Genomic DNA, 72089 nt, shown 5'->3' on the forward strand with positions numbered 1-72089 from the left:
TTTTTTTTCCTGCAAACTTATGGTTATCACCTCTTTAAGTGAGTAGCTCATAATTTTGCCTCCCCTGCAAATGGTCCCAAAACAGTGAAGTGGGTCCTCTTTAGCTGTGTCTTTAGTACATAATCCTGCATTTCTGACCATATGCAGGGAGTGTGACCCAGGGAAGGATCCCTGACTCAATGGGATTTCTCTTGCTGTCTCTAGAATTTGAACACTGGAACCCAGACGTACAGAGGCTGGGAGCCATCGTGGTGTGCTATATTGATGACGGCAGCAGTGGGTGGTGTGGGGGCAGTTAATTGACAGCTACCTGTTGCTGACATCCCAGGAACTGCCTGAACCTCCTCTTTCCCAGTCATAAGATATCTAAGATTCTGCAGTATTCTTCATTAAATCCTAGCATGGTTTATGCTAGCCAGAATTAGGTTCTGTTGCTTTCAATCAACAGAACCTTAGCTACTACGTTGTTATTTCCTGGTCTTTGTTCCTTTAATTTTCCAGGAAAAGAAGGGAAAATGGCTTATTGGTTTTAAAAAGAGACAAGGGACAACATACCATTTATGCAAAATTTAGCAGCACTCAAAGGAAACTCTGGAAAGTTCCTGAGACATACCTAGGTAGGATCAGCATAAAACTTGAACAGTGTATCTAGATCATGGTTGCCATGGTTGCCTTGACACAATGAACATCTGTATCAAGATCATATTTTCTTGGTGGGACAGAGAGAAGCACAAGGCGGGACTCACATTTACAGTAATCCTTGTTTTCCAGGGACCATACAACCCAGTTTGTCCAGAGCTGTTCATCTTAAGTTTGTTATCCCACCATAATTATAAATAGAACCTCCTTTTTCTCTCAAGAATATCCCACTTTGGATGATAATTTCTGTGACTACCCATTAAGAATATTTAATAACTATAGAAAACTGCTTCTCTACATTTTTTGTATGTTTGAAACATTTTATAACACAAATATCTTTAAAGTTATCACCTACACAGAATATAGCTGCCAAATGCTCCTACTCTGCTATTCTAACCATGAATCCCTCTGGGGCCCCTTCCTCCTATGGCGCTTGTGAGGATGAAATGAAATAAGCTCTATGAAGTGCCCAACAGTGACCAACACTGAATAAAATACAGCCACCATAGGTGGCCTTCCCTTATGTTCACCAAACTCCTGATAAGTTATTCGGTGATGTTTTAATCTTAATATTTTATGTAGATTATACATTCATCTGATTCAAAATGCAAAAGGTACAAAAGCGTATACAGTTAAAAGTTTCCCAACCCACTACCATTTATCTCCCTGGAGGCAACTGTTTCCAGATTTTTGAATATCCTTAAAGAATATCATATGTATGGAAAAGAAAGATTATATATTTATATGCATCTGTGTATGCATTTTCCTATGAGAGGCTCACAAAGTCTCCTTGAAGAGATATCATTATTACAAATACCCCTCAATTTACAATAGGGCTATATTCCAATAAACTTATGAAAATATTGTAAGCTGAAAATGCATTTAATACACTTAACCTACTAAACATCATAGCTTAGCTCGGCCTACCTTAAACACTCACATTAACCTACAGTTAGGCAAAATCATCTAACAGATAGCCCATTTGATAATAAAGTGGGCTTTGAATATCTCATGTAATATAATGAATACTGTACTGAAAGTGGAAAACAGAGTGGTTGTATGAGTACTCAAAGTACAGCTTCTGCTGAATGTGTATTGCTTTCAAACTATCTTAAAGTTGAAAAATCATAAGTCAAAATATTCTAAGTCAGGGATTGTTTGTACTTCTACTTTACATGATGAAATTGAGCCTTGAAAAGATTAAGTGACTCGCCCAAGGTCACACTGGCAGTTAAATAGTGAAACTTGGATCCAAATTGTTCAGTCACTACATGTATTGTCTTGAAATTTGAAAAAGAGGAAGAGGAATTAAACTACTACATTGAAGGACTATTTTAGGCATAGAAGAAGCAGATGCCTTCATGTCCAAGTGATTGTGAAAAGCCCACTTGCCCCAAAATATGTCTCCTGGTCATATGAAATTCCACCATTTCAGATTTTTACCTGGGGATTTAGAGTAATCTGCTGTTTTCCTAGAGCTCCCCTAAAATAGAAATGGAAAATTTTGGAAGGCTAAATATATGCTAACATTGGAAAACTCATTTTCTCCCCTTCGTAAGGCAAGGTACTGAAGGAGGGGGCCCTACGGGCTGTGCAGGGACATCCTGGAGGCATGGGGAGAAGAAACTGAAAGGCAAGTTTGTATGGAACAAAGAATATCGATCTCAGGATTCTCCCTTGAACCTGCCCTAACTTTGTTCAAATAGACTTAGCCACTGACCTGCTGTCAAAAGACCACAGCCAATCTGACTTGTTTTCAATATAATGATGAATATTGATTTGGTCCCTTCATCCAACATTCTCAGCTGGATCTTTTTTGACCAAGGATATACATTACTAGGGGAGTACAGGCAGTTAATTCTTCCACATGGGACTTCAGAGTTTCTGAGTTAACCAGAATCACCCACCTTAACATCTGCCAGTTTATACCCCAAGTCCTGACCAGTGCCCCCTACCTGCTATGCCTCATGTTTTCAATAGAGCATAAAATCAGAAATGAAAGATGAAACATCATAGCCAATATCACAGAAATACAAAGGATCCTAAGAAACTGCTAGGTATAATTACACACTAACTAATTGGATCATCTAGAAGAAATGGATAAATTCCCAGACACATAAAACCTACCAAGATTGACTCATGAAGAAATTTAAAAATCTGAACAGACTAATAGCAAGCAAGGAGGTTGAATCAGTAAGAAAATGTCTCCTATCAATGAAAAACCCAAAACCAGATGGCTTCCCAGATTAATTCTAACAAACATTTTAAGAAGAACTAATACCAGTCTTTCTCAAAGTCTTCCAAAAAGCTGAAGTGGAGGGAATACTTCCAAACTCATCTTACAGGGCCAGCATTACCCTGATTCCAAAGCCAGACAAGAACACTACAAGAAAGGAAAATGACAGGCCAATATCCTTGATCTACATAGATGCAAAAATCCTCAACAAAATCCTAGCAAACCAAATTCAATAGCACATTGAAAGAATCATTCACCATGATCATGTCATGGTTCAACATAAGCAAATCAATACATATAATATACCATATTAGAAAAATAAAGGATAGAAACTATATGGCCATCACAATAGATATAGAAAAAGCTTTTGACAAAATTCGAAACCCTTTCATGGTGAAAAAAAACCACCCAACAGATCACGTATTGAGGGACTGTATCCCAACAAAATAAAGGCCATATATGACAAACCCATAGCTAACGCCATGATCAATGGTGAAAAGTTGAAACTTTTCCTCTACCATCAGGAACAAGACAAGGATGCCCACAGACACCACTTCTCAGCGTAATTAGGCAAAAGAAAGAAATAAAAGGCATCTTAATAGGAAAGGAAGAAGTGAAACTGTCTCTACTGACGGCATGATCTTGTTATATATAGAAAACCCTACAAAATTCACTAAAAAAAGGTTAGAACTCAACACAAAGAAGGGAACAATAGACACTGGGGGACTCCAAAGGTGGGAGGGAAGGATGGTGGGAGCAAGGGTTGAAAAACTACCTATCGATTACTATGCTCACTGCTTGGGTGGTGGGATCATTAGAAGCCCAAACCTCAGCACCATGCAATATACCTGTTTAAGAAACCTGTACATCTACGCTCCTGACTCTAAAATGAAACATGCAATATTTAAAAAACAAAAACAAATACATAAAATTTGAAAACTGTTAGAACTGAACTGATAGGTGATATCAGTAAAGTTGTAGGATACAAAATCAACATATAGAGCCTTGAACACAGCAACATCCAGCTGTCTGACACGAAAGTCTCAGGGGCAAGAAAACCTCTATATGAACTCAGAAACAATGAGCTAAGTTGTGTTTATGTCTGAAAGGATGTTAAGAACTTCATTCATGTTACATCAGAGCCAACAGAAAGAACCAACAGGAAACCTGTACCCAACAAACAGAAATGACAAGATGAAGGGAAAGCAGAGGTAAGGGCTTACCTTAGAAAGGGCAAGTGATTAGCTCAATATACAATACAATGTTTGCTCCTGAGCCAAAAATTTGTACAATAATTTGGATATTACTTGCACAACCAGAAAAATCAGCCACTCATTAGGAAAATGTGTTTCTGTAGAAGTCTTAGGACTCAGCTATCTATAATAACATGAAAAGACAATATTTTCATCCAAAATGAGTATTTTTGTTTGTCTTGGCTTGTTATTCTAACGTCAACAGCCTCTAAATAAACTGTTGAAGTACATGATATAACCACCTTTTTCTCCATCTTTCCCATTGCTCCCATAGGGTTTCAGTTGTGCAATTTCACCATTAGCAAAGCTTTTTGCTGAAATCTGGCTTTTCAAAGGGAGAGTATCCAGAAACAGAAGATGCTGATCTGGGAGGCTCTTCCTAATAGAACTGCTGCTTCAGTTTAACTTGAAAAAGCCCACACCCAGTTCCTAATGACAAACATCCGAACACCGGGTCTTCCCCTGAGCAAGACCATGCTATGCCTCCTGCTCGCTCTGTTCTATAAGCAACCCACAGATTGCTCCCTGTGAAGAGGAGCCTGCCAGGGGAGCAGCATTCCACCAGACCCTGATTTAGCAAGATATTTCTGTATCATTCCCCCAACCAGCTGGAAGTCCTCCACTGCTCTTGTGTAAAAATCTAACTCATCTCGCTGAATTTCCTGATTTAAAAGTCTAATTCATTTCACCAAAAGTGTGACAGAAGGAAACCAAGTACACCATCTCTCTCTTACCAAACCAAAGCTATTGCATGTGCATTCTGGGGGGAAAACATGGTCCAAATATGTTATGGAGGGGGTGCCAGCCCAGTGTCATCCTCTTACTATTGCCATAGGATCTTGGCTGATGGCATCAGAGGAAAAACAAGTTTATCGATTACTTTCAACCATTAAGCTCACTCCTCCATGAAAAATAAGTCACAAGTCCAATGTCTCTTATTAAAAGAAGCACTGCAAAATATAAAGGAGTCACAGTTTTAAAATGGGACACACGTTCTCTAAGCAGTGAACCATGTTAGAGGTGCACTGTTTACATTGTATAAAGTCCCCTGGAGCCAGGGTTAGGAAGCGCATCTGTTCTTTGGTGTTCTGGGATGAAGGAGAAAGGAAAATGTGCTGCCAGAAGTGAGTGGGAAGGAGCCCATGAGATAAAGGAAGTAAATCCATTTGCTGATTGCAATAATAATGGTAATACACGAAGCTATACATACATACATACATACATACATACATGCAAATTTTCACATTTTTTTTTAAAAAAGAACTTAAGGCTTCCACTCATGTAATCAGCCCTTATGAACTCTCCTGATTAGCTGCAAGGAAAATCTTCCTTTCTCCTCTTTCTTGCACCATTCTGGGCTCCCTTTTGAATTTTTTTTTTTTTTTTTTTTAACTTATAAACGATCAGCTCATATTCTGAAGTTTGTAGTCCCCTCCCGCCCCCTCTCTCTCTATACGGCTCATTTACATTGGCAGCTGTCGTGCTGCTGGGCATCCTCAAACCCACAAGTTTCCCTTTAATGTTTGAGCAGACAAACATGATCATGCACTAGGCATCACTGTGCCACTCAAAATGCTTTTTTGTTTTTTTTATTGCATCTGAGAGAAATCTCAAGGTTGCAAACCTGGAGTCAGAATTGTCTCCATGTGTCTCAGTGGGAAGAGTATCGTGTGAAGAAACAAGTTGATTCTACTAATCAAAAGGAATTTTTTTTGATATCAGGTCATCCTCCGAATGAATTTATATTACCGAGTGGAGGGTCACATGAAGAAAATGGTCAAACAGCACCACCTAGAGCAAGAGCTGAGAAGTGCAGTGGAGCCGGGCTGTGTCAGGAAAGAAAAGCAAGCTGGGGCCTGGCTCAGCGCTCTCCCCTCTGCTCCTGTCTGCACGGAAAGATTAGGATGACAGTGGCAGGAAGCCTGTGCACCTAGTATGCATCACTTGAAGGGAACACACAGATTCCAGTAAACAGTTGGAAGGAAATGTTAATACCAGGCTCTGCTAAACAATATGAAATGACTCCTAGATGAGACAAGCAACTTTCATCAAAGTTCCCTGATACCTGAAAAGACAGCCCAGGGGATCCTGCACTACATGTGGTGTATGTAAATTAAGCGGGTTTTTTTCCCCTTTGTAATCAAGGCTCATACACAAACAAAATCACACTTTAGAAATGGCCTATTTCAACTTGTAACTAGCTTGCTTTCAGGGGCTCCAGGTCAAAAAGAAAAAGAGCACAAAGACGCTTTCTCCTTAGGGATCATACACAAATTCACTCTGTCCGTTTCTTTCCCACATGGAGCAACAAAGCCGTCAGACCTCTCCATCCAAACATCGGGTCCTTCCTGATTAAAGTGAGATAAATCACAGCCCTCTCTCTCTAGATGGCAGGCGACAAGAGGGGGATGCTTGCCTCAAGAAGTCCTCCCCATCCCTCTGCATTCATGCAAGCCCGAGCGGAGAGATGCAAGAAATTACGGATGCATTTTAATTCCCCAGACCCTGCAATTAAAAATGGAAATTTTTTGGCCACGCCTGTTGGCTCACACCTGTAATCCCAGCACTTACAGAGGCCGAGGTCGGCGGATCACCTGGGGTCAGGAGTTCGAGACCAGCCTGGCCAACATGGTGAAACCCTGTCTCTACTAAAAATACAAAAATTAGCTAGGAATGGTGGTGGGCGCCTGTAGTCCCAGCTACTCGGGAGGATGAGGCAGGAGAATCACTTGAACCCGGGAGGCAAAGTTTGCAGTGAGCCAAGATCGCACCACTGCACTCCACTCTGGGTGACAAAGGAAGACTTCATCTCAAAAAATGTTTTTAAAAAATGGAAGTGTTGTTCTTTCATTTGTAAATGTGTTTTGGTAAAAGAGGGGCAGTTTAAGCAACCCTTTCTATTGTCTACATTGTTAAAATTCATCCGACATGGACTCTTGACTCCGTTTTGCCTGGGCAGACCCAATTCAAGCATTTACAACAGCTATAACCTCCTCAAATCAAAAAGAGGAATCAGCATTATTGCTAAGTTCAAATAAGGTCTTGTTTTATTTCATTTTTATTTTTGAATGCAGCCATTCCTCCAGGTGCTGTCATCAGGTAAGATTGTCAGTCCTGATTAGGTAAAGGTATTATTACAAAATGCAATTCTTAAAAATTCAGTGTCTAACTACACTTTTAATAAGCCTTTCCCCCTCCCCTATGTATTCTCCCTTAGACACCCCTTCTCAAATTTAAAATCACAGAAACTAAAATATGATGCCTAAAGAGAGCCTAGCGACTGCCCAGTCCTCTAATTTGATGAGTGGGAGTACTGAAGCCCAGAGGAGGTCAAGTAATTTGTTCCCAATGTCTTAGATAAGAAGAAAATGACCAGCTGGGAAATCCCACTCATGTCAAGGCAGAGGCACAGGGCCACAGACTGTGGTTGAATTGTGCCACACTCCTACATCCTTCTTAAGGAATCACAGAACATTCCTGTGTTGAGTCGGAGTCACTGACTTCCTTTTCAGGCTGATTGAGTTCTGTCCTTACAGGCTGCGACAAGAAGTTTTGGTATTATGCTACACCAAGACCATTTATCTAGTTCAAGAAATGCACAGTCCTTAGAGCCCAGCAACTTTCCCCATGTCCAGTAAATGTAGCTTCTCCATTAGAAGCTGTCAGAATGGAGCCTTCTGGCTCATCTTGATTTTGATTTGTGCAAGAATGAATGGTTGTGCTAAGACAGCTTTCCTAGCTGATAGAGAGCGAAACTTTTTTCTCATCATCTATAAAAAAATTAAATTAGAACTTTTTTCTCATAATCTGTGAAAAAATATTAAATTAAATCTGGCTCGTCTTGATTTTGATTTGTGCAAGAATGAATGGTTGTGCTAAGACAGCTTTCCTAGCTGATACTGAGCAAAACTTTTTTCTCATAATCTATAAAAAATATTAAATTAGAAGCATAGAGTTTATTTCATGACTTTTATCTTCCTGCAATTTTCTTGTGGGCATAAATGATTTGTTTTTATCCTGCCTGCCCCCCAATCCCTTTTCCAAGAGACTAAAAGAGTATCTAGTGCAAAGTGGAGACTCAAATATTTTTTAATAAACAGTGATCCCAGCCACCCAGTGCATGTTGCCAAATGCCAACCCCATAAATAATCAAACACATCATCTCATTCAGCCAATCAAAATCAAGTGCTACCTATTTTTTTAAGTTTTCATAGCCCTTGGGCATCTGCTTTCTCAGCATTTCCCAAACTTGAGTCATTCTCATCCTGCCTTCCTAATTTTGATCTGTCAATTACCTCTACTATTATTTATTTCATATATTTTTAAATAGACCCACTTTTGAAACTTAAATACACGCCTTTTAAAAGGAAGCTTTCTTACTACTATACAACAAAAGCCATTATTACTTGTTCTAAGTACTCATAACAAGATGGTCACAACTATTAAAATTTACTAATGTGCATCCACATACTCTCTAAATTCATGGAGCATCTGCACACACTTTAAGAAACAATTCTGCATTACTCACTCAATTTTCTTGACATCCTTCTGAGGCAGGACAAACCTTGGGCCCAAAGAATTGAGGTAGGAGTCCAAGCAAGTTGCCAGCCACATAAAGGCAAACCTTGGCTCGGAAGTCAGGACTACCAGCCCCTAGGTTATGGTTCATGCTCTTTCCTCTGCTCTCCAGAACCTCCTATCTCCAAGTGTAGTTAGCAGCCCAGATGCAGCAGCATCCTCTAGAGACTTGTTAAAAATGCAGAAGCTCAGGCTCCACCCCAGGCCTATGCAGACTGAATCTGCATTTTAACAAGGTCCAGGTAATTCACGTGCACATTAAGTTTGAAAAGGCCTGGTCTAGATCAGCGGTTCTCTAACTTAGCAGCACATTAGAACCATCTGTAGAGACATTAAAAATACCAGTGCCTGGGATTCACCTCCCAGAGAATCTGACTTAAGTGTCTGGGGTTTGCCCTGAGTCTAGGTATTTTTAAAAACTCCTCAGCTTATACAAAGCTGGCAGGGCCGGGCACAGTGGCTCATGCCTATAATCCCAGCAGTTCGTGAGGCCAAAGTGGGCAGATTGCTTGAGTCCAGGAGTTTGAGATTAGCCTGGGCTAAAACCCCATCCCTACAAAAAAAAAATACAAAAAGTAGTTGGGCATGGTGGTGGCACATACCTGTAGTCCCGGCTACTCAGGAGGCTGAGTCCTCGCTTGAACCCAGGAGGTCATGGTCTGGTCAACAGAGCAAGACCCTGTATCAAAACAAAGAAACAAACAAACAAAAAATGCTAGCAGCTTACCAGCTAGGGAGGCCTGTAGAGGCAAGTTTTCCAAATGGGGCTACATTAGTTGTTCCAAAACTTTAGCTGCATCAAAACCACCTGGATGGCTTGTTCAGCTACAGAGGGTCTGGCCATGCCCCTAGAGTTTCCAGCTGAGGGTCTGGAATGAGGCCCGATGATTTGCATTTCTAACAATCTCCAGGTGATGCTGATGCTGTGGGTCCAGGGACCACATTTTGAGAATCTATGCTAAATGAATCGGAGAAGACCAAAGCTCAAACTTATTCCAAGAACTTTTCAAGGCCCACCTGCAAGTTGTAGTGGAAGTAAGCATCTAAGGGTGCAAAAAAGTTTCACTGTAGACTAAGGCCTTTTACCTGAGCTCTCAAATGTTCACATTTCTCTTATCAACCTAAATAACAAACAGAGAGAGGCTCTCCAGAAGAAAAAGATATTCGTTTGGAAACAGAGCCTTGCAATAGAAACAGGCAAGCCAGAGTAAACTATATGCATATTCACGGAGGTAAAGGAAGACAAAAGAAAAAATGAGGAAGATTATATGATCATTTGGAAATGATTATCCTTGGCTACAAAGATCAATAACAAAGGTGATGCCAGGCCCAGGTTGGACAGGCAGTTGTTGGGCAAATATCCTTCAGAAGCATTGTTGTGTGCAAAGTTGCAATGGGCTTTGTGCAAGATTGTGTTTTTTGCAGTCTTCTGTGATAAGTTTTTGTTATCAGGCATACAAGCCCAAGAATCCTTTATTGCATGGCCTTCCCTGGCTCTATTTGTCAGGGTTTTGGTTAGGGGAGGGGTATTTTTAACACTCTCAATGTAAAAAATGCCATAAGGTAGGTACCCCAATTGCTTGTTTCGTCTTCATAAAATAACTTTTCCACCCGAAAAAGTCTACACATAAATTGTAAAATTACCCTGGCATGCAGTCCCTGGAAAAGTCTGAAGTCATTCTCGGGGTTCCCACCCAGGTGGGCAAGCGTAGCCACCACAGATAAACACAAAGTAGGGGTCCCCGCTGGGGTTCAGCGGCAGGCAGTGGCCCTGGTTCTGATATTTGGCTGAAAACACAGCTCCTCTTTGTCACCCTCAGGACATTTCAGCTATTTCCTAGATAATAATCTCACTTCACCCTGCACAAAACAGGCACATGATCATGTCACTCTGACGTGGTTTGAGTCCAAGGAGAATTTTGTTTTTAAAATAATTTAGGTTAGTAGTTAAAATATGAACTTTGGGCCAGGAGTGGTGGCCCATGCCTATAATCCCAGCACTTCGTGAGGCCAAAGTGGACAGATTGCTTGAGTCCAGGAGTTTGAGACTAGCCTGGGCTAAAACCCCATCCCTACAAAAAAAAAAAAAAATACAAAAAGTAGTTGGGCATGGTGGTGGCACATACCTGTAGTCCCGGCTACTCAGGAGGCTGAGTCCTCGCTTGAACCCAGGAGGTCACGGTCTGGTCAACAGAGCAAGACCCTGTATCAAAACAAAGAAACAAACAAACAAAAAATGCTAGCAGCTTACCAGCTAGGGAGGCCTGTAGAGGCAAGTTTTCCAAATGGGGCTACATTAGTTGTTCCAAAACTTTAGCTGCATCAAAACCACCTGGATGGCTTGTTCAGCTACAGAGGGTCTGGCCATGCCCCTAGAGTTTCCAGCTGAGGGTCTGGAATGAGGCCCGATGATTTGCATTTCTAACAATCTCCAGGTGATGCTGATGCTGTGGGTCCAGGGACCACATTTTGAGAATCTATGCTAAATGAATCGGAGAAGACCAAAGCTCAAACTTATTCCAAGAACTTTTCAAGGCCCACCTGCAAGTTGTAGTGGAAGTAAGCATCTAAGGGTGCAAAAAAGTTTCACTGTAGACTAAGGCCTTTTACCTGAGCTCTCAAATGTTCACATTTCTCTTATCAACCTAAATAACAAACAGAGAGAGGCTCTCCAGAAGAAAAAGATATTCGTTTGGAAACAGAGCCTTGCAATAGAAACAGGCAAGCCAGAGTAAACTATATGCATATTCACGGAGGTAAAGGAAGACAAAAGAAAAAATGAGGAAGATTATATGATCATTTGGAAATGACTATCCTTGGCTACAAAGATCAATAACAAAGGTGATGCCAGGCACAGGTTGGACAGGCAGTTTTTGGGCAAATATCCTTCAAAAGCATTGTTGTGTGCAAAGTTGCAATGGGCTTTGTGCAAGATTGTGTTTTTTGCAGTCTTCTGTGATAAGTTTTTGTTATCAGGCATACAAGCCCAAGAATCCTTCATTGCATGGCCTTTCCTGGCTCTATATGTCAGGGTTTTGGTTAGGGTAGGGGTATTTTTAACACTCTCAATGTAAAAAATGCCATAAGGTAGGTACCCCAATGACTTGTTTGGTCTTCATAAAATAACTTTTCATAAAATCTCTGAAAACGTGGAAATATCTACACCGCTATTTCTGTAAATGTGTAAACATTTACAAAGCTATCTGTATAAACATGGAACTATTTACACCGCCGTCTCTATAAACATGGAAATATCTACACCGCTATCTCTATAAACATGGAAATATCTACACCGCTATCTCTATAAACATGGAAATACCCACACCGCTATCTGTATAAACATGGAAATATCTACACTGCTGTCTCTATAAAGATGGAAATATCTACACCTCTATCTGTATAAACATGGAAATATCTACACCGCTGTCTCTATAAACATGGAAATATCTACAATGCTATCTCTATAAACATGCAAATATCTACAACACTGTCTCTATAAACATGGAAATATCTACACCGCTATCTCCATGAACTTGAAATATCTACACCGCTGTCTCTAGAAACATGGAAATATCTACACCGCTATCTCTATAAACGTGGAAATATATACACCGCTATCTCTAAAAACATGGAAATATCTACACCGCTATCTCTATAAACGTGGGAACATCTACACCGCTAACTCTATAAACCTGGAAATATCTACACCGCTATAAGTATAAATGTGGAAATATCTACACCGCTATCTGTATAAACATGGAAATATCTACACCGCTATCTCTACAAACATGGAAATACTTACACCGCTCTCTGTATAAACATGGAAATATTTACAAAGCTATCTCTATAAACATGGAAAATATACAACGCTATCTCTATAAACATGGAAATATCTACACCACTATCTGTAAAACATGGAAATATCTACACCGATGTCTGTATAAACATGGAAATATATACACGGCTATCTGTTTAAACATGGAAATATCTACACCACTGACTGTATAAACATGGAAATATCTACACGGCTATCTGTATAAACATGGAAATAACTACATAGCTGTCTCTATAAACATGGAAATATCTACACCGCTATCTGTAGAAACATGGAAATATCTACACCGCTGTCTCTATAAACCTGGAAATATCTACACTTTTATCTGTATTAATGTGGAAATACCTACACCGCTATCTGTATAGACGTGGAAATCTCTACATCACTATGTCTACAAACGTGGAAATATCTACACCGCTATCTGTATAAACATGGAAATATCTACACCGCTATCTCTATTAACATGAAAATACTTACACCACCATCTCTATAAACATGGAAATATTTACACCGCTATCTCTATAAACTTAGAAATAAATAGACCGCCATCTCTATAAACATGGAAATATCTACACCGCTATCTGCATAAACATGGAAATATCTACAAAGACATCTGTATAAACATGGAAATATCTACACCGCCATCTCTATAAACATGAAAATATCTACACCGCCATCTTCAGAAACATGGATGTATCTACACCGCCATCTGTATAAACATGGAAATATCTACACCACTATCTATATAAACATGGATATATCTTCACTGCCATGTGTATAAACATGGAAATATCTACACCGCCATCTGTATAAAGATGGAAATATCTACACCACAATCGGTATAAATATGGAAATACCTACACCGCTATCTCTACAGACATGGTAATATCTACACCTCTATCTGTATAAACATGGAAATATCTACACTGACATCTGTATAAAGATGGAAATATCTACACCACGATCTGTATAAACATGGAAATATCTACACCGCTATCTGTATAAAGATGGAAATGGCAACACCGTTATCTGTATCAACATGGAAATATCTACACCGCTATCTCTATAAACATGAAAATACTTACACCACCATCTCTATAAACATGGAGATATTTTCAACGCTATCTCTATAAACATAGAAATAACTACACCGCCATCTCTATAAACATGGAAATATCTACACCGCCATCTGAATAAATATGGAAATATCTACACAGACATCTGTATAAACATGGAAATATCTACACTGACATCTGTATAAACTTGGAAATATCTACACTGACATCTGTAGAAAAATGGAAATGTCTACAAAGCGATCTGTATAAACATGGGAATTTCTACACCGCTACCTGTATAAACATGGAAATATCTACACCGCTATCTGTATCAACATGGAAATAACTACACAGCAATCTGTATAAACACGGAAATATCTACAATGCTATCTCTGTAATCATGGAAATAACTACACAGCTATCTGTGTAAACTTGGAAATATCTACACCGCTATCTGTGTAAATTTGGCAATACCTACAACGCAATCTGTGCAAAGATGGAAATACCTACACCGCTATCTCTGTAAACATGGAAATATCTACACCGATATCTGTATAAACATGGAAATACCTACACGGCCATCTGTATAAACATGGAAATACCTACACCGCTTTCTCTATAAACATGAAAATATCTACACTGCTATCTCTATATACATGGAAATATCTACACCTCCATCTCTATAAACATGAAAATATCTACACCGCCATCTTCAGAAACATGAATGTATCTACACCGCCATCTGTATAACCATGGAAATACCTACACCACTATCTGTATAAACATGGAAATATCTTCACTGCCATCTGTATAAACATGGAAATATCTACACCGCCATCAGTATAAAGATGGAAATATCTACACCGCAATCTGTATACATATGGAAATAACTACACCGCTATCTCTATAGACATGGAAGTATCTACACCGCTATCTGTATAAACATGGAAATATCTAGACTACCATCTGTATAAAGATGGAAATATCTACACCGCGAGCTTTATAAACATGGAATATCTACACCGCTATCTGTATAAAGATGGAAATACCAACACCGCTATCTGTATAAATATGGAAATACCTACACCGCTATCTCTATAAACATGAAAATACTTACACCACCATCTCTATAAACATGGAAATATTTACACCGCTATCTCTATAAACTTAGAAATAACTATACCGCCATCTCTATGAACATGGAAGTATCTACACCGCTATCTGCATAAACATGGAAATATCTACACAGACATCTGTATAATCATGGAAATCTCTACACCGCCATCTCTATAAACATGAAAATATCTACACCGCCATCTTCACAAACATGGATGTATCTACACCGCCATCTGTATAAACTTGGAAATATCTACACCACTATCTGTATAAACATGGAAATATCTTCACTGCCATCTGTATAAACATGGAAATATCTACACCGCCATCTGTATAAAGTTGGAAATATCTACACCGCAATCTGTATAAATATGGAAATACCTACACCGCTATCTCTATAGACATGGAAATTTCTACACCGCTATCTCTATAAACATGAAAATACTTACACCATCATCTCTATAAACATGGAGATATTTACACCGCTATCTCTATAAACTTAGAAATAACTACACCGCCATCTCTATAAAGATGGAAATATCTACACCGCCATCTTCATAAACATGGAAATATCTACACAGACATCCATATAAACATGGAAATATCTACACTGCCGTCTGTATCAACTTGGAAATATCTACACTGACATCTATAGAAAGATGGAAATGTCTACAAAGCGATCTGTATCAACATGGGAATTTCTACACCGCTACTTGTATAAACATGGAAATATCTACACCGCTATATGTATCAACATGGAAATAACTACACCACAATCTGTATAAACATGGAAATATGTACAATGCTATCTCTGTAAACATAGAAATATCTACACAGCTATCTGTGTAAACTTGGAAATATCTACACCGCTATCTGTGTAAATTTGACAATACCTACACCGCAATCTATGCAAAGATGGAAATACCTACACCGCTATCTCTGTAAACATGGAAATATCTACACCGCTACCTGTATAAACATGGAAATATCTACACCACTGTCTGTATAAACAAGGAAATATCTACACGGCCATCTCTATAAACATGAAAATATCTACACCGCCATCTTCAGAAACATGGATGTATCTACACCGCCATCTCTATAAACTTGGAAATATCTACACCACTATCTGTATAAACAAAGAAATATCTTCACTTCTATCTGTATAAACATGGAAATATCTACACCGCCATCTGTATAAAGATGGAAATATCTACACTGCAATCTGTATAAATATGGAAATACCTACACCGCTACCACTATAGACATGTAAATATCTACACCGCTATCTGTATAAACATGGAAATATCTACACTGCCATCTGTATAAAGATGGAAACATCTACACCGCTATCTGTATAAACAGGGAAATATCTCCACCACTATCTGTATAAACATGGAAATATCTACACCGCTTTCTGTATAAATATGGAAATATCTACACCGCTATCTGTGTAACCATGGAAATATATACAATGCTATGTGCGTAAACATGGAAATATCTACACAGCTATCGGTGTAAACTTGGAAATATCTACACAGCTATCTGTGTAAAAATGCAAATATCTACACAGCAATCTGTGCAAAGATGGAAATATCTACACTGCTATCTCTGTAAACTTGGAAATATCTACAGCGCTATCTGTATAAACATGGAAATATCTACACTGCCATCTGTATAAAGATGGAAATATCTACACCGCTATCTGTATAAACAGGGAAATATCTCCACTGCTATCTGTATAAACATGGAAACATCTACACCGCTTTCTGTATGAACATGGAAATATCTACACCGCTATCTGTATAAACATGGAAATACATTCAATGCTATTTGCGTAAACAAGGAAATATCTACACCGCTATCTGTATAAACATGGACATACCAATACCGTTATCTGTATAAACATGGAAATATCTACACCGCTATTTCTATAAACATGAAAATACTTACACCACCATCTCTATAAGCATGGAAATATTTACACCGCTATCTCTATAAACATAGAAATAACTACACCGCCATCCCTATAAACATAGAAATATCTACACCGCCATCTGCATATACATGGAATTATCTACACACACATCTGTATAAACATGGAAATATCTACACTGCCATCTGTATAAACTTGGAAATATCTACACTGACATCTGTAGAAAGATGGAAATGTCTACAAAGCGATCTGTATAAACATGGGAATTTCTACACCGCTACCTGTATAAACATGGAAATATCTACACCACTATCTGTATCAACATGGAAATAACTACACCGCAATCTGTATAAACATGGAAATATCTACAATGCTATCTCTGTAAACATGGAAATATCTACAGAGCTATCTGTGTAAACTTGTAAATATCTACACCGCTATCTGTGTAAATTTGGCAGTACCTACACCGCAATCTGTGCAAAGATGGAAATATCTACACCGATATCTCTGTAAACATGGAAATATCTACACAGCTATCTGTATAAACATGGAAATATCTACAGTGCCATCTGTATAAACATGGAAATATCTACAGCGCCATCTGTATAAACATGGAATTATCTACACTGCCATCTGTACAAACATGGAAATATCTACACAGCCATCTGTATAAACATGGAAATATCTACACCGCTATCTCTATAAAAATGGAAATATCTACACCGTTATCTGTATAAACATGGAAATATGTACATCGCTATCTGTATAAACAGGGAAATATCTCCACCGCTATCTGTATAAACATGGAAATATCTACACCGCTTTCTGTATAAACATGGAAATATCTACACCGCTATCTGTATAAACATAGAAATATATACAATGCTATCTGCGTAAACATGGAAATATCTACACAGCTATCTGTGTAAACTTGGAAATATCTACACAGCTATCTATGTAAAAATGGAAATATCTACACAGCAATCTGTGCAAAGATGGAAATATCTACACTGCTATCTCTGTAAACTTGGAAATATCTACACCGCTATCTGTATAAACATGGAAATATCTATACCGCAGTCTCTATAAACATGGAAATATCTCCACCGCTATCTGTATGAACATGAAAATATCTACACCGCTATCTGTATAATCATGGACATATCTAAACCGCAATCTGTATAAACATTGAAATATATAGCACTGTATGTGTGTAAACATGGAAATATCTACACAGCTATCTGTGTAAACTTGGAAATATCTACACAGCTAACTGCGTAAACATGGAAATATCTACACGGCAATCTGTGCAAAGATGGAAATAACTACACCGCTATCTCTGTAAACTTGGAAATATCTACACCGCTACCTGCATAAACATGGAAATATCTACACCGTTGTCTGTATATACAAGGAAATATCTACACCGCCATCTATAGAAACATGGAAATGTCTACACCGCAATCTGTATCAACATGGAAATACCTACACCGCTATCCGTATAAATATGGAAATATCTACACCGCTACCTCTATAAACATGGAAATACCTACACCGCTTTCTTTATAAACATGAAAATATCTACACTGCTATCTCTATATACATGGAAATATCTACACCTTCATCTCTATAAACATGAAAATATCTACACCGCCATCTTCAGAAACATGGATTTAACAACAAAGCCATCGGTATAAACATGGAAATATCTACACAACTATCTGTATAAACATGGAAATATCTTCACTGCCACCTGTATAAACATGGAAATATCTACACCGCCATCTGTATAAAGATGGAAATATCTACACCCCAATCTGTATAAATATGGAAATAACTACACCGCAATCTCTATAGACATGGAAATATCTACACCGCTATCTGTATAAACATGGAAATATCTACACTGCCATCTGTATAAAGATGGAAATATCTACACCGCGAGCTGTATAAACATGGAAATATCTACACCGCTATCTCTATAAAGATGGAAATAACATCACCGCTATCTGTATAAACATGGAAATACCTACACCGCTATCTCTATAAACATGAAAATACTTACACCACCGGCTCTATAAACATGGAAATATTTACACCGCTATCTCTATAAACTTAGAAATAACTCTACCGTCATCTCTATGAACATGGAAATATCTACACCGCTATCTGCATAAACATGGAAATATCTACACAGACATCTGTATAAACATGGAAATATCTACACCGCCATCTCTATAAACATGAAAATATCTACCCCGCCATCTTCAGAAACATGGATTTATCTACACCGCCATCTGAATAAACATGGAAATATCTACACCACTATCTGTATAAACATGGAAATATCTTCACTGCCGTCTGTATAAAGATGGAAATATCTACACCGCTATCTGTATAAACAGGGAAATATCTCCACTGCTATCTGTATAAACATGGAAATTTCTACACCGCTTTCTGTATGAACATGGAAATATCTACACCACTATCTGTATCAACATGGAAATAACTGCACCGCAATCTGTATAAACATGGAAATATCTACAATGCCATCTGTACAAACATGGAAATATCTACACAGCCATCTGTATAAACATGGAAATATCTACACCGCTATATCTATAAACATGGAAATATCTACACCGTTATCTGTATAAACATGGAAATATCTACATCGCTATCTGTATAAACAGGGAAATATCTCCACCGCTATCTGTATAAACATGGAAATATCTACACCGCTTTCTGTATAAACATGGAAATATCTACACCGCTATCTGTATAAACATGGAAATATATACAATGCTATCTGCGTAAACATGGAAATATCTACACAGCTATCTGTGTAAACTTCGAAATATCTACACAGCTATCTATGTAAAAATGGAAATATCTACAGAGCAATCTGTGCAAAGATGGAAATATCTACACTGCTATCTCTGTAAACTTGGAAATATCTACACCGCTATCAGTATAAACATGGAAATATCTATACCGCAGTCTCTATAAACATGGAAATATCTCCACCGCTATCTGTCAACATGAAAATATCTACACCGCTATCTGTATAATCATGGACATATCTAAACCGCAATCTGTATAAACATTGAAATATATACCACGGTATGTGTGTAAACATGGAAATATCTACACAGCTATCTGTGTAAACTTGGAAATATCTACACAGCTATCTGCGTAAACATGGAAATATATACACTGCCATCTGTATAAAGTTGGAAATATCTACACCGCTATCTGTATATACAGGGAAATATCTCCACTGCTATCTGTATAAACATGGAAATATCTACACCGCTTTCTGAATGAACATGGAAATATCTACACCGCTATCTGTATATACATGGAAATACATACAATGTAATCTGCGTAAACATGTAAATATCTACACTGCTATCTGTATAAACATGGAAATACCAAGACCGTTATCTGTATAAACATGGAAATATCTACACCGCTATTTCTGTAAACATGAAAATACTTACACCACCATCTCTATAAGCATGGAAATATTTACACCGCTATCTCTATAAACATAGAAATAACTACACCGCCATCCCTATAAACATAGGAATATCTACACCGCCATCTGCATATACATGGAAATATCTACACACACCTGTATAAACATGGAAAATCTACACTGCCATCTGTATAAACTTGGAAATATCTACACTGACATCTGTAGAAAGATGGAAATGTCTACAAAGCGATCTGTATAAACATGGGAATTTCTACACCGCTACCTGTATAAACATGGAAATATCTACAATGCTATCTCTGTAAACATGGAAATATCTACAGAGCTATCTGTGTAAACTTGTAAATATCTACACCGCAATCTGTGTAAATTTGGCAATACCTACACCGCAATCTGTGCAAAGATGGAAATATCTACACCAATATCTCTGTAAACATGGAAATATCTAAACAGCTATCTGTATAAACATGGAAATATCTACAGTGCCATCTGTATAAACATGGAAATATCTACAGCGCCATCTGTATAAACATGGAAATATCTACAATGCCATCTGTACAAACATGGAAATATCTTCACAGCCATCTGTATAAACATGGAAATATCTACACCCCTATCTCTATAAACATGGAAATATCTCCACCGTGATCTGTATAAACATGGAAATATCTACACCGCAATCTCTATAAACATGGAAATATCTACAACGTTATCTGTATAAACATGGAAATATCTACATCGCTATCTGTATAAACAGGGAAATATCTCCACCGCTATCTGTTTAAACATGGAAATATCTACACCGCTTTCTGTATAAACATGGAAATATCTACACCGCTATCTGTATAAACATGGAAATATATACAATGCTATCTGCGTAAACATGGAAATATCTACACAGCTATCTGTGTAAACTTCGAAATATCTACACAGCTATCTATGTAAAAATGGAAATATCTACACAGCAATCTGTGCAAAGATGGAAATATCTACACTGCTATCTCTGTAAACTTGGAAATATCTACACCGCTATCTGTATAAACATGGAAATATCTATACCGCAGTCTCTATAAACATGGAAACATCTCCACCGCGATCTGTCAACATGAAAATATCTACACCGCTATCTGTATAATCATGGACATATCTAAACCGCAATCTGTATAAACATTGAAATATCTACCACGGTATGTGTGTAAACATGGAAATATCTACACAGCTATCTGTGTAAACTTGGAAATATCTACACAGCTATCTGCGTAAACATGGAAATATCTACACTGCCATCTGTATAAAGATGGAAATATCTACACCGCTATCTGTATATACAGGGAAATATCTCCACTGCTATCTGTATAAACATGGAAATATCTACACCGCTTTCTGTATGAACATGGAAATATCTACACCGCTATCTGTATAAACATGGAAATAAATACAATGTAATCTTCGTAAACATGGAAATATCTACACCGCTATCTGTATAAACATGGAAATACCAATACCGTTATCTGTATAAACATGGAAATATCTACACCGCTATTTCTATAAACATGAAAATACTTACACCACCATCTCTATAAGCATGGAAATATTTACACCGCTATCTCTATAAACATAGAAATATCTACACCTCCATCCCTATAAACATAGGAATATCTACACCGCCATCTGCATATACATGGAAATATCTACACACACATCTGTATAAACATGGAAATATCTACACTGCCATCTGTATAAACTTGGAAATATCTACACTGACATCTGTAGAAAGATGGAAATGTCTACAAAGCGATCTGTATAAACATGGGAATTTCTACACCGCTACCTGTATAAACATGGAAATATCTACAACGCTATCTGTATCAACATGGAAATAATGGCACCGCAATCTGTATAAACATGGAAATATCTACAATGCTATCTCTGTAAACATGGAAATATCTACAGAGCTATCTGTGTAAACTTGTAAATATCTACACCGCAATCTATGTAAATTCGGCAATACCTACACCGCAATCTGTGCAAAGATGGAAATATCTACACCGATATCTCTGTAAACATGGAAATATCTAAACAGCTATCTGTATAAACATGGAAATATCTACAGTGCCATCTGTATAAACATGGAAATATCTACAGCGCCATCCGTATAAACATGGAAATATCTACAATGCCATCTGTACAAACATGGAAATATCTTCACAGCCATCTGTATAAACATGGAAATATCTACACCGCTATCTCTAGAAACATGGAAATATCTACACCGTTATCTGTATAAACATGGAAATATCTACATCGCTATCTGTATAAACAGGGAAATATCTCCACCGCTATCTGTTTAAACATGGAAATATCTACACCGCTTTCTGTATAAACATGGAAATATCTACACCGCTATCTGTATAAACATGGAAATATATACAATGCTATCTGCGTAAACATGGAAATATCTACACAGCTATCTGTGTAAACTTCGAAATATCTACACAGCTATCTATGTAAAAATGGAAATATCTACACAGCAATCTGTGCAAAGATGGAAATATCTACACTGCTATCTCTGTAAACTTGGAAATATCTACACCGCTATCTGTATAAACATGGAAATATCTATACCGCAGTCTCTATAAACATGGGAATATCTCCACCGCTATCTGTAAACATGAAAATATCTACACCGCTATCTGTATAATCACGGACATATCTAAACCGCAATCTGTATAAACATTGAAATATCTACCACGGTATGTGTGTAAACATGGAAATATCTACACAGCTATCTGTGTAAACTTGGAAATATCTACACAGCTATCTGCGTAAACATGGAAATATCTACACGGCAATCTGTGCAAAGATGGAAATATCTACACCGCTATCTCTGTAAACTTGGAAATATCTACACCGCTACCTGTATAAACATGGAAATATCTACACCGATGTCTGTATATACAAGGAAATATCTACACCGCCATCTATAGAAACATGGAAGTATCTACACCGCAATCTGTATAAACATGGAAATACCTACACCGCTATCTGTATAAATATGGAAATATCTACAACGCTACCTCTATAAACATGGAAATACCTACACCGCTTTCTCTATAAACATGAAAATATCTACACTGCTATCTCTATATACATGGAAATATCTACACCTTCATCTCTATAAACATGAAAATATCTACACCGCCATCTTCAGAAACATGGATTTATCTACACAGCCTTGGGTATAAACATGGAAATATCTACACCACTGTCTGTATAAACATGGAAACATCTTCACTGCCATGTGTATAAACATGGAAATATCTACACCACCATCTGTATAAAGATGGAAATATCTACACCGCAATCTGTATAAATAAGGAAATAACTACACCGCTATCTCTATAAACATGGAAATATCTACACCGCTATCTGTATAAAGATGGAAATACCAACACCGCTATCTGAATAAACATGGAAATACCAACACCGCTATCTCTATAAACATGAAAATACTTACACCACCGTCTCTATAAACATGGAAATATTTACACCGCTATCTCTATAAACTTAGAAGTAACTCTACCGTCATCTCTATGAACGTGGAAATATCTACACCGCTATCGGCATAAACATGGAAATATCTACACAGACATCTGTATAAACATGGAAATATCTACACCGCCATCTCTATAAGCATGAAAATATCTACACCACCATCTTCAGAAACATGGATGTATCTACACCGCCATCTGTATAAACATGGAAATATCTACACCACTATCTGTATAAACATGGAAATATCTTCACTGCCATCTGTATAAACATGGAAATATCTACACCACCATCTGTATAAAGTTGGAAATATCTACACCGCAATCTGTATGAATATGGAAATACCTACACCGCTATCTCTATAGACATGGAAATTTCTACACCGCTATCTCTATAAACATGAAAATACTTACACCATCATCTCTATAAACATGGAGTTATTTACACCGCTATCTCTATAAACTTAGAAATAGCTACACCGCCATCTCTATAAACATGGAAATATCTACACCGCCATCTTCATAAACATGGAAATATCTACACAAACATCCGTATACACACGGAAATATCTACACTGCCATCTGTATAAACTTGGAAATATCTACACTGACATCTATAGAAAGATGGAAATGTCTACAAAGCGATCTGTATCAACATGGGAATTTCTACACCGCTACCTGTATAAACATGGAAATATCTACACCGCTATATATATCAACATGGAAATAACTACACCACAATCTGTATAAACATGGAAATATGTACAATGCTATCTCTGTAAACATGGAAATATCTACACAGCTATCTGTGTAAACTTGGAAACATCTACACCACTATCTGTGTAAATTTGGCAATACCTACACCGCAATCTATGCATAGATGGAAATACCTACACCGCTATCTCTGTAAACATGGAAATATCTACACCGCTACCTGTATAAACTTGGAAATATCTACACCGCTGTCTGTATAAACAAGGAAATATCTACACCGCCATCTGTAGAAACATGGAAATATCTACACCGCAATCTGTATAAACATGGAAATACCTACACCGCTATCTGTATAAATATGGAAATATCTACACCGCTATCTCTATAAACATGGAAATATCTACACTGCAATCTCTATATACATGGAAATATCTACACGGCCATCTCTATAAACATGAAAATATCTACACCGCCATCTTCAGAAACATGGATGTATCTACACCGCCATCTCTATAAACTTGGAAATATCTACACCACTATCTGTATAAACATGGAAATATCTTCACTTCTATCTGTATAAACATGGAAATATCTACACCAGCATCTGTATAAAGATGGAAATATCTACACTGCAATCTGTATAAATATGGAAATACCTACACCGCTACCTCTATAGACATGTAAATATCTACACCGCTATCTGTATAAACATGGAAATATCCACACTGCCATCTGTATAAAGATGGAAATATCTACACAGCTATCTGTATAAACAGGGAAATATCTCCACCACTATCTGTATAAACATGGAAATATCTACACCGCTTTCTGTATAAACATGGAAATATCTACACCGCTATCTGTATAAACATGGAAATATATACAATGCTATCTGCGTAAACATGGAAATATCTACACAGCTATCTGTGTAAACTTGGAAATATCTACACAGCTATCTGTGTAAAAATGGAAGTATCTACACAGCAATCTGTGCAAAGATGGAAATATCTACACTGCTATCTCTGTAAACTTGGAAATATCTACACCGCTATCTGTATAAACATGGAAATATCTACACTGCCATCTGTATAAAGATGGAAATGTCTACACCGCTATCTGTATAAACAGGGAAATATCTCCACTGCTATCTGTATAAACATGGAAATATCTACACCGCTTTCTGTATGAACATGGATATATCTACACCGCTATATGTATAAACATGGAAATACATACAATGCTGTCTGGGTAAACATGGAAATATCTACACCGCTATCTGTATAAACATGGAAATACCAATACCGTTATCTGTATAAACATGGAAATATCTACACTGCTATTTCTATAAACGTGAAAATACTTACACCACCATCTCTATAAGCATGGAAATATTTACACCGCTATCTCTATAAACATAGAAATAACTACACCACCATCCCTATTAACATAGAAATATCTACACCGCCATCTGCATATACATGGAAATATCTACACACACATCTGTATAAACATGGAAATATCTACACTGCCGTCTGTATAAACTTGGAAATATCTACACTGACATCTTTAGAAAGATGGAAATGTCTACAAAGCGATCTGTATAAACATGGGAATTTCTACACCGCTACCTGTATAAACATGGAAATATCTACACCACTATCTGTATCAACATGGAAATAACTACACCGCAATCTGTATAAACATGGAAATATCTAAAATGCTATCTCTTTAAACATGGAAATATCAACACAGCTATCTGTGTAAACTTGTAAATATCTACACCGCAATCTGTGTAAATTTGGCAATACCTACACCGCAATCTGTGCAAAGATGGAAATATCTACACCGATATCTCTGTAAACATGGAAATATCTACACAGCTATCTGTATAAACATGGAAATATCTACAGTGCCATCTGTATAAACATGGAAATATCTACAGCGCCATCTGTATAAACATGGAAATATCAACACTGCCATCTCTACAAACATGGAAATATCTACACAGCCATCTGTATAAACATGGAAATATCTACACCGCTATCTCTATAAACATGGAAATATCTACACCGTTATCTGTATAAACATGGAAATATCTACATCGCTATCTGTATAAACAGGGAAATATCTCCACCGCTATCTGTAAACATGGAAATATCTACACCGCTTTCTTTATAAACATGGAAATATCTACACCGCTATCTGTATAAACACGGAAATATATACAATACTATCTGCGTAAACATGGAAATACCTACACAGCTGTCTGTGTAAACTTAGAAATATCTACACAGCTATCTATGTAAAAATGGAAATATCTACACAGCAATCTGTGGAAAGATGGAAATATCTACACTGCTATCTCTGTAAACTTGGAAATATCTACCCCGATATCTGTATAAACATGGAAATATCTATACCGCAGTCTCTATAAACATGGAAATATCTCCACCGCTATCTGTATAAACATGAAAATATCTACACCGCTATCTGTATAATCATGGACATATCTAAACCGCAATCTGTATAAACATTGAAATATCTACCACGGTATGTGTGTAAACATGGAAATATCTACACAGCTATCTGTGTAAACTTGGAAATATCTACACAGCTATCTGCGTAAACATGGAAATATCTACAAGGCAATCTGTGCAAAGATGGAAATAACTACACCGCTATCTCAGTAAACGTGGAAATATATACACCGCTACCTGTGTAAACATGGAAATATCTACACCGATGTCTGTATATACAAGGAAATATCTACACCGCCATGTATAGAAACCTGGAAATAACTACACCGCAATCTGTATAAACATGGAAATACCTACACCACTAACTGTATAAATATGGAAATATCTACACCGCTATCTCTATAAACATGGAAATACCTACACCGCTTTCTCTATAAACATGAAAATACTACACTGCTATCTCTATATACATGGAAATATCTACACCTTCATCTCTATAAACATGAAAATATCTACACCGCCATCTTCAGAAACATGGATTTATCTACACAGCCATCGGTATAAACACGGAAATATCTACACCACTATCTGTATAAACATGGAAATATCTTCACTGCCATCTGTATAAACATGGAAATATCTACACCGCCATCTGTATAACGTTGGAAATATCTACACTGCAATCTGTATAAATATGGAAATACCTACAACGCTATCTCTATAGACATGGAAATTTCTACACTGCTATCTCTATAAACATGAAAATACTTACACCATCATCTCTATAAACATGGAGATATTTACACCGCTATCTCTATAAACTTAGAAATAACTACACCGCCATCTCTATAAACATGGAAATATCTACACCGCCATCTTCATAAACATGGAAATATCTACACAGACATCCGTATAAACATGGAAATATCTACACTGCCGTCTGTATAAACTTGGAAATATCTACACTGACATCTATAGAAAGATGGAAATGTCTACAAAGCGATCTGTATCAACATGGGAATTTCTACACCGCTACCTGTATAAACATGGAAATATCTACACCGCTATATGTATCAACATGGAAATAACTACACCACAATCTGTATAAACATGGAAATATGTACAATGCTATCTCTGTAAACATGGAAATATCTACACAGCTATCTGTGTAAACTTGGAAATATCTACACCGCTATCTGTGTAAATTTGGCAATACCTACACCGCAATCTATGCAAAGATGGAAATACCTACACCGCTATCTCTGTAAACATGGAAATATCTACACCCCTACCTGTATAAACATGGAAATATCTACACCGCTGTCTGTATAAACAAGGAAATATCTACACCGCCATCTGTAGAAACATGGAAATATCTACACCGCAATCTGTATAAACATGGAAATACCTACACCGCTATCTGTATAAATATGGAAATATCTACACCGCTATCTCTATAAACATGGAAATATCTACACTGCAATCTCTATATACATGGAAATATCTACACGGCCATCTCTATAAACATGAAAATATCTACACCGCCATCTTCAGAAACATGGATGTATCTACACCGCCATCTCTATAAACTTGGAAATATCTACACCACTATCTGTATAAACATGGAAATATCTTCACTTCTATCTGTATAAACATGGAAATATCTACACCGCCATCTGTATAAAGATGGAAATATCTACACTGCAATCTGTATAAATATGGAAATACCTACACCGCTACCTCTATAGACATGTAAATATCTACACCGCTATCTGTATAAACATGGAAATATCTAAACTGCCATCTGTATAAAGATGGAAATATCTACACCGCTATCTGTATAAACATGGAAATATCTACACAGCAATCTGTGCAAAGATGGAAATATCTACACCGCAGTCTCTATAAACATGGAAATATCTACACCGCTATCTGTATAAACATGAAATAACTACACCGCTATCTGTAAAAACATGGAAATTTTTACACCGCTATCTGTATAAACATGGAAATATTTCCACCGCTATCTTTATAAACACGGAAATACCTAAACCGGTAGCTTTAAAAACATGGAAATACATACACTGCTATGTCTATAAACAAGGAAATATCTACAACGCTATATGTGTAAACATGGAAATAACTACACAGCTATCTGTGTAAACTTGGAAATATCTACACCGCAATCTGTGTAAGAATGGAAATATCTACAACGCTATCTGTGTATACATGGAAATATTTACAACGCTATCTGTGTAAACAGGGAAATATCTACACAGCTATCTGTAAAACGTGGAAATATCTACACACCTATCTGTATAACCCTGAAAATATCTACACCGCTATCTGTATCAACATGTAAATAACTACACCGCTACCTGTATAAACATGGAAATATCTACCATGATATCTCTGTAAACATGGAAATATCGACACAGTTATCTGTGTAAACTTGGAAATATCTACACCGCTATCTGTGTAAAGTTTGCAATGTCAACACCGCAATCTGTGAAAGATGGAAATATCTTTACCGCTATATCTATAAACATGGAAATATCTACACCGCTATATGTATAAACATGGAAATATCTACACCGCCATCTGTATACCCATGGAAATATCTACACAGCCATCTGTATAAACATGGAAATATCTACATCGATATTTTTATAAACAGGGAAGTATCTCCACCGCTATCTGTGTAAACATGGAAATATCTAAACCGATATCTGTATATACATGGAAATATCTACACCGCTATCTGTATAAACATGAAATATCTACACCGCCATCTTTAGAAACATGGAAATATCTACACCGCCATCTGTATAAACATGGAAATACCTACACCGCTACCTGAATAAATATGGAAATGTTTACACCGCTATCTCTATAAACATGGAAATACCTACACAACTTGCACTATAAACATGGAAATATCTACACCGCAATCTCTGTAAACATGGAAATATGTACACCGCCATCTATGTAAACATGAAAATATCTTCACTGCCATCTTCAGAAACATGGCTCTATCTACACCGCCATCTGTATAAACATGGAAATATCTACAACACAGTATGTATAAAGATGGAAATATTTAAACCGCTATCTCTATAAACATGAAAATATCTACACCGCCGTCTGAATTAACATGGAAATATCTACAGAGTCATCTGTATAAACCGGGAAATATCTACACAGTCATCTATATAAACATGGAAATATCTAGAGAGAACAGTGTATAAACATGGAAATGTCGGCACAGCCATCTGTATAAACATGGAAATATCTACACTGCTATCTGTATAAACATGTAAATATCTACACTGCTATGTGTATTAACGTGGAAATATCTCCATTTCTATCTGTATAAACTTGGACATACCACCACCGCAATCTGTATAAACATGAAAATATCTACACGGCTATCTCTACAAACATGGAAATATCTACACTGCCATCTGTACAATCATGGAAATATCTACACAGTCATCTGTAGAAACATGGAAATATCTACACCGCTATCTCTATAAACATGGAAATAACTTCACCGTTATCCCTTTAAACATGGAAATATCTACACCGCTATCTCCATCAACATGGAAATATACACAACGCCATCTCTTTAAACATGGAGGTATCTACAACGCCATCTATATAAACAAGAAAATATCTACAACGCCATCAATATAAACATGGAAATATCTTCACCGCCGTCTCTATAAACATGGAAATATCTACACTGCCATTTGTAGAAACATGGAAATATCTACACCACCATCTGTACAAACGTGGAAATATCTTCAGCGCTATCTGTATAAACATGGAAATATCTACACCGCAATCTGTATAATCATGGAAATATCTACACCGATATCTATATAAACATGAAATATCTAAACCGCTATCTCTATAAAAGTGGAAATATCTACACTGCTATGTGTATAAACATGGAAATATCTTCACTGCTATCTCTATAAACATGGATATATCTACACCGCTATCTCTATAAACATGGAAATATCTACACTGCCATCTCTATAAACATGGAAATATCTACACCGCCATCTGTATAAACATGGAAATATCTACACCGCGATCTGTATAAACATGGAAATATCTACACTGCGATCTGTATAAACTTGGAAATATCTAGATCGCTATCTGTATAAACATGGAAATATCCACAAAGCTATCTCTATAAACATGGAAATATCTTCACCGCCATATGTATAAATATGGAAATACCTACAAAGTCATCTGTATAAACATGGAAATATCTACACAGCCATCTGTATAAACATGGAAATATCTACACAGCCATCTGTATATACATGGAAATATCTACACCGCTATGTGTATAAACATGGAAATATATACACAGACATCTGTTTATACATGGAAAAATCTACACCACTATCTGTATAAACATGCTAATAACTACACCGCTATCTGTATAAATGTGGAAATATTTGCATCACCATCCCCATAAACATGATAATATCAACATCGCGATCTGTATAAACATGGAAATATATACACCTTGTTCTGTATAAACATGGAAATATCAACACCGCGATCTGTATAAACATGGAAATATCTACACCATGATCTGTATAAACATGGAAATATCTACACCGCCATCTCTATAAACATGGAAATATCTACACCCCTATCTGTATAAATATGGAAATATCCACAGAGCTATCTCTATAAACACGGAAAAATCAACACCGCTATCACAATGAACATGGGAATATCTACACCGCTATCTCTATAAACATGGAAATATCTACACCGCGATCAGTATAAACATGGAAATATCTACACCGCCATCTGAATGAACATGGAAATATCTACACAGCCCTGTGTATATACATGGAAATATCTACACCGCTATCTATATAAACAGGGTTATAAATACACCGCTATCTGTATAAACATGGAAATATCTACACCGCCATCTACTTATCCATAGAAATATCTGTGCCTCCATCTGTATTAACATGGAAATATCTACACGGTCATCTGTGTATAGATGGAAATATCAACACCGCCATCTGTACAAACATGGAAATATCTGCACCGCTATCTGTATAAACATGGAAATATCTACCCCGCGGTCTGTATAAACATGGAAATATCTACACCGCTATCTGTATAAACATGGAAATATCTACACCGCTATCTCTATAATCATGGAAATATCTACACCATGATGTGTATAAACATGGAAATATTTACACCGCTATCAGTATAAACATGGATATATCTACACAGTTATCTGTTTAAATATGGAAATATCTACACCGCTATCTCTATAAACATGGAAATATCTACACCGCCATCTCTATAAACATGGAAATATCTACACTGCTATCTCTATAAACATGGAAATATCTACAATGCCATCTATAAAAACATGGAAATACCTATACAGTCATCTGTAAAAACATGGAAATATCTACACCACCATCTGTATAAACATGGAAATATCTACAATGCCATTTGTATACACATGGAAAAACTACACGGCAATCTGTGTATAGATGGAAACATCAACACCGCCATCTGTACTAACATGGAAATATCTACACCGCTATCTCCATAAACATGGAAATATCTACACTGCGGTCTGTATAAACATGGAAATATCTAGACCGGTATCTGTATAAACATGGAAATTTCTACAACACGATCTGTATATACATGGAAATATTTACACCACTATCTGTATAAACATGGAAATACCTGCACCGCTATCTCTATAAACATGGAAATATCTACAAAGCCATCTGTATAAACATGGAAATACCTACACAGTCGTGTGTAGGAACATGGAAATATCTACACTGCCATCTGTATAAACATGGAAATACCTACACAGCCCTCTGTATAAATATGGAAATATCTGCATAGGCATCTGTATAAAGATGGAAATATCTGCACCACTATCTGTATAAACATGGAAAAACCTACACCGCTGTCTCTATAAACATGGAAATATGTACACCGCTATCTGTATAAACATGGAAATATCTGCACCGCTATCTCTATAAACATGGAAATATCTACAAAGACATCTGTATAAACATGGATATACCTACACAGTCATGTGTACGAACATTTAAATATCTACACTGCCATCTGTATAAACATAGAAATATCTACGAAGCCCTCTGTATAAATATGGAAATATCTGCATAGACATCTGTGTAAACATGGAAATATCTGCACCGCTATCTGTATAAACATGGAAATACCTACACCGCTGTCTCTATAAACATGGAAATATGTACACGGCTATGTGTATAAACATGGAAATATCTCCAATTGCTCTCTGTATAAACATGGAAATATCTCCACCGTTATCTGTAAACATGGAAATATCTACAGCACCATCTCTATAGTCATTGAAATATCTACAATGCCGTCTGTAAAAACATGGAAATATCTACACCGCCAACTGTTTAAACATGGAAATATCTACACCAGCATGTGTATATACATGGAAATAGCTACAAAGTCATATGTATAAACATGGAAATATCAACACAGCCATCTGTATATACATGAAAATATCTACACCGCTATCTGTATAAACATGGAAATAACTACACCGCTATTTGTATAAACAAGCAAATATCTACACCGCTATCTGTATAAACATGGAAATATCTACACCACCATCTACATATCCATGGAAATATCTGCACCGCCATCTGTGTAAACATGGAAATATTTACACGGTCATGTGTGTATAGATGGAATTATCAACACCGCCATCTGTACAAACATGGAAATATTTGCACCGCTATCTGTATAACCATGGAAATATCTACACCGCGGTCTGTATAAACATGGAAATATCTACACCGCTATCTGTAAAAAGATAGAAATATCTACACTGCTATCTCTATAAACATGGAAACATCTACACCGTGATCTGTATAAACATGGAATTATCTACACTGCTATCTGTATAAACATGGAAACATCTACAGCGCGATCTGTATAAACATGGAAATATCTACACCGAGATCTGTATAAACATGGAAATATCTTCACCAAAATCTGTATAAACATGGAAATATCTGCACCGCTACCTGTATAAACATGGTAATACCTACACCACCATCTATATAAACATGGAAATATCTACACCGCCATCTGTATAAACATGGAAATATCTACAATGCCATCTGTAGAAAGGTGGAAATATCTACACCGAAATCTGTGTAAAAATGGAAATATCTACAATGCTATCTGTAAAAACATGGAAATATCTACACCGCTATCTATATAAACATGGAAATATCTGCACCGCTATCTCTATAAACACGGAAATATCTACAAAGACATCTGTATAAACATGGAAATACCTACACAGTCATGTGTAGGAACATTTAAATATCAACACTGCCTTCTGTATAAACATAGAAATATCAACACAGCCCTCTGTATAAATATGGAAATATCTGCATAGGCATCTGTGTAAACATGGAAATATCTGCACCGCTATCTGTATAATCATGGAAATACTTACACCGCTGTCTCTATAATCATGGAAACATGTACACCGCTATGTGTATAAACATGGAAATATCTCCACTGCTCTCTGTATAAACATGGAAATATCTCCACCGTTATCTGTATAAACATGGAAATATCTACAGCACCATCTCTATAAACATTGAATTATCTACACTGCCATCTGTAAAAACATGGAAATATCTACACAGTCATCTGAATAAACATGGAAATACCTTCACCACCATTTGTATAAACATGGAAATAACTACAATACCATCTGTATACACATGGAAATATCTACACAGACATCTGTATAAATATGGAAATATCTACACCGCCATCTGTATAAACATGGAAATATCTACACTGCCATCTGTAGAAAGATGGAAATATCTACAGAGCTATCTCTATAAATATGGAAATATCTACACCGCCATCTCTATAAACATGAAAATATCTAAACTGCCATCTTCATAAAGATGGAAGTATCTACTCTGCCATGTGTATAAACACGGAAATATCTAAACCACTATCTGTGTAAACATGGAAATATCTACACCGCTATCTGTTTAAACATGCAAATATATACACCGCCATCTGCATGTCCATGGAAATATCTTCGCCGCCATCTGTATAAACATGGAAATATCTACACGGCCATCTGTGAATAGATGGAAATATCAACACCGCCATCTGTAGAAACATGGAAATATCTACACCGCTATCTCTATAAACATGGAAATATCTGCACTGCCATCTGTAAAAAGATGGAAATACGTATACAGTCATCTGTATAAACATGGAAATATCTACAATGCCATTTGTATACACATGGAAATATCTACACAGCCATCTGTAGAAACATGTAAATATCTACACTGCTATCTCTATAAACATGGAAATATCTACACCGCCATCTCTATAAACATGAAAATATCTACACTGCCATCTCCATAAACATGGAACAAACTACTCTGCCATCTGTATAAACATGGAAACATCTACACCGCCATCTGTGTGAATAAGGAAATATCTACAATGCCATCTGTATAAAGATATAAATATCTGCACCTCGAGCAGTATAATCATGGAAATATCTACATCGCTATCTGTATAAACGTGGAAATACCAACACCGCTGTCGGTATAAACATGGAAATATCTACAACGCCATCTCTATAAACATGGAAATATCTACACCGCTATGTCTATAAACATGGAAATACCTACACCGCTATCTCTATAATAATGGAAAAATCTACACCGCTATCTGTATAAACATGGAAATATCTACACCGCTATCTGTGTAAACATGGAAATATCTACACCGCTATCTCTATAATCATGGAAATGTCTATACCGCTATCTGTATAAACATGGATATATCTACACCGCGATCTGTATAAACATGGAAATATCTTCACCACAATCTGTATAAACATGGAAATATCTCCACCGCTATCTGTATAAACATAGTAATATCTACACCACCATCTTTATAAACATGGAAATATCTACACCACCATCTGTATAAACATGGAAATATCTACAATGCCATCTGTAGAAAGATGGAAATATCTACACCCCAATCAGTGTAAACACGGAAATATCTACACCGATATCTGTAAAAACTTGGAAATATCTACACCGCTAACTCTATAAACATGGAAATATCTACACTGCGATCTGTATAAACATGGAAATATCTACACCGCGGTCTGTATAAACATGGAAATATCTACACCGCTATCTGTATAAACATGGAAATATCTACACAGCTATCACTATAAACATGGAAAATCTACACCGCCATCTGTAAAAACATGGAAATAGCTACAAAGTCATCTGTATAAACATGGAAATATCTACACAGCCATCTGAATAAACATGGAAATATCTACACAGCCATCTGCATATAATTGGAAATATCTACACGGCTATCTGTATAAACACGGAAATAACTACACCGCTATTAGTATAAACAAGGAAATATCTACACCGTGATCTGTATAAACATGGAAATATCTACACCGCTATCTCTATAAACGTGGAAATATCTACACCCCTATCTGTATAAACACGGAAATATCCACACCGCTATCTCTATAAACTTGGAAAAATCAACACCGCTATCTCTATGAACATGGAAATATCTACACCGCCATCTCTATAAATATGGAAATATCTACACCACTATCAGAATAAACATCGAAATATCTACACTGCCATCTGTATAAACATGGAAATACTTACAAAGTTATCTGTATAAACATGGAAATATCTACACCGCCATCTGTATAAACATGGAAATATTTACACAGCCATGTGTATACATGGAAATAACTACACCGCTATCTATATAAACATGGAAATAACTACACCGCTATCTTTACAAACATGGAAATATCTACACCGCCATCTACATATCCATGGAAATATCTGCGCCGCCATCTGTATAAACATGGAAATATCTACACGGTCATCTGTGTATAGATGGAAATAACACCGCCATATGTACAAACATGGAAATATCTGCACCGATATTTGTATAAAGATGGAAATATCTACACCGCGGTCTGTATAAACATGGAAATACCTACACCGCTATCTGTATAAACATGGAAATATCTACACAGCTATCTCTATAAACATGGAAATATCTACACCGAGATCTGTATAAACATGGAAATATTTACACCGCTATCTGTATAAACATGGAAATTTCTACAACGTTATCTGTATAAATATGGAAATATCTACACCGCTATCTCTATAAACATGGAAATACCTACACCGCCATCTGTATAAACATGGAAATACCTATACAGTCATCTGTGTAAACATGGAAATATCTACACCACCATCTTTATAAACATGGAAATATCTTCAATGCCATCTGTATACACATGGAATTACCTACATGGCAATCTGTGTATAGATGGAAACATCAACACCGCCATCTGTACAAACATGGAAATATCTACACTGCTATCTCTATAGACATGAAATATCTACACTGCGTTCTGTATAAACATGGAAATATCTACACCGGTATCTGTATAAACATGGAAATATCTACACCGCTATCTCTATAAACATGGAAATATCTACACCGCGATCTGTATAAACATGGAAATTTCTACACCGTTATCTGTATAAATATGGAAATATCTACACCGCTATCTCTATGAACATGGAAATATTTACACTGCCATCTGTATAAACATGGAAATACCTATACAGTCATCTGTGTAAACATGGAAATATCTACACCACCATCTGTATAAACATAGAAATTTCTTCAATGCCATCTGTATACACATGGAAATATCTACAGAGCCATCTGTATAAACATGTAAATATCTACACTGTTATCTCTATAAACATGAAAATATCTACACCGCCATATCTATAAACATGAAAATATCTACACTGCCATCTCCATAAATATGGAACTAACTACTCTGCCATCTGTATAAACATGGAAACACCTACACCGCCATCTGTGTGAACAAGGAAATATCTACAATGCCATGTTTATAAAGATATAAATATCTGCACCGCGAGCTTTATAAACATGGAAATATCTACATCGCTATCTGTATAAACGTGGAAATACCAACACCGCTATTGGTATAAACATGGAAATATCTACAATGCCATCTATATAAACATGGAAATATGTACACCGCTATGTCTACAAACATGGAAATACCTACACCGCTATCTCTATAAACATGGAAATATCTACACCGCTATCTGTATAAACATGGAAATATCTACACCGCCATCTGTATAAACATGGAAATATCTACACCGCAATCTGTATAAACATGGAAATATCTACACCGCCATCTGTATAAACATGGAAATATCTTCACCACGATCTGTAGATACATGGAAATATCTTCACTGCTATCTGTATAAACATGGTAATATCTACACCACCATCTATATAAACATGGAAATATCTACACCGCCATCTATATAAACATGGAAATATCTACAATGCCATCTGTAGAAAGATGGAAATATCTACACCGCAATCTGTGTAAACATGGAAATATCTACACTGATATCTGTAAAAACATGGAAATATCTTCACCGCTATCTGTATAAACATGGAAATACCTACACCGCTATCTGTATAAACATGGAAATATCTACACAGCTATCACTATAAACATGGAAAATCTACACCGCCATCTGTAAAAACATGGAAATAGTTACAAAGTCATCTGTATAAACATGGAAATATCTACACAGCCATCTGTATAAACATGGAAATATCTACACAGCCATCTGAATATAAATGGAAATATCTACACTGCTATCTGTATAAACATGGAAATAACAACACCGCTATTAGTATAAACAAGGAAATATCTACACCGTGATCTGTATAAACATGGAAATATCTACACCGCTATCTCTATAAACATGGAAATATCTACACCCCTATCTGTATAAACACGGAAATATCCACACCGCTATCTCTATAAACTTGGAAAAATCAACACCGCTATCTCTATGAACATGGAAATATCTACACCGCCATCTCTATTAACATGGAAATATCTACAACACTATCAGAATAAACATCAAAATATCTACACCGCCATCTGTATAAACATGGAAATACTTACAAAGTTATCTGTATAAACATGGAAATATCTACACCGCCATCTGTATAAACATGGAAATATTTACACAGCCATGTGTATACATGGAAATAACTACACCGCTATCTACATAAACATGGAAATAACTACACCGCTATCTTTACAAACATGGAAATATCTACACCGCCATCTACATATCCATGGAAATATCTGCGCCGCCATCTGTAAACATGGAAATATCTACACGGTCATCTGTGTGTAGATGGAAATATCAACACCGCTATCTGTACAAACATGGAAATATCTGCACCGCTATTTGTATAAAGATGGAAATATCTACACCGCGGTCTGTATAAACATGGAAATATCTACACAGCTATCTATATAAACATGGAAATATCTACACCGAGATCTGTATAAACATGGAAATATTTACACCGCTATCTGTATAAACCTGGAAATTTCTACACCGTTATCTGTATAAATATGGAAATATCTACACCGCTATCTCTATAAACATGGAAATATCTACACCACCATCTGTATAAACATGGAAATACCTACACAATCATCTGTGTAAACATGGAAATATCTACACCACCATCTGTATAAACATGGAAATATCTTCAATGCCATCTGTATACACATGGAATTACCTACACGGCAATCTGTGTATAGATGGAAACATCAACACCGCCATCTATACAAACATGGAAATATCTACACTGCTATCTCTATAAACATGAAATATCTACACTGCGGTCTGTATAAACATGGAAATATCTACACCGGTATCTGTATAAACATGGAAATATCTACACCGCTATCTCTATAAACATGGAAATATATACACCGCGATCTGTATAAACATGGAAATTTCTACACCGTTATCTGTATAAATATGGAAATATCTACACCGCTATCTCTATAAACATGGAAATATCTGCACCGCCATCTGTATAAACATGGAAATACCTATACAGTCATCTGTGTAAACATGGAAATATCTACACCACCATCTGTATAAACATGGAAATATCTTCAATGCCATCTGTATACACATGGAAATATCTACAGAGCCATCTGTATAAACATGTAAATATCTACACTGTTATCTCTATAAACATGAAAATATCTACACCGCCATATTTATAAACATGAAAATATCTACACTGCCATCTCCATAAATATGGAACTAACTACTCTGCCATCTGTATAAACATGGAAACGTCTACACCGCCATCTGTGTGAACAAGGAAATATCTACAATGCCATGTTTATAAAGATGTAAATATCTGCACCGCGAGCAGTATAAACATGGAAATATCTACATCGCTATCTGTATAAACGTGGAAATACCAACACCGCTATTGGTATAAACATGGAAATATCTACAACGCCATCTATATAAACATGGAAATATGTACACCGCTATGTCTATAAACATGGAAATACCTACACCGCTATCTCTATAAACATGGAAATATCTACACCGCTATCTTTATAAACATGGAAATATCTACAACGCTACCTGTATAAACATGGAAATATCTACACCGCGATCTGTATAAACATGGAAATATCTACACCGCGATCTGTATAAACATGGAGATATCTTCACCACGATCTGTAGATACATGGAAATAACTTCACCGCCATCTGTATAAACATGGTAATATCTACACCACCATCTATATAAACATGGAAATATCTACACTGCCATCTATATAAACATGGAAATATCTACAATGCCATCTGTAGAAAGATGGAAATATCTACACCGCAATCTGTGTAAACATGGAAATATCTACACCGATATCTGTAAAAACATGGAAATATCTACACTGCTATTTGTATAAACATGGAAATATCTACACCGCGATCTGTATAAACATGGAAATATCTACACCGCAATCTGTATAAACATGGAAATATCTACACCGCTATCTGTATAAACATGGAAATATCTACACAGCTATCTGTATAAACATGGAAATATCTACACCTCCATCTGTATAACCATGGAAATACCTACAAAGTCATCTGTATAAACATGGAAATATCTACACAGCCATCGGTATAAACATGGAAATATCTACACAGCCATCTGTATATACATGGAAATGTCTACACCGCTATCTCTATAAACATGGAAATATCTACACCGCCATCTGTATAAACATGGAAATACCTATACAGTCATCTGTGTGAACATGGAAATATCTACACCACCATCTGTATAAACATGGAAATATCTTCAATGCCATCTGTATACACATGGAAATATCTACAGAGCCATCTGTATAAACATGTAAATATCTACACTGTTATCTCTATAAACATGAAAATATCTACACCGCCATATCTATGAACATGAAAATATCTACACTGCCATCTCCATAAATATGGAACTAACTACTATGCCATCTGTATAAACATGGAAACATCTACACCGCCATCTGTGTGAACAAGGAAATATCTACAATGCCATGTTTATAAAGATATAAATATCTGCACCGCGAGCTGTATAAACATGGAAATATCTACATCGCTATCTGTATAAACGTGGAAATACCAACACCGCTATTGGTATAAACATGGAAATATCTACAACGCCATCTATATAAACATGGAAATATGTACACCGCTATGTCTATAAACATGGAAATACCTACACCGCTATCTCTATAAACATGGAAATACCTACACCGCTATCTGTATAAACATGGAAATATCTACACCGCTATCTGTATAAACATGGAAATATCTACACTGCGATCTGTATAAACATGGAAATATCTACACCGCGATGTGTATAAACATGGAAATATCTACACCGCTATGTCTATAAACATGGAAATACCTACACCGCTATCTCTATAAACATGGAAATATCTACACTGCTATCTGTATAAACATGGAAATACCTACACCGCCATCTATATAAACATGGAAATATCTACAATGCCATCTGTAGAAAGATGGAAATATCTACACCGCAATCTGTGTAAACATGGAAATATCTACACCGATATCTGTAAAAACATGGAAATATCTACACCGCTATCTGTACAAACATGGAAATATCTACACCGCGATCTGTATAAACATGGAAATATCTACACCGCGATCTGTATAAACATGGAAATATCTACACCGCCATCTGTATAAACATGGAAATATCTACACAGCTATCTCTATAAACATGGAAATATCTACACCGCCATCTGTATAAACATGGAAATACCTACAAAGTCATCTGTATAAACATGGAAATATCTACACAGCCATCGGTATGAACATGGAAATATCTACACAGCCATCTGTATATACATGGAAATATCTACACCGCTATCTGTATAAACATGGAAATAACTACACCGCTATTTGTATAAACAAGCAATTATGTACACCGTGAACTGTATAAACATGGAAATATCTACACCGCCATCTCTATAAACATGGAAATATCCACAGCACGATCAGTATAAATATGGAAATATCTACACTGCTATCTGTATATACATGGAAATATCTCCAATGCTATCTCCAAATACATCAAAATATCTACACCGCCGTCTGTATAAACATGGAAGTACTTAGAAAGTCATCTGCATAAACATGGAAATATCTACACCGCCATCTGTATAAACATGGAAATATCTACACAGTCATGTGTATATACATGTAAATATCTACACCGCTATCTATATAAACATGGAAATCACTACACCGCTATCTGTATAAACATGGAAATATCTACACCACCATCTACATATCAATGGAAATATCTGTGCCGCCATCTGTATAAACATGGAAATATCTACACGGTCATCCGTGTATAGATGGAAATATCAACACCGCCATCTGTACAAACATGGAAATATCTGCACCGCTATCTGTATAACCATGGAAATATCTACACCGTGGTCTGTATAAACATGGAAATATCTACACCGCCATCTCTATAAACATGGAAATATCTACACCCCTATCTGTACAAACATGGAAATATCCACACCGCTATCTCTATAAACATGGAAAAATCAACACCGCTGTCTCTATGAACATGGAAATATCTACACTGCCATCTCTAAAAACATGGAAATATCTTCACCACGATCAGTATAAACATGGAATCATCTACACCGCTATCTGTATAAAGATGGACATATCTCCACTGCAATCTCTATAAACATCGAAATATCTACACCGCCATCTGTATAAACATGGAAATACTTACAAAGTTATCTGTATAAACATGGAAATATCTACACCGCCATCTGTATAAACATGGAAATACCTATACAGTCATCTGTGTAAACATGGACATATCTACACCACCATCTGTATAAACATGGAAATATCTTCATTGCCATCTGAGTACACATGGAAATACCTACACGGCAATCTGTGTATAGATGGAAACATCAACACCGCCATCTGTACAAACATGGAAATATCTACACTGCTATCTCAATAAACGTGGAAATATCTACACTGCGGTCTGTATAAACATGGAAATATCTAAACCGGTATCTGTATAAACATGGAAATATCTACACCATGATCTGTGTAAACATGGAAATATATACACCACTATCTGTATAAACATGGAAATATCTGCACCGCTATCTCTACAAACATGGAAATATCTACAATGACATCTGTATAAACATGGAAATACATACACAGTCATGTGTAGGAACATTTAAATATCTACACTGCCATCTGTATAAACATAGAAATATCTACAAAGCCCTCTGTATAAATATGGAAATATCTGCATAGGCAATTGTGTAAACATGGAAATATCTGCTCTGCTATCTGTATAAACATGGAAATACCTACACCGCTGTCTCTATAAACATGGAAATATGTACACCGCTATGTGTACAAACATGGAAATATCTCCACTGCTCTCTGTATAAACCTGGAAATATCTCCACCGTTATCTGTATGAACATGGAAATATCTACAGCGCCATCTCTATAAACATTGAAATATCTACACTGCCATCTGTAAAAACATGGAAATATCTACACCGCCAACTGTACAAACATGGAAATATCTACACCAACATCTGTATAAACATGGAAATAACTACAATACCATCTGTATACACATGGAAATATCTACACAGACATCTGTATAAATATGGAAATAACTACACGGCCATCTGTATAAACATGGAAATATCTACACTGCCATCTGTAGAAAGATGGAAATATCTGCACCGCTATCTCTATAAATATGGAAATATCTACACCGCCATCTCTATAAACATGAAAATATCTACACTGCCATATCAATAAAGATGGAATTATCTACTCCGCCATGTGTATAAACACGGAAATATCTACACCACCATCTGTGTAAACATGGAAATATCTACACCGCTATCTGTATAAACATGGAAATATCTACAATGCCATCTGTATACACATGGAAATATCTAAACAGCCATCTGTATAAGCATGTAAATATCTACACTGCTATCTCTATAAACATGGAAATATCTACACCGCCATCTCTATAAACATGAAAATATCTACACTGCCATCTCTATAAATATGGAACTAACTACTCCGCCATCTGTATAAACATGGAAACATATACACCGCCATCTGTGTGAACAAGGAAATATCTACAATGCCATCTGTATAAAGATATAAATATCTGCACCGCGAGCTGTATAAACATGGAAATTCCTACATCGCTATCTGTATAAACGTGGAAATACCAACACCGCTATCTCTATAAACATGGAAATATCTACACCGCTATCTGTATAAACATGGAAATATCTACACCGCGATCTGTATAAACATGGAAATATCTACACCGCGATCTGTATAAACATGGAAATATCTTCACCACGATCTCTATATACATGGAAATATATACACCGCTATCTGTATAAACATGGTAATATCTACACCACCATCTATATAAACATGGACATATCTACACCTCCATCTATATAAACATGGAAATATCTACAATGCTATCTGTAGAAACATGGGAATAACTACCCCGCAATCAGTTTAAACATGGAAATATCTAAACCGATATCTGTAAGAACATGGAAATATCTACACCGCTATCTGTATAAACATGGAAATATCTACACCGCGATCTGTATAAACATGGAAATATCTACCCCGCGATCTGTATAAACATGGAAATATCTACACCGCCATGTGTATAAACATGGAAATACCTACAAAGTCATCTGTATAAACATGGAAATATCTACACAGCCATCGGTATAAACATGGAAATATCTACACAGCTATCTGTATATACATGGAATTATCTACACCGCTATCTGTATAAACATGGAAATAACTACACCGCTATTTGTAGAAACAAGCAAATATCTACACCGTGATCTGTATAAACATGGAAATATCTACACCGCCATCTCTATAAACATGGAAATATCTACACCCCTATTTCTATAAACATGGAAATATCCACACCGCTATCTCCATAAACATGGAAAAATCAACACCGCTGTCTCTATGAACATGGAAATATCAACACCGCCATCTCTATAAACATGGAAATATCTACACCACGATCAGTATAAACATGGAAACATCTACACCGCCATCTGTATAAACATGGAAATATCTCCACTGCTATCTCAATAAACATCGAAATATCAACACCGCCATCTGTATAAACATGGAAATACTTACAAAGTTATCAGTATAAACATGGAAATATCTACACCGCGATCTGTATAAACATGGAAATATCTACCCCGCGATCTGTATAGACATGGAAATATCTACACCGCCATCTGTATAAACATGGAAATACCTACAAAGTCATCTGTATAAACATGGAAATATCTACACAGCCATTGGTATAAACATGGAAATATCTACACAGCCATCTGTATATACATGGAAATATCTACACCGCTATCTGTATAAACATGGAAATAACTACACCGCTATTTGTAGAAACAAGCAAATATCTACACCGTGATCTGTATAAACATGGAAATATCTACACCGCCATCTCTATAAACATGGAAATATCTACACCCCTATCTGTATAAACATGGAAATATCCACACTGCTATCTCTATAAACATGGAAAAATCAACACCGCTGTCTCTATGAACATGGAAATATTCACACCGCCATCTCTATAAACATGGAAATATCTACACCACTATCAGTATAAACATGGAAACATCTACACCGCTATCTGTATAAACATGGAAATATCTCCAATGCTATCTCTATAAAAATCGAAATATCTACACCGCCATCTGTATAAACATGGAAATACTTACAAAGTTATCTGTATAAACATGGAAATATCTTCACCGCCATCTGTATAAACATTTAAATACCTATACAGTCATCTGTGTCAACATGGACATATCTACACCACCATCTGTATAAACATGGAAATATCTTCAATGCCATCTGAATACACATGGAAATACCTACATGGCAATCTGTGTATAGATGGAAACATCAACACTGCCATCTGTACAAACATGGAAACATCTACACTGCTATCTCTATAAACGTGGAAATATCTACCCTGCGGTCTGTATAAACATGGAAATATCTACACCGGTATCTGTATAAACATGGAAATATCTACACCATGATCTGTATAAACATGTTAATATATACACCGCTATCTGTATAAACATGGAAATATCTGCACCGCTATCTCTATAAACATGGAAATATCTACAAAGTCATCTGTATAAACATGGAAATACCTAAACAGTCATGTCTAGGAACATTTAAATATCTACACTGCTATCTGTATAAACATAGAAATATCTACAAAGCCCTCTGTATAAATATGGAAATATCTGCATAGGCATCTGTGTATACATGGAAATATCTGCACCGCTATCTGTATAAATATGGAAATAGCTACACCGCTGTCTCTATAAACATGGAAATATGTACACCGCTATGTGTATAAACATGGAAATATCTCCACTGCTCTCTGTATAAACCTGGAAATATTTCCACCGTTATCTGTATAAACATGGAAATATCTACAGCGCCATCTTTATAAACATTGAAATATCTACACTGCCATCTGTAAAAACATGGAAATATCTACACCGCCATCTGTATGAACATGGAAATATCTACACCACCATCTGTATAAACATGGAAATAACTACAATACCATCTGTATACACATGGAAATATCTACACAGACATCTGTATAAATATGGAAATAACTACACGGCCATCTGTATAAACATGGAAATATCTACACTGCCATCTGTAGAAAGATGGAAATATCTACACCGCAATCTCTATAAATATGGAAATATCTACACCGCCATCTCTATAAACATGAAAATATCTGGAATGCCATCTCCATAAAGACGGAAGTATCTACCCCACCATGTGTATAAACACGGAAATATCTACACCACCGTCTGTGTAAACATGGAAATATCTACACCGCTATCTGTATAAACATGGAAATATCTACAATGCCATCTGTATACACATGGAAATATCTAAACAGCCATCTGTATAAGCATGTAAATATCTACACCGCCATCTCTATAAACATGAAAATATCTACAATGCCATCTCCATAAATATGGAACTAACTACTCCACCATCTGTATAAACATGGAAACATCTACACCGCCATCTGTGTGAACAAGGAAATATCTACAATGCCATCTGTATAAAGATATAAATATCTGCACCGCGAGCTGTATAAACATGGAAATATCTACATCGCTATCTGTAAAAACGTGGAAATACCAACACCGCTATCGGTATAAACATGGAAATATCTACAACGCCATCTATATAAACATGGAAATATCTACAACGCTATGTCTATAAACATGGAAATACCTACACCGCTATCTCTATAAACATGGAAATATCTACACCGCTATCTGTATAAACATGGTAATATCTACACCACCATCTATATAAACATGGAAATACCTACACCGCCATCTATATAAACATGGAAATATCTACAATGCCATCTGTAGAAACATGGAAATATCTACCCCGCAATCTGTGTAAACATGGAAATATCTACACCGATATCTGTAAAAACATGGAAATATCTACACCGCTATCTGTATAAACATGGAAATATCTACAACGCTGTCTGTATAAACATGGAAATATCTACACCGCGATCTGTATAAACATGGAAATATCTACACCGCCATCTGTATAAACATGGAAATACCTACGAAGTCATCTGTATAAGCATGGAAATATCTACACAGCCATCGGTATAAACATGGAAATATCTACACAGCCATCTGTATATACATGGAAATATCTACACTGCTATCTGTATAAACATGGAAATAACTACACCGCTATTTGTATAAACAAGCAAATATCTACACCGTGGTCTGTATAAACATGGAAATATCTACACCGCCATCTCTATAAACATGGAAATATCTACAGCCCTATTTGTATAAACATGGAAATATCCACACCGCTATCTCCATAAACATGGAAAAATCAACACCGCTGTCTCTTTGAACATGGAAATATCTACACCGCCATCTCTATAAACATGGAAATATCTACACCACGATCAGTATAAACATGGAAACATCTACACCGCCATCTGTATAAACATGGAAATATCTCCACTGCTATCTCAATAAACATCGAAATATCTACACCGCCATCTGTATAAACATGGAAATACTTACAAAGTTATCTGTATAAACATGGAAATATATACACCGCCATCTGTACAAACATGGAAATACCTATACAGTCATCTGTGTAAACATGGACATATCTACACCACCATCTGTATAAACATGGAAATATCTTCAATGCCATCTGAATACACATGGAAATACCTACACGGCAATCTGTGTATAGATGGAAACATCAACACCGCCATCTGTACAAACATGGAAATATCTACACTGCTATCTCTATAAACGTGGAAATATCTACACTGCGGTCTGTATAAACATGGAAATATCTACACCGGTATCTGTATAAACATGGAAATATCTACACCATGATCTGTGTAAACATGGAAATATCTACACCGCTATCTGTATAAACATGGAAATATCTACAATGCCATCTGTATACACATGGAAATATCTAAACAGCCATCTGTATAAGCATGTAAATATCTACACTGCTATCTCTATAAACATGGAAATATCTACACCGCCATCTCTATAAACATGAAAATATCTACACTGCCATCTCCATAAATATGGAACTAACTACTCCGCCATCTGTATAAACATGGAAACATCTACACCGCCATCTGTGTGAAGAAGGAAATATCTACAATGCCATCTGTATAAAGATATAAATATCTGCACCGCGAGCTGTATAAACATGGAAATATCTACATCGCTATCTGTATAAACGTGGAAATACCAACACCGCTATCTCTATAAAAATGGAAATATCTACACCGCTATCTGTATAAACATGGAAATATCTACACCGCCATCTGTATAAACATGGAAATACCTATACAGTCATCAGTGTAAACATGGACATATCTACACCACCATCTGTATAAACATGGAAATATCTTCAATGCCATCTGAATACACATGGAAATACCTACACGGCAATCTGTGTATAGATGGAATCATCAACACTGCCATCTGTACAAACATGGAAATATCTACACTGCTATCTCTATAAACGTGGAAATATCTACACTGCGGTCTGTATAAACATGGAAATATCTACACCGGTATCAGTATAAACATGGAAATATCTACACCATGATCTGTGTAAACATGGAAATATATACACCGCTATCTGTATAAACATGGAAATATCTGCAACACTATCTCTATAAACATGGAAATATCTACACCGCTATCTGTATAAACATGGAAATATCTACACCGTGATCTGTATAAACATGGAAATATCTCCAATGCTATCTCTATAAAAATCGAAATATCTACACCGCCATCTGTATAAACATGGAAATACTTACAAAGTTATCTGTATAAACATGGAAATATCTTCACCGCCATCTGTATAAACATTTAAATACCTATACAGTCATCTGTGTCAACATGGACATATCTACACCACCATCTGTATAAACATGGAAATATCTTCAATGCCATCTGAATACACATGGAAATACCTACATGGCAATCTGTGTATAGATGGAAACATCAACACTGCCATCTGTACAAACATGGAAACATCTACACTGCTATCTCTATAAACGTGGAAATATCTACCCTGCGGTCTGTATAAACATGGAAATATCTACACCGGTATCTGTATAAACATGGAAATATCTACACCATGATCTGTATAAACATGTTAATATATACACCGCTATCTGTATAAACATGGAAATATCTGCACCGCTATCTCTATAAACATGGAAATATCTACAAAGTCATCTGTATAAACATGGAAATACCTAAACAGTCATGTCTAGGAACATTTAAATATCTACACTGCTATCTGTATAAACATAGAAATATCTACAAAGCCCTCTGTATAAATATGGAAATATCTGCATAGGCATCTGTGTATACATGGAAATATCTGCACCGCTATCTGTATAAATATGGAAATAGCTACACCGCTGTCTCTATAAACATGGAAATATGTACACCGCTATGTGTATAAACATGGAAATATCTCCACTGCTCTCTGTATAAACCTGGAAATATTTCCACCGTTATCTGTATAAACATGGAAATATCTACAGCGCCATCTTTATAAACATTGAAATATCTACACTGCCATCTGTAAAAACATGGAAATATCTACACCGCCATCTGTATGAACATGGAAATATCTACACCACCATCTGTATAAACATGGAAATAACTACAATACCATCTGTATACACATGGAAATATCTACACAGACATCTGTATAAATATGGAAATAACTACACGGCCATCTGTATAAACATGGAAATATCTACACTGCCATCTGTAGAAAGATGGAAATATCTACACCGCAATCTCTATAAATATGGAAATATCTACACCGCCATCTCTATAAACATGAAAATATCTGGAATGCCATCTCCATAAAGACGGAAGTATCTACCCCACCATGTGTATAAACACGGAAATATCTACACCACCGTCTGTGTAAACATGGAAATATCTACACCGCTATCTGTATAAACATGGAAATATCTACAATGCCATCTGTATACACATGGAAATATCTAAACAGCCATCTGTATAAGCATGTAAATATCTACACCGCCATCTCTATAAACATGAAAATATCTACAATGCCATCTCCATAAATATGGAACTAACTACTCCACCATCTGTATAAACATGGAAACATCTACACCGCCATCTGTGTGAACAAGGAAATATCTACAATGCCATCTGTATAAAGATATAAATATCTGCACCGCGAGCTGTATAAACATGGAAATATCTACATCGCTATCTGTAAAAACGTGGAAATACCAACACCGCTATCGGTATAAACATGGAAATATCTACAACGCCATCTATATAAACATGGAAATATCTACACCGCTATGTCTATAAACATGGAAATACCTACACCGCTATCTCTATAAACATGGAAATATCTACACCGCTATCTGTATAAACATGGTAATATCTACACCACCATCTATATAAACATGGAAATACCTACACCGCCATCTATATAAACATGGAAATATCTACAATGCCATCTGTAGAAACATGGAAATATCTACCCCGCAATCTGTGTAAACATGGAAATATCTACACCGATATCTGTAAAAACATGGAAATATCTACACCGCTATCTGTATAAACATGGAAATATCTACAACGCTGTCTGTATAAACATGGAAATATCTACACCGCGATCTGTATAAACATGGAAATATCTACACCGCCATCTGTATAAACATGGAAATACCTACGAAGTCATCTGTATAAGCATGGAAATATCTACACAGCCATCGGTATAAACATGGAAATATCTACACAGCCATCTGTATATACATGGAAATATCTACACTGCTATCTGTATAAACATGGAAATAACTACACCGCTATTTGTATAAACAAGCAAATATCTACACCGTGGTCTGTATAAACATGGAAATATCTACACCGCCATCTCTATAAACATGGAAATATCTACAGCCCTATTTGTATAAACATGGAAATATCCACACCGCTATCTCCATAAACATGGAAAAATCAACACCGCTGTCTCTTTGAACATGGAAATATCTACACCGCCATCTCTATAAACATGGAAATATCTACACCACGATCAGTATAAACATGGAAACATCTACACCGCCATCTGTATAAACATGGAAATATCTCCACTGCTATCTCAATAAACATCGAAATATCTACACCGCCATCTGTATAAACATGGAAATACTTACAAAGTTATCTGTATAAACATGGAAATATATACACCGCCATCTGTACAAACATGGAAATACCTATACAGTCATCTGTGTAAACATGGACATATCTACACCACCATCTGTATAAACATGGAAATACCTTCAATGCCATCTGAATACACATGGAAATACCTACACGGCAATCTGTGTATAGATGGAAACATCAACACCGCCATCTGTACAAACATGGAAATATCTACACTGCTATCTCTATAAACGTGGAAATATCTACACTGCGGTCTGTATAAACATGGAAATATCTACACCGGTATCTGTATAAACATGGAAATATCTACACCATGATCTGTGTAAACATGGAAATATCTACACCGCTATCTGTATAAACATGGAAATATCTACAATGCCATCTGTATACACATGGAAATATCTAAACAGCCATCTGTATAAGCATGTAAATATCTACACTGCTATCTCTATAAACATGGAAATATCTACACCGCCATCTCTATAAACATGAAAATATCTACACTGCCATCTCCATAAATATGGAACTAACTACTCCGCCATCTGTATAAACATGGAAACATCTACACCGCCATCTGTGTGAAGAAGGAAATATCTACAATGCCATCTGTATAAAGATATAAATATCTGCAACGCGAGCTGTATAAACATGGAAATATCTACATCGCTATCTGTATAAACGTGGAAATACCAACACTGCTATCTGTATAAACATGGAAATATCTACACCGCCATCTGTATAAACATGGAAATATCTACACCGCAATCTGTATAAACATGGAAATATCTACACCGCCATCTGTATAAACATGGAAATATCTTCACCACGATCTGTAGATACATGGAAATATCTTCACTGCTATCTGTATAAACATGGTAATATCTACACCACCATCTATATAAACATGGAAATATCTACACCGCCATCTATATAAACATGGAAATATCTACAATGCCATCTGTAGAAAGATGGAAATATCTACACCGCAATCTGTGTAAACATGGAAATATCTACACTGATATCTGTAAAAACATGGAAATATCTTCACCGCTATCTGTATAAACATGGAAATATCTACACCGCGATCTGTATAAACATGGAAATATCTACACAGCTATCACTATAAACATGGAAAATCTACACCGCCATCTGTAAAAGCATGGAAATAGCTACAAAGTCATCTGTATAAACATGGAAATATCTACACAGCCATCTGTATAAACATGGAAATATCTACACAGCCATCTGAATATAAATGGAAATATCTACACCGCTATCTGTATAAACATGGAAATAACAACACCGCTATTAGTATAAACAAGGAAATATCTACACCGTGATCTGTATAAACATGGAAATATCTACACCGCTATCTCTATAAACATGGAAATATCTACACCCCTATCTGTATAAACACGGAAATATCCACACCGCTATCTCTATAAACTTGGAAAAATCAACACCGCTATCTCTATGAACATGGAAATATCTACACCGCCATCTCTATAAACATGGAAATATCTACAACACTATCAGAATAAACATCAAAATATCTACACCGCCATCTGTATAAACATGGAAATACTTACAAAGTTATCTGTATAAACATGGAAATATCTACACCGCCATCTGTATAAACATGGAAATATTTACACAGCCATGTTTATACATGGAAATAACTACACCGCTATCTACATAAACATGGAAATAACTACACCGCTATCTTTACAAACATGGAAATATCTACACCGCCATCTACATATCCATGGAAATATCTGCGCCACCATCTGTATAAACATGGAAATATCTACACGGTCATCTGTGTGTAGATGGAAATATCAACACCGCTATCTGCACAAACATGGAAATATCTGCACCGCTATCTCTATAAAGATGGAAATATCTACACCGCGGTCTGTATAAACATGGAAATATCTACACCGGTATCTGTATAAACATGGAAATATCTACACCGCTATCTCTATAAACATGGAAATATATACACCGCGATCTGTATAAACATGGAAATTTCTACACCGTTATCTGTATAAATATGGAAATATCTACACCGCTATCTCTATAAACATGGAAATATCTGCACCGCCATCTGTATAAACATGGAAATACCTATACAGTCATCTGTGTAAACATGGAAATATCTACACCACCATCTGTATAAACATGGAAATATCTTCAATGCCATCTGTATACACATGGAAATATCTACAGAGCCATCTGTATAAACATGTAAATATCTACACTGTTATCTCTATAAACATGAAAATATCTACACCGCCATATTTATAAACATGAAAATATCTACACTGCCATCTCCATAAATATGGAACTAACTACTCTGCCATCTGTATAAACATGGAAACGTCCACACCGCCATCTGTGTTAACAAGGAAATATCTACAATGCCATGTTTATAAAGATGTAAATATCTGCACCGCGAGCAGTATAAACATGGAAATATCTACATCGCTATCTGTATAAACGTGGAAATACCAACACCGCTATTGGTATAAACATGGAAATATCTACAACGCCATCTATATAAACATGGAAATATGTACACCGCTATGTCTATAAACATGGAAATACCTACACCGCTATCTCTATAAACATGGAAATATCTACACCGCTATCTTTATAAAAATGGAAATATCTACAACGCTACCTGTATAAACATGGAAATATCTACAGCGCGATCTGTATAAACATGGAAATATCTACACCGCGATCTGTATAAACATGGAGATATCTTCACCACGATCTGTAGATACATGGAAATAACTTCACCGCCATCTGTATAAACATGGTAATATCTACACCACCATCTATATAAACATGGAAATATCTACACCGCAATCTATATAAACATGGAAATATCTACAATGCCATCTGTAGAAAGATGGAAATATCTACACCGCAATCTGTGTAAACATGGAAATATCTACACTGATATCTGTAAAAACATGGAAATATCTACACTGCTATCTGTATAAACATGGAAATATCTAAACCGCGATCTGTATAAACATGGAAATATCTACACCGCGATCTGTATAAACATGGAAATATCTACACCGCTATCTGTATAAACATGGAAATATCTACACAGCTATCTGTATAAACATGGAAATATCTACACCTCCATCTGTATAAACATGGAAATACCTACAAAGTCATCTGTATAAACATGGAAATATCTACACAGCCATCGGTATAAACATGGAAATATCTACACAGCCATCTGTATATACATGGAAATGTCTACACCGCTATCTCTATAAACATGGAAATATCTACACCGCCATCTGTATAAACATGGAAATACCTATACAGTCATCTGTGTGAACATGGAAATATCTACACCACCATCTGTATAAACATGGAAATATCTTCAATGCCATCTGTATACACATGGAAATATCTACAGAGCCATCTGTATAAACATGTAAATATCTACGCTGTTATCTCTATAAACATGAAAATATCTACACCGCCATATCTATGAACATGAAAATATCTACACTGCCATCTCCATAAATATGGAACTAACTACTATGCCATCTGTATAAACATGGAAACATCTACACCGCCATCTGTGTGAACAAGGAAATATCTACAATGCCATGTTTATAAAGATATAAATATCTGCACCGCGAGCTGTATAAACATGGAAATATCTACATCGCTATCTGTATAAACGTGGAAATACCAACACCGCTATTGGTATAAACATGGAAATATCTACAACGCCATCTATATAAACATGGAAATATGTACACCGCTATGTCTATAAACATGGAAATACCTACACCGCTATCTCTATAAACATGGAAATACCTACACCGCTATCTGTATAAACATGGAAATATCTACACCGCTATCTGTATAAACATGGAAATATCTACACCGCGATCTGTATAAACATGGAAATATCTACACCGCGATCTGTATAAACATGGAAATATCTACACCGCTATGTCTATAAACATGGAAATACCTACACCGCTATCTCTATAAACATGGAAATATCTACACCGCTATCTGTATAAACATGGAAATACCTATACAGTCATCTGTGTAAACATGGAAATATCTACACCACCATCTGTATAAACATGGAAATATCTTCAATGCCATCTGTATACACATGGAAATATCTACAGAGCCATCTGTATAAACATGTAAATATCTACACTGTTATCTCTATAAACATGAAAATATCTACACCGCCATATTTATAAACATGAAAATATCTACACTGCCATCTCCATAAATATGGAACTAACTACTCTGCCATCTGTATAAACATGGAAACGTCTACACCGCCATCTGTGTGAACAAGGAAATATCTACAATGCCATGTTTATAAAGATGTAAATATCTGCACCGCGAGCAGTATAAACATGGAAATATCTACATCGCTATCTGAATAAACGTGGAAATACCAACACCGCTATTGGTATAAACATGGAAATATCTACAACGCCATCTATATAAACATGGAAATATGTACACCGCTATGTCTATAAACATGGAAATACATACACCGCTATCTCTATAAACATGGAAATATCTACACCGCTATCTGTATAAACATGGAAATATCTACAACGCTACCTGTATAAACATGGAAATATCTACACCGCGATCTGTATAAACATGGAAATATCTACACCGCGATCTGTATAAACATGGAGATATCTTCACCACGATCTGTAGATACATGGAAATAACTTCACCGCCATCTGTATAAACATGGTAATATCTACACCACCATCTATATAAACATGGAAATATCTACACCGCCGTCTATATAAACATGGAAACATCTACAATGCCATCTGTAGAAAGATGGAAATATCTACACCGCAATCTGTGTAAACATGGAAATATCTACACCGATATCTGTAAAAACATGGAAATATCTACACGGCTATCTGTATAAACATGGAAATATCTACACCGCGATCTGTATAAACATGGAAATATCTACACCGCGATCTGTATAAACATGGAAATATCTACACCGCTATCTGTATAAACATGGAAATATCTACACAGCTATCTGTATAAACATGGAAATATCTACACCTCCATCTGTATAAACATGGAAATACCTACAAAGTCATCTGTATAACCATGGAAATATCTACACAGCCATCGGTATAAACATGGAAATATCTACACAGCCATCTGTATATACATGGAAATGTCTACACCGCTATCTCTATAAACATGGAAATATCTGCACCGCCATCTGTATAAACATGGAAATACCTATACAGTCATCTGTGTGAACATGGAAATATCTACACCACCATCTGTATAAACATGGAAATATCTTCAATGCCATCTGTATACACATGGAAATATCTACAGAGCCATCTGTATAAACATGTAAATATCTACACTGTTATCTCTATAAACATGAAAATATCTACACCGCCATATCTATGAACATGAAAATATCTACACTGCCATCTCCATAAATATGGAACTAACTACTATGCCATCTGTATAAACATGGAAACATCTACACCGCCATCTGTGTGAACAAGGAAATATCTACAATGCCATGTTTATAAAGATATAAATATCTGCACCGCGAGCTGTATAAACATGGAAATATCTACATCGCTATCTGTATAAACGTGGAAATACCAACACCGCTATTGGTATAAACATGGAAATATCTACAACGCCATCTATATAAACATGGAAATATGTACACCGCTATGTCTATAAACATGGAAATACCTACACCGCTATCTCTATAAACATGGAAATACCTACACCGCTATCTGTATAAACATGGAAATATCTACACCGCTATCTGTATAAACATGGAAATATCTACACTGCGATCTGTATAAACATGGAAATATCTACACCGCGATGTGTATAAACATGGAAATATCTACACCGCTATGTCTATAAACATGGAAATACCTACACCGCTATCTCTATAAACATGGAAATATCTACACTGCTATCTGTATAAACATGGAAATACCTACACCGCCATCTATATAAACATGGAAATATCTACAATGCCATCTGTAGAAAGATGGAAATATCTACACCGCAATCTGTGTAAACATGGAAATATCTACACCGATATCTGTAAAAACATGGAAATATCTACACCGCTATCTGTACAAACATGGAAATATCTACACCGCGATCTGTATAAACATGGAAATATCTACACCGCGATCTGTATAAACATGGAAATATCTACACCGCCATCTGTATAAACATGGAAATATCTACACAGCTATCTCTATAAACATGGAAATATCTACACCGCCATCTGTATAAACATGGAAATACCTACAAAGTCATCTGTATAAACATGGAAATATCTACACAGCCATCGGTATAAACATGGAAATATCTACACAGCCATCTGTATATACATGGAAATATCTACACCGCTATCTGTATAAACATGGAAATAACTACACCGCTATTTGTATAAACAAGCAATTATGTACACCGTGAACTGTATAAACATGGAAATATCTACACCGCCATCTCTATAAACATGGAAATATCCACAGCACGATCAGTATAAATATGGAAATATCTACACTGCTATCTGTATATACATGGAAATATCTCCAATGCTATCTCCAAATACATCAAAATATCTACACCGCCGTCTGTATAAACATGGAAGTACTTAGAAAGTCATCTGCATAAACATGGAAATATCTACACCGCCATCTGTATAAACATGGAAATATCTACACAGTCATGTGTATATACATGTAAATATCTACACCGCTATCTATATAAACATGGAAATCACTACACCGCTATCTGTATAAACATGGAAATATCTACACCACCATCTACATATCAATGGAAATATCTGTGCCGCCATCTGTATAAACATGGAAATATCTACACGGTCATCCGTGTATAGATGGAAATATCAACACCGCCATCTGTACAAACATGGAAATATCTGCACCGCTATCTGTATAACCATGGAAATATCTACACCGTGGTCTGTATAAACATGGAAATATCTACACCGCCATCTCTATAAACATGGAAATATCTACACCCCTATCTGTATAAACATGGAAATATCCACACCGCTATCTCTATAAACATGGAAAAATCAACACCGCTGTCTCTATGAACATGGAAATATCTACACTGCCATCTCTATAAACATGGAAATATCTTCACCACGATCAGTATAAACATGGAAACATCTACACCGCTATCTGTATAAACATGGACATATCTCCACTGCAATCTCTATAAACATCGAAATATCTACACCGCCATCTGTATAAACATGGAAATACTTACAAAGTTATCTGTATAAACATGGAAATATCTACACCGCCATCTGTATAAACATGGAAATACCTATACAGTCATCTGTGTAAACATGGACATATCTACACCACCATCTGTATAAACATGGAAATATCTTCATTGCCATCTGAGTACACATGGAAATACCTACACGGCAATCTGTGTATAGATGGAAACATCAACACCGCCATCTGTACAAACATGGAAATATCTACACTGCTATCTCAATAAACGTGGAAATATCTACACTGCGGTCTGTATAAACATGGAAATATCTAAACCGGTATCTGTATAAACATGGAAATATCTACACCATGATCTGTGTAAACATGGAAATATATACACCACTATCTGTATAAACATGGAAATATCTGCACCGCTATCTCTACAAACATGGAAATATCTACAATGACATCTGTATAAACATGGAAATACATACACAGTCATGTGTAGGAACATTTAAATATCTACACTGCCATCTGTATAAACATAGAAATATCTACAAAGCCCTCTGTATAAATATGGAAATATCTGCATAGGCAATTGTGTAAACATGGAAATATCTGCTCGGCTATCTGTATAAACATGGAAATACCTACACCGCTGTCTCTATAAACATGGAAATATGTACACCGCTATGTGTACAAACATGGAAATATCTCCACTGCTCTCTGTATAAACCTGGAAATATCTCCACCGTTATCTGTATGAACATGGAAATATCTACAGCGCCATCTCTATAAACATTGAAATATCTACACTGCCATCTGTAAAAACATGGAAATATCTACACCGCCAACTGTACAAACATGGAAATATCTACACCAACATCTGTATAAACATGGAAATAACTACAATACCATCTGTATACACATGGAAATATCTACACAGACATCTGTATAAATATGGAAATAACTACACGGCCATCTGTATAAACATGGAAATATCTACACTTCCATCTGTAGAAAGATGGAAATATCTACACCGCTATCTCTATAAATATGGAAATATCTACACCGCCATCTCTATAAACATGAAAATATCTACACTGCCATATCAATAAAGATGGAATTATCTACTCCGCCATGTGTATAAACACGGAAATATCTACACCACCATCTGTGTAAACATGGAAATATCTACACCGCTATCTGTATAAACATGGAAATATCTACAATGCCATCTGTATACACATGGAAATATCTAAACAGCCATCTGTATAAGCATGTAAATATCTACACTGCTATCTCTATAAACATGGAAATATCTACACCGCCATCTCTATAAACATGAAAATATCTACACTGCCATCTCTATAAATATGGAACTAACTACTCCGCCATCTGTATAAACATGGAAACATATACACCGCCATCTGTGTGAACAAGGAAATATCTACAATGCCATCTGTATAAAGATATAAATATCGGCACCGCGAGCTGTATAAACATGGAAATTCCTACATCGCTATCTGTATAAACGTGGAAATACCAACACCGCTATCTCTATAAACATGGAAATATCTACACCGCTATCTGTATAAACATGGAAATATCTACACCGCGATCTGTATAAACATGGAAATAGCTACACCGTGATCTGTATAAACATGGAAATATCTTCACCACGATCTCTATATACATGGAAATATCTACACCGCTATCTGTATAAACATGGTAATATCTACACCACCATCTATATAAACATGGACATATCTACACCGCCATCTATATAAACATGGAAATATCTACAATGCTATCTGTAGAAACATGGAAATATCTACCCCGCAATCTGTTTAAACATGGAAATATCTAAACCGATATCTGTAAGAACATGGAAATATCTACACCGCTATCTGTATAAACATGGAAATATCTACACCGCGATCTGTATAAACATGGAAATATCTACCCCGCGATCTGTATAAACATGGAAATATCTACACCGCCATGTGTATAAACATGGAAATACCTACAAAGTCATCTGTATAAACATGGAAATATCTACACAGCCATCGGTATAAACATGGAAATATCTACACAGCTATCTGTATATACATGGAATTATCTACACCGCTATCTGTATAAACATGGAAATAACTACACCGCTATTTGTAGAAACAAGCAAATATCTACACCGTGATCTGTATAAACATGGAAATATCTACACCGCCATCTCTATAAACATGGAAATATCTACACCCCTATTTCTATAAACATGGAAATATCCACACCGCTATCTCCATAAACATGGAAAAATCAACACCGCTGTCTCTATGAACATGGAAATAACACCGCCATCTCTATAAACATGGAAATATCTACACCACGATCAGTATAAACATGGAAACATCTACACCGCCATCTGTATAAACATGGAAATATCTCCACTGCTATCTCAATAAACATTGAAATATCAACACCGCCATCTGTATAAACATGGAAATACTTACAAAGTTATCAGTATAAACATGGAAATATCTACACCGCGATCTGTATAAACATGGAAATATCTACCCCGCGATCTGTATAAACATGGAAATATCTACACCGCCATCTGTATAAACATGGAAATACCTACAAAGTCATCTGTATAAACATGGAAATATCTACACAGCCATCGGTATAAACATGGAAATATCTACACAGCCATCTGTATATACATGGAAATATCTACACCGCTATCTGTATAAACATGGAAATTACTACACCGCTATTTGTAGAAACAAGCAAATATCTACACCGTGATCTGTATAAACATGGAAATATCTACACCGCCATCTCTATAAACATGGAAATATCTACACCCCTATCTGTATAAACATGGAAATATCCACACTGCTATCTCTATAAACATGGAAAAATCAACACCGCTGTCTCTATGAACATGGAAATATTCACACCGCCATCTCTATAAACATGGAAATATCTACACCACTATCAGTATAAATATGGAAACATCTACACCGCTATCTGTATAAACATGGAAATATCTCCAATGCTATCTCTATAAAAATCGAAATATCTACACCGCCATCTGTATAAACATGGAAATACTTACAAAGTTATCTGTATAAACATGGAAATATCTACACCGCCATCTGTATAAACATTTAAATACCTATACAGTCATCTGTGTCAACATGGACATATCTACACCACCATCTGTATAAACATGGAAATATCTTCAATGCCATCTGAATACACATGGAAATACCTACATGGCAATCTGTGTATAGATGGAAACATCAACACTGCCATCTGTACAAACATGGAAACATCTACACTGCTATCTCTATAAACGTGGAAATATCTACCCTGCGGTCTGTATAAACATGGAAATATCTACACCGGTATCTGTATAAACATGGAAATATCTACACCATGATCTGTATAAACATGTTAATATATACACCGCTATCTGTATAAACATGGAAATATCTGCACCGCTATCTCTATAAACATGGAAATATCTACAAAGTCATCTGTATAAACATGGAAATACCTAAACAGTCATGTCTAGGAACATTTAAATATCTACACTGCTATCTGTATAAACATAGAAATATCTACAAAGCCCTCTGTATAAATATGGAAATATCTGCATAGGCATCTGTGTATACATGGAAATATCTGCACCGCTATCTGTATAAATATGGAAATAGGTACACCGCTGTCTCTATAAACATGGAAATATGTACACCGCTATGTGTATAAACATGGAAATATCTCCACTGCTCTCTGTATAAACCTGGAAATATCTCCACCGTTATCTGTATAAACATGGAAATATCTACAGCGCCATCTTTATAAACATTGAAATATCTACACTGCCATCTGTAAAAACATGGAAATATCTACACCGCCATCTGTATGAACATGGAAATATCTACACCACCATCTGTATAAACATGGAAATAACTACAATACCATCTGTATACACATGGAAATATCTACACAGACATGTGTATAAATATGGAAATAACTACACGGCCATCTGTATAAACATGGAAATATCTACACTGCCATCTGTAGAAAGATGGAAATATCTACACCGCAATCTCTATAAATATGGAAATATCTACACCGCCATCTCTATAAACATGAAAATATCTGGAATGCCATCTCCATAAAGACGGAAGTATCTACCCCACCATGTGTATAAACACGGAAATATCTATACCACCGTCTGTGTAAACATGGAAATATCTACACCGCTATCTGTATAAACATGGAAATATCTACAATGCCATCTGTATACACATGGAAATATCTAAACAGCCATCTGTATAAGCATGTAAATATCTACACCGCCATCTCTATAAACATGAAAATATCTACAATGCCATCTCCATAAATATGGAACTAACTACTCCACCATCTGTATAAACATGGAAACATCTACACCGCCATCTGTGTGAACAAGGAAATATCTACAATGCCATCTGTATAAAGATATAAATATCTGCACCGCGAGCTGTATAAACATGGAAATATCTACATCGCTATCTGTAAAAACGTGGAAATACCAACACCGCTATCGGTATAAACATGGAAATATCTACAACGCCATCTATATAAACATGGAAATATCTACACCGCTATGTCTATAAACATGGAAATACCTACACCGCTATCTCTATAAACATGGAAATATCTACACCGCTATCTGTATAAACATGGTAATATCTACACCACCATCTATATAAACATGGAAATACCTACACCGCCATCTATATAAACATGGAAATATCTACAATGCCATCTGTAGAAACATGGAAATATCTACCCCGCAATCTGTGTAAACATGGAAATATCTACACCGATATCTGTAAAAACATGGAAATATCTACACCGCTATCTGTATAAACATGGAAATATCTACAACGCTATCTGTATAAACATGGAAATATCTACACCGTGATCTGTATAAACATGGAAATATCTACACCGCCATCTGTATAAACATGGAAATACCTACGAAGTCATCTGTATAAGCATGGAAATATCTACACAGCCATCGGTATAAACATGGAAATATCTACACAGCCATCTGTATATACATGGAAATATCTACACTGCTATCTGTATAAACATGGAAATAACTACACCGCTATTTGTATAAACAAGCAAATATCTACACCGTGGTCTGTATAAACATGGAAATATCTACACCGCCATCTCTATAAACATGGAAATATCTACAGCCCTATTTGTATAAACATGGAAATATCCACACCGCTATCTCCATAAACATGGAAAAATCAACACCGCTGTCTCTTTGAACATGGAAATATCTACACCGCCATCTCTATAAACATGGAAATATCTACACCACGATCAGTATAAACATGGAAACATCTACACCGCCATCTGTATAAACATGGAAATATCTCCACTGCTATCTCAATAAACATCGAAATATCTACACCGCCATCTGTATAAACATGGAAATACTTACAAAGTTATCTGTATAAACATGGAAATATATACACCGCCATCTGTACAAACATGGAAATACCTATACAGTCATCTGTGTAAACATGGACATATCTACACCACCATCTGTATAAACATGGAAATATCTTCATTGCCATCTGAGTATACATGGAAATACCTACACGGCAATCTGTGTATAGATGGAAACATCAACACCGCCATCTGTACAAACATGGAAATATCTACACTGCTATCTCAATAAACGTGGAAATATCTACACTGCGGTCTGTATAAACATGGAAATATCTAAACCGGTATCTGTATAAACATGGAAATATCTACACCATGATCTGTGTAAACATGGAAATATATACACCACTATCTGTATAAACATGGAAATATCTGCACCGCTATCTCTACAAACATGGAAATATCTACAATGACATCTGTATAAACATGGAAATACATACACAGTCATGTGTAGGAACATTTAAATATCTACACTGCCATCTGTATAAACATAGAAATATCTAAAAAGCCCTCTGTATAAATATGGAAATATCTGCATAGGCAATTGTGTAAACATGGAAATATCTGCTCGGCTATCTGTATAAACATGGAAATACCTACACCGCTGTCTCTATAAACATGGAAATATGTACACCGCTATGTGTACAAACATGGAAATATCTCCACTGCTCTCTGTATAAACCTGGAAATATCTCCACCGTTATCTGTATGAACATGGAAATATCTACAGCGCCATCTCTATAAACATTGAAATATCTACACTGCCATCTGTAAAAACATGGAAATATCTACACCGCCAACTGTACAAACATGGAAATACCTACACCAACATCTGTATAAACATGGAAATAACTACAATACCATCTGTATACACATGGAAATATCTACACAGACATCTGTATAAATATGGAAATAACTACACGGCCATCTGTATAAACATGGAAATATCTACACTTCCATCTGTAGAAAGATGGAAATATCTACACCGCTATCTCTATAAATATGGAAATATCTACACCGCCATCTCTATAAACATGAAAATATCTACACTGCCATATCAATAAAGATGGAATTATCTACTCCGCCATGTGTATAAACACGGAAATATCTACACCACCATCTGTGTAAACATGGAAATATCTACACCGCTATCTGTATAAACATGGAAATATCTACAATGCCATCTGTATACACATGGAAATATCTAAACAGCCATCTGTATAAGCATGTAAATATCTACACTGCTATCTCTATAAACATGGAAATATCTACACCGCCATCTCTATAAACATGAAAATATCTACACTGCCATCTCTATAAATATGGAACTAACTACTCCGCCATCTGTATAAACATGGAAACATATACACCGCCATCTGTGTGAACAAGGAAATATCTACAATGCCATCTGTATAAAGATATAAATATCGGCACCGCGAGCTGTATAAACATGGAAATTCCTACATCGCTATCTGTATAAACGTGGAAATACCAACACCGCTATCTCTATAAACCTGGAAATATCTACACCGCTATCTGTATAAACATGGAAATATCTACACCGCGATCTGTATAAACATGGAAATAGCTACACCGCGATCTGTATAAACATGGAAATATCTTCACCACGATCTCTATATACATGGAAATATCTACACCGCTATCTGTATAAACATGGTAATATCTACACCACCATCTATATAAACATGGACATATCTACACCGCCATCTATATAAACATGGAAATATCTACAATGCTATCTGTAGAAACATGGAAATATCTACCCCGCAATCTGTTTAAACATGGAAATATCTAAACCGATATCTGTAAGAACATGGAAATATCTACACCGCTATCTGTATAAACATGGAAATATCTACACCGCGATCTGTATAAACATGGAAATATCTACCCCGCGATCTGTTTAAACATGGAAATATCTACACCGCCATGTGTATAAACATGGAAATACCTACAAAGTCATCTGTATAAACATGGAAATATCTACACAGCCATCGGTATAAACATGGAAATATCTACACAGCTATCTGTATATACATGGAATTATCTACACCGCTATCTGTATAAACATGGAAATAACTACACCGCTATTTGTAGAAACAAGCAAATATCTACACCGTGATCTGTATAAACATGGAAATATCTACACCGCCATCTCTATAAACATGGAAATATCTACACCCCTATTTCTATAAACATGGAAATATCCACACCGCTATCTCCATAAACATGGAAAAATCAACACCGCTGTCTCTATGAACATGGAAATATCAACACCGCCATCTCTATAAACATGGAAATATCTACACCACGATCAGTATAAACATGGAAACATCTACACCGCCATCTGTATAAACATGGAAATATCTCCACTGCTATCTCAATAAACATTGAAATATCAACACCGCCATCTGTATAAACATGGAAATACTTACAAAGTTATCAGTATAAACATGGAAATATCTACACCGCGATCTGTATAAACATGGAAATATCTACCCCGCGATCTGTATAAACATGGAAATATCTACACCGCCATCTGTATAAACATGGAAATACCTACAAAGTCATCTGTATAAACATGGAAATATCTACACAGCCATCGGTATAAACATGGAAATATCTACACAGCCATCTGTATATACATGGAAATATCTACACCGCTATCTGTATAAACATGGAAATAACTACACCGCTATTTGTAGAAACAAGCAAATATCTACACCGTGATCTGTATAAACATGGAAATATCTACACCGCCATCTCTATAAACATGGAAATATCTACACCCCTATCTGTATAAACATGGAAATATCCACACTGCTATCTCTATAAACATGGAAAAATCAACACCGCTGTCTCTATGAACATGGAAATATTCACACCGCCATCTCTATAAACATGGAAATATCTACACCACTATCAGTATAAACATGGAAACATCTACACCGCTATCTGTATAAACATGGAAATATCTCCAATGCTATCTCTATAAAAATCGAAATATCTACACCGCCATCTGTATAAACATGGAAATACTTACAAAGTTATCTGTATAAACATGGAAATATCTACACCGCCATCTGTATAAACATTTAAATACCTATACAGTCATCTGTGTCAACATGGACATATCTACACCACCATCTGTATAAACATGGAAATATCTTCAATGCCATCTGAATACACATGGAAATACCTACATGGCAATCTGTGTATAGATGGAAACATCAACACTGCCATCTGTACAAACATGGAAACATCTACACTGCTATCTCTATAAACGTGGAAATATCTACCCTGCGGTCTGTATAAACATGGAAATATCTACACCGGTATCTGTATAAACATGGAAATATCTACACCATGATCTGTATAAACATGTTAATATATACACCGCTATCTGTATAAACATGGAAATATCTGCACCGCTATCTCTATAAACATGGAAATATCTACAAAGTCATCTGTATAAACATGGAAATACCTAAACAGTCATGTCTAGGAACATTTAAATATCTACACTGCTATCTGTATAAACATAGAAATATCTACAAAGCCCTCTGTATAAATATGGAAATATCTGCATAGGCATCTGTGTATACATGGAAATATCTGCACCGCTATCTGTATAAATATGGAAATAGCTACACCGCTGTCTCTATAAACATGGAAATATGTACACCGCTATGTGTATAAACATGGAAATATCTCCACTGCTCTCTGTATAAACCTGGAAATATCTCCACCGTTATCTGTATAAACATGGAAATATCTACAGCGCCATCTTTATAAACATTGAAATATCTACACTGCCATCTGTAAAAACATGGAAATATCTACACCGCCATCTGTATGAACATGGAAATATCTACACCACCAGCTGTATAAACATGGAAATAACTACAATACCATCTGTATACACATGGAAATATCTACACAGACATGTGTATAAATATGGAAATAACTACACGGCCATCTGTATAAACATGGAAATATCTACACTGCCATCTGTAGAAAGATGGAAATATCTACACCGCAATCTCTATAAATATGGAAATATCTACACCGCCATCTCTATAAACATGAAAATATCTGGAATGCCATCTCCATAAAGACGGAAGTATCTACCCCACCATGTGTATAAACACGGAAATATCTATACCACCGTCTGTGTAAACATGGAAATATCTACACCGCTATCTGTATAAACATGGAAATATCTACAATGCCATCTGTATACACATGGAAATATCTAAACAGCCATCTGTATAAGCATGTAAATATCTACACCGCCATCTCTATAAACATGAAAATATCTACAATGCCATCTCCATAAATATGGAACTAACTACTCCACCATCTGTATAAACATGGAAACATCTACACCGCCATCTGTGTGAACAAGGAAATATCTACAATGCCATCTGTATAAAGATATAAATATCTGCACCGCGAGCTGTATAAACATGGAAATATCTACATCGCTATCTGTAAAAACGTGGAAATACCAACACCGCTATCGGTATAAACATGGAAATATCTACAACGCCATCTATATAAACATGGAAATATCTACACCGCTATGTCTATAAACATGGAAATACCTACACCGCTATCTCTATAAACATGGAAATATCTACACCGCTATCTGTATAAACATGGTAATATCTACACCACCATCTATATAAACATGGAAATACCTACACCGCCATCTATATAAACATGGAAATATCTACAATGCCATCTGTAGAAACATGGAAATATCTACCCCGCAATCTGTGTAAACATGGAAATATCTACACCGATATCTGTAAAAACATGGAAATATCTACACCGCTATCTGTATAAACATGGAAATATCTACAACGCTATCTGTATAAACATGGAAATATCTACACCGTGATCTGTATAAACATGGAAATATCTACACCGCCATCTGTATAAACATGGAAATACCTACGAAGTCATCTGTATAAGCATGGAAATATCTACACAGCCATCGGTATAAACATGGAAATATCTACACAGCCATCTGTATATACATGGAAATATCTACACCGCTATCTGTATAAACATGGAAATAACTACACCGCTATTTGTATAAACAAGCAAATATCTACACCGTGGTCTGTATAAACATGGAAATATCTACACCGCCATCTCTATAAACATGGAAATATCTACAGCCCTATTTGTATAAACATGGAAATATCCACACCGCTATCTCCATAAACATGGAAAAATCAACACCGCTGTCTCTTTGAACATGGAAATATCTACACCGCCATCTCTATAAACATGGAAATATCTACACCACGATCAGTATAAACATGGAAACATCTACACCGCCATCTGTATAAACATGGAAATATCTCCACTGCTATCTCAATAAACATCGAAATATCTACACCGCCATCTGTATAAACATGGAAATACTTACAAAGTTATCTGTATAAACATGGAAATATATACACCGCCATCTGTACAAACATGGAAATACCTATACAGTCATCTGTGTAAACATGGACATATCTACACCACCATCTGTATAAACATGGAAATATCTTCAATGCCATCTGAATACACATGGAAATACCTACACGGCAATCTGTGTATAGATGGAAACATCAACACCGCCATCTGTACAAACATGGAAATATCTACACTGCTATCTCTATAAACGTGGAAATATCTACACTGCGGTCTGTATAAACATGGAAATATCTACACCGGTATCTGTATAAACATGGAAATATCTACACCATGATCTGTGTAAACATGGAAATATCTACACCGCTATCTGTATAAACATGGAAATATCTACAATGCCATCTGTATACACATGGAAATATCTAAACAGCCATCTGTATAAGCATGTAAATATCTACACTGCTATCTCTATAAACATGGAAATATCTACACCGCCATCTCTATAAACATGAAAATATCTACACTGCCATCTCCATAAATATGGAACTAACTACTCCGCCATCTGTATAAACATGGAAACATCTACACCGCCATCTGTGTGAAGAAGGAAATATCTACAATGCCATCTGTATAAAGATATAAATATCTGCACCGCGAGCTGTATAAACATGGAAATATCTACATCGCTATCTGTATAAACGTGGAAATACCAACACCGCTATCTCTATAAAAATGGAAATATCTACACCGCTATCTGTATAAACATGGAAATATCTACACCGCCATCTGTATAAACATGGAAATACCTATACAGTCATCAGTGTAAACATGGACATATCTACACCACCATCTGTATAAACATGGAAATATCTTCAATGCCATCTGAATACACATGGAAATACCTACACGGCAATCTGTGTATAGATGGAATCATCAACACTGCCATCTGTACAAACATGGAAATATCTACACTGCTATCTCTATAAACGTGGAAATATTTACACTGCGGTCTGTATAAACATGGAAATATCTACACCGGTATCAGTATAAACATGGAAATATCTACACCATGATCTGTGTAAACATGGAAATATATACACCGCTATCTGTATAAACATGGAAATATCTGCAACGCTATCTCTATAAACATGGAAATATCTACACCGCTATCTGTATAAACATGGAAATATCTACACCGTGATCTGTATAAACATGGAAATATCTACACCGTGATCTGAGTAAACATGGAAATATCTTCACCACTATCTGTATGTACATGGAAATATCTACACAGCTATCTGTATAAACATGGTAATATCTACACCACCATCTATATAAACATGGAAATACCTACAAAGTC

The sequence above is a fragment of the Pan paniscus genome, chromosome 6, assembly GCF_029289425.2.
Source record: "Pan paniscus chromosome 6, NHGRI_mPanPan1-v2.0_pri, whole genome shotgun sequence".
Taxonomy (NCBI): Eukaryota; Metazoa; Chordata; class Mammalia; order Primates; family Hominidae; genus Pan; species Pan paniscus.